The sequence below is a fragment of the Chanodichthys erythropterus genome, chromosome 15 (assembly GCF_024489055.1).
Source record: "Chanodichthys erythropterus isolate Z2021 chromosome 15, ASM2448905v1, whole genome shotgun sequence".
NCBI lineage: Eukaryota > Metazoa > Chordata > Actinopteri > Cypriniformes > Xenocyprididae > Chanodichthys > Chanodichthys erythropterus.
In genome coordinates this window covers 3,804,694-3,862,882 of record NC_090235.1, presented here as the reverse complement: position 1 = coordinate 3,862,882, position 58,189 = coordinate 3,804,694, and the positions used below count along the sequence as shown (strand labels likewise).

At 38.7% G+C, this 58,189-nt stretch overlaps 5 protein-coding genes across 6 annotated transcripts; 2 read left to right on the top strand and 3 right to left on the bottom strand.

Moving 5' to 3' along the window:
• The first annotated feature begins 7,766 nt into the window (after positions 1-7,766).
• Positions 7,767-10,122, top strand: apoea (apolipoprotein Ea). The gene is made up of 4 exons (XM_067412095.1): positions 7,767-7,905; positions 8,146-8,296; positions 8,448-8,735; positions 9,586-10,122. Exons 1-4 carry the CDS (start codon positions 7,863-7,865, stop codon positions 9,923-9,925), a joined length of 822 nt encoding a protein of 273 aa, XP_067268196.1. The 5' UTR covers positions 7,767-7,862; the 3' UTR covers positions 9,926-10,122.
• Positions 10,123-11,028: 906 nt separating this feature from the next.
• On the top strand, positions 11,029-24,588 carry si:ch73-347e22.4 (uncharacterized). Its single transcript, XM_067361357.1, has 5 exons — positions 11,029-11,192; positions 13,366-13,494; positions 13,712-14,023; positions 14,098-14,400; positions 14,507-24,588. Exons 2-5 carry the CDS (start codon positions 13,411-13,413, stop codon positions 23,951-23,953), a joined length of 10,146 nt encoding a protein of 3,381 aa, XP_067217458.1. The 5' UTR covers positions 11,029-11,192; positions 13,366-13,410; the 3' UTR covers positions 23,954-24,588.
• A 169-nt stretch (positions 24,589-24,757) lies between these two features.
• Positions 24,758-35,141, bottom strand: psmd4a (proteasome 26S subunit ubiquitin receptor, non-ATPase 4a). Its single transcript, XM_067411657.1, has 10 exons — positions 35,051-35,141; positions 30,520-30,660; positions 30,291-30,405; positions 29,317-29,403; positions 29,120-29,188; positions 28,798-29,013; positions 26,154-26,262; positions 25,561-25,692; positions 25,410-25,462; positions 24,758-25,238 (listed from the first exon to the last, which is right to left on the bottom strand). The coding sequence occupies exons 1-10, from the start codon at positions 35,074-35,076 to the stop codon at positions 25,068-25,070; spliced, it is 1,119 nt and encodes a 372-aa protein (XP_067267758.1). The 5' UTR covers positions 35,077-35,141; the 3' UTR covers positions 24,758-25,067.
• Positions 35,142-35,628: 487 nt separating this feature from the next.
• On the bottom strand, positions 35,629-50,202 carry pip5k1aa (phosphatidylinositol-4-phosphate 5-kinase, type I, alpha, a). 2 transcript variants are annotated; one of them, XM_067411994.1, is made up of 16 exons: positions 49,999-50,202; positions 49,617-49,719; positions 48,461-48,495; positions 46,866-46,955; positions 46,232-46,362; positions 46,003-46,120; positions 45,428-45,580; positions 44,993-45,292; positions 43,681-43,877; positions 42,957-43,040; positions 42,830-42,878; positions 42,646-42,730; positions 42,373-42,558; positions 40,562-40,688; positions 40,311-40,404; positions 35,629-37,490 (listed from the first exon to the last, which is right to left on the bottom strand). In XM_067411994.1, the coding sequence occupies exons 2-16, from the start codon at positions 49,657-49,659 to the stop codon at positions 37,488-37,490; spliced, it is 1,695 nt and encodes a 564-aa protein (XP_067268095.1). In that variant the 5' UTR covers positions 49,660-49,719; positions 49,999-50,202; the 3' UTR covers positions 35,629-37,487. The 2 variants fall into 2 exon arrangements, with proteins under 2 accessions (XP_067268095.1, XP_067268096.1); XM_067411995.1 differs by having other exon boundaries at positions 50,013-50,202.
• A 3,996-nt stretch (positions 50,203-54,198) lies between these two features.
• ecm1a (extracellular matrix protein 1a) lies at positions 54,199-55,685 on the bottom strand. Its single transcript, XM_067361492.1, has 3 exons — positions 55,557-55,685; positions 54,872-55,131; positions 54,199-54,784 (listed from the first exon to the last, which is right to left on the bottom strand). Exons 1-3 carry the CDS (start codon positions 55,612-55,614, stop codon positions 54,581-54,583), a joined length of 522 nt encoding a protein of 173 aa, XP_067217593.1. The 5' UTR covers positions 55,615-55,685; the 3' UTR covers positions 54,199-54,580.
• Between the last annotated feature and the right edge of the window lie 2,504 nt (positions 55,686-58,189).

The window sequence follows — 58,189 nt, the reverse complement described above, 5'->3', positions numbered from 1 at the left end:
TCTGTGTTTTCTCCTTCAGCGACGACATCTACTTCTCTTCGCTGATCTCCGCCTGAAGCCGAAGAAGCTCGCCGCCTTCTGCTCTCGCCGCCGTCTGAAGAGGCTCCCGCAGCGGACTCGCCTGGACTCGCCGGTGGAAGAAAGCGCCGGCGCCCTCGCGGACTGCAGCTTCTAGCGCCGTCGCCGAGCCGCCGCCTCCCGCTTCCCGCTTCCCGCTTCCGGCCGCTTCCTGTGTGTTCCCTGCCGCCATCCGGCGCGCCGCCTGAGAGCTTCATCCGCGGCTTAAACGCCGCTCTAAAAGAGCGAATTTCAGCGGTTTTCACCGCTCTAAGAGCTTCCGCGGCCCTCGCCGCTCTAAAAGAGCCACCCAATTGCCGTTTTCACGGCAGCGGCGTCTCACGATGCCCCGCCACTCATGTGGTACTTGCAGGGCCCCCCTGCACGACGACGATGGACACAGCGAGTGTGTCGCTTGCCTGGGCAAGCCCCACGCAGACGGCGCGCTCGCTAAAGACTCATGCCCGCACTGCGAGTGTATGAGTCTCGCTTCCCTGCGCTCGCGGGTCGCCTTCTTCACTGAGGGCGATCTCGCCGCTCGCGCCCTCCCGTCTCCTTCCTCCCGCGAGCCGGTGAGGAAAAGACGGCGGGGTAGAGCGACTCAGCGCCAGGAGTTGAGCGAGCTCACGCCGGCCCAGCCCCCGCGTGCCTCGCCCTCTCCTCCCAGGGAACTCTCTCCCGTTCTGTTCTCTCGCCCTGAGCAGCGTCCCTCCGCAGAAGCGAGTGACCTCGTCTCATTCGGGGGAACAGACGACGAACAAGACGACTCCATGTCTCTTGCGGCTTCCGAAGCGGAAGGTTGGGCTGGCGAGCCGGAAGACCCCGCTCCACCGCCTCCCTTGGAACCCATCGAGCATGGCCAGGGCATGGATGCCGAGCTCTTCCGCATCCTGTCTAGGGCCGTTGAAGAGCTGGACCTCGAGGGAGACCTTTCCCCATACGCAGTACGAGTGAAGTATCGAAAGGGAACATGGTTTTGGTGAGCACTTTGTAATATGTATTCACATTAGATTTTAAGGCAACACAATTCCTCCAGAGGAGCCGTCTCGCAGCCGCCTGGACGAATGGTTTCTGCCAGGCCACCGCCAAGCACCTCGCCAGCGTTCAGCGCCCTTCTTTCCTGAGGTCCACGAAGAGCTGACGAAGTCGTGGCGCGCTCCTTACTCTGCCCGCCTCCACACTACGCACCGCTCCGCCCTCACCGCCGTCGACGGCGCCGAGGAGAAGGGATACGAGCGCTTGCCACCCCTAGATGAAGCGGTGGCTGCTCACCTCTGTCCTCCCGCGGCTGTGGGTTGGAAGACGAAGAGGGCCCTTCCTTCCAAGCCCTGTCGGACCACCTCTACTCTGGCTGGTCGGGCTTACACCTCGGCGGGCCAAGCTGCCTCTGCGCTCCACACCATGGCCATATTTCAAGTATTCCAGGCCAAACTCCTCCGCTCTCTGGATGAGTCTGGAATCGACGCGCCAGCCTTCAAAGATCTCCGCTGCGCCACGGATCTTGCCCTGCGAGCTACGAAGGCTGCGGCCCAGGCCATCGGTCGTTCCATGGCTAGCCTGGTCGTGTTGGAGCGCCACCTGTGGCTCAACCTAACGGAGATCAAAGACCTAGACAAGACGGCCTTCTTAGACGCCCCGGTCTCGCCTTCCGGTCTCTTCGGGCCTGCAGTGGATGGCTTCACTGAGCGCTTTACTGCCGCGCAGAAATCGTCTCAGGCTATGAGGCATTTCTTGCCTAAGCGCTCCAGCTCCGCTTCTGCGTCTAGCCGCCCCAGGACTGCGCCGGCTCAGCAGAACAATCCAGCCCCACCTGCAAAACAGGCAGCGCCGCCCCAGGAACATCGCCAGCGCTCGCGCCCTGCGAAGCGCCCTCCCTTCCCGAGGCGCCAGGGACCCCGGCCCAGGATTGTGCTGGACCCGGTGCCTCCGAAGTCGTCCTGATTCGTCGGACAGGAAGAGGATGGGGGACCGTCCCGTTACGACCGGACCACCCCAAAAGCTCCCACGAGTAATTTCCCCTCCGCCTCGTTTATTTCCGGGCGTGGGAAACATACTCCAAGTGACAGCTGGGCCCACACCTGTTGCGCCCACTCCAAACGCCGTTTTCACGGCGAACAAATTTTTACCTCATCACAAAAAGAGCAAATTTCCTCTTCCACCCCTCGTGGTGTACGACCCTCTCAACGGCGGTCTGTCACCCAACATTATTCAACCCCTAGCCACTCGGGCCGAGGCCTGGCAGGCCATCCCCGATGTGTCAGAATGGGTCATGGGGATTGTAAACCAGGGCTACTCGCTCCAGTTTGCACGACGGCCCCCCGCTTCGCCGGGGTGCTTCAAACGTCGGTCAATCCGGACGACGCTCATGTCCTCCGGGCCGAAGTCATGTCGTTGCTGGAAAAAGGAGCTGTGGAAACGGTTCCTCCGTCAGAGAGCGAGACAGGCTTTTACAGCCGCTACTTTCTGGTCCCCAAAAAGGATGGCAGTCTCAGACCCATCCTAGACCTCAGGCTTTTGAATCACTCACTCATGAGACGGAAGTTCAAAATGCTGACGCTGAAGCAGATCCTCGCGCACATTTGCCCCGAGGACTGGTTCTGCTCGCTGGACCTGAAGGATGCGTATTTTCACATCCAGATAGCCCCCGTCACAGACGATTCTTGAGATTCGCTTACGAAGGGGTGGCATACCAATATACGGTCCTGCCCTTCGGGCTGTCTCTGGCTCCCCGCACTTTCACCAAGTGCATGGACGCGGCGCTTTCCCCTCTGAGACAGATGGGAATCCGGGTTCTGAATTATCTCGACGACTGGCTCATCTTAGCCCGTTCGCGAGTCGAGCTGGAACGCCACAGATCCGTGCTCCTCAGCCATCTACAATGCCTGGGTCTCAGGGTCAACTTAGCCAAGAGCTCGCTATGCCCCACTCAACGAATGTCGTTTCTGGGAGCAGTTTTCGACTCGGTCCGTATGACGGCAGTAGTCTCGCCAGAGCGCGCCCTGGCAATTCAGCAGCTCACGGCATCTGTCACGAACAAAGCCTATCTCCCTCTGAAGTTTTTCCAGAGGCTGCTAGGGCTGATGGCTTCCGCCTCCCCGGTGCTGCAGCTAGGCCTTCTTCGGATGCGGCCTCTTCAGTACTGGTTGAAGTTCCGGGTTCCTCCCAGCGCATGGCGGCACGGCCGCCTATGTCTCAAGGTCAATCGGGCCTGTCTTCTAGCCCTGAAACCTTGGATGGATCCAGTATGGTTCCAGCGCGGAGTCCCTTTTCGGGCGGTCTCACGGAGGACGGTGCTCTCAACAGACGCCTCCAACTTGGGCCGGGGCGCAGTGTGCGAGGGCAGACCGGCCTTCGGCTCGTGGAGCCACGAGGAAAGCCATCTACACATCAACTGTCTAGAGATGCTAGCAGTGATGAAAGCCCTTCAGTTCTTTCAGGCTTACTTGACGGGACGTCATGTTCTAGTTCGGTCAGACAGTATGACGGTGGTGTCATACCTAAACCACCAAGGCGGTCTTTCGTCCAGCCGCTTATGCGCTCTGGCGAAACGTCTGCTGGAATGGGCTCTTCCGAGGCTTCAGTCGCTCAGAGCGACTCATGTTCCTGGCAGGAACAATCTGGGTGCGGACATGTTGTCACGGAGCAACATCCCCTCCGACGAGTGGATGCTCCACCCCCAAGTGGTCCTCACGATCTGGGAGCTCTTCGGGAAGGCAGAGGTAGACTTCTTCGCCTCAGAAGACAACTCTCATTGCCCAACATTTTTCTCGAAGGAAGTAGATGCTCTGGCCCACACATGGCCCAGCACGCTCCTTTATGCTTTCCCTCCGATCGCACTGATCCCCCAGGTCATCAGGCGTATCAGAGAAGACCAGCACAGAGTCCTTCTGGTGGCCCCGCTCTGGAGGAACCAGGTTTGGTCCTCAGAGCTATTCAGGCTCTCTCTGAGAGCCCCGTGGCCGATTCCCCTGAGACGTGACCTCCTCTCTCAGGCAAACAGAACAATCTGGCACCCACAGCCGCAGCTCTGGGCTCTGCACCTCTGGTCCCTCGATGGGAGCCGACTAGCCTCCCCGAGGACGTCCTAAATACCATTTCTCAGGCTAGAGCCCCGTCTACGAGGCGCCTCTACGACCAGAAGTGGTCAGTCTTTGTTGATTGGTGTTCAACACGCAACATAGACCCTGTGGAGAGTGACGTATCTTCCATACTGTCTTTCCTCCAAGAACGCTTGGAAATGGGGCGCTCCCCTTCCACGCTTAAGGTTTACGTAGCAGCCATTGCAGCGTTCCACGCTCCTGTTGCTGGCCAATCGGTGGGACGAAACGGGCTTGTGATCCGTTTTTTGAGAGGTGCTAGGTGTTTGAATCCTCCTCGCCCTCTCACTATTCCCTCCTGGGACCTCTCGTTGGTCCTCAGGGCCTTTAAAGGAGCCCCATTTGAACCAATGGGTTCAGCCGACCTCAGGCCCCTAACGCTAAAAACCGCTCTGCTACTAGCACTAGCATCGGTAAAGCGTGTTGGCGATTTGCAGGCCCTCTCCGTGAACCCTGCATGCCTCGAATTCGGGCCTGGTGACTCTAAGGTCGTTCTGAAACCTAGGCATGGCTACGTCCCTAAAGTGCTCTCAACTCCGTTTAGAGCTCAGGTCGTCTCGCTCTCTGCTCTTCCTCCCTCGGCGGACGAACCAGAGCTGCAGCTACTCTGCCCAGTCAGGGCATTGAGGACCTACATAGACCGATCACAGTCTTTCAGACAGTCGGATCAGCTTTTTGTTTGTTTTGGCGGCCGCACCAAAGGGTCTCCGGTCTCGAAACAACGCATTTCCTGTTGGATAGTGGATGCTATTAACCTGTGCTACTCCTCACTGGGCACTAATTGCCCCATAGGAGTCAGGGCCCACTCGACTAGAGGAATGGCTTCCTCGTGGGCTTGGTCCAACGGAGTTTCCATCCAAGACATCTGTGAGGCGGCCGGCTGGTCTTCGCCGTCCACCTTTGTCAGGTTCTATCACCTCGATGTCCCGACCTTACAAGCTCGGGTCCTGTCGGTGTGATTAGCGGCCTTCAACAAGTCCCGCTTCACGCCACCATAGGAAGTATCTTCCTTCAGTGTAACCATGGGTTCGGTTAAGCTTTGCCTCCGCTTGTCCTTTTGGCCCCCCTCTGGGTTGGCCAAATGCAAGCTATATCGTTCCCAGCCGTGGCACGGCGTGGTTGAATTCGTTCCCCATACGCAGTACGAGTGAAGTATCGAAAGGGAACGTACTCGGTTACTAACGTAACCTCGGTTCCCTGAGATACGGAACGAGTACTGCGTCACTTGCCGTGCCACGAGGCTGCGGCTCAGGGTCGTCGCTTCAGTCGATTGACACTGAAATCCTATGCCGAAACGCCTGCTTATATAGCCCTATACCCCGCCCATTTCGGCGGGAATATTCGCGCGCTTTGTCGCCATAGGCCATTGGTTCAACAACTTGTCTATGAGTGAACCAATGACGGTGCAGTTACACTGCGTTATTGAAAAAGGCTTCAGCAGCGGGGAAAAAGGGAGACCTTTCCCCATACGCAGTACTCGTTCCGTATCTCAGGGAACCGAGGTTACGTTAGTAACCGAGTACGTTTTGTATTGATTTACCATCTAACGAAGTTATCTTAGTTGGTTAAATTTAAGTCTTTGTGCCACCTACAGGCCTTTTGGGTGAAGTGTAGGTTGGTAAAGAACTTGCAAAATAGCCATAGTTACATTACTCTTTTGATAGAATAAACATGATTAATAATCGTGATTATAAATTTGAGGAAACTGTGGCACTGGCTGTCGTGTTGATGATGTCTTCACAATGGATGATCTAGTCGACTCGATCTCTGCTGATACAGGGCTGCGTTGTGGTCGTGTCAAGGCACCGGTCCTCGGTCTCATCTGGAAACGCCCCCGAATCCGGTTGACTACGGTAAACCTCGGGATAAACAGAAAGACTAATATTAGCGTAGATGCCATTCTTTTTATGATGTAACAAGTACATCTGGTGTTATAGGAAGTGTTCCCGGTTCCGGCTGAACTAATTTATGCAGCCTAATAATCCTTTAACGGATTTGAAAATATAAATATATAATGTGTTATGTGTATGCCAGGTTAAAGAGATGCGTTTTTAGTCTAGATTTAAGAAAAGAAAGACTGTGAAGGTGGACTCATCAAAGAACAATACATGTTTACATTGTCCACAGACTGAGATTTGGACTGTTGGCACCAATAAAACTGACATTTGACATTGGCATGAGTGAACAAAGGTTTGGCTATAGCAGCCCGACCATGAATATTGATTGTGTGGAGGTCCCAATGAACAGTTTTGGTGGAAACAGGAGAGTCAAACAGTCACTCCTATTGGATATGGTACATCCTGGTATACCGACATTACCCTGGATACCATAGCTTTCGATACATCACAGAGACTTTGGACACCGATGAGCCAGCAAGATGAGCACCAACAATTTGTCCTCTTTTGAACTCTGATATGTCTCCCATTATGTTGTGCCGTTTGCAGTATTTTATGTACAGCTGTGCTATTGCTATTTAACCTTCACACTCTGCTCTTACTGATAGAATGTAAAATCAGTAAAGATTGGCCACCAAGCCACACATATATTGGCGTGAAACCTTCAACACTATACTGCCCAGTGTTTCAGTTCCATTGTCCAACCCCTGTATGTTAGGTAATAATAATAAATTAAATGTGATAAACAGGCAATAAGCCTTATAATGTCAGTTACGTAAATGACAGTGCATATAAATTTATATTTATACTCTAATTGAGGCCTATAACACAGATACCTTTATCAAAACAACCTAATATTTAATCCATTTACTATGCATGGTAGAGTCAAAATGGCTATCATGGCCCTCTTGCACAAAGACTTCATGTAAGAAATGCTCAAGATAATAGACATATTCTCTCTTGTGTGAGATAATAGCAGTTTGCTGACATGGTGTCTCATGTTTTAGTTACTTTAAAATACAATGACATTTCTAGTAATTGATTGGTAATTGTAAAACAGACATAAAAAAAAAAAAAAAAAAAAAACATCTGTAAAAAAAGAAGCCAAGATGGACAGAAGAAAACATGGAAACATAGGTCAAACGTGTTCCTAGTTTGCTGTGCATAACACTTACAGCTAAATTTTAAGCATTACAATGCTCATTCCAAATGGGGGTGAATGTGAAGTACAAAGTGATAAAATGGTAATTAGAAGAGAGATAAATGATAAGCTTTGATCCTTGAATCATGCAAGGCAAGATGTTTTTTTAGTAGCAAATGTCTTGTTGCATAATAATGAAATAATACAATTTTTAACATTCAGGAATTTCTTTACTGTCTTACTTTTTAAAGAGTGGTCCATCTCTTTTCTGCTTCACTTGTTTTGTGCTACTGTGTTCAATACAAATACACATTTTTGATGTTATTGATGTATTTGTCTTGATGTTCAAATATGACACTGGTTCTGTGCTTTCACTTAAGTGGCAAGATCACCCAAACCAATGGACCACATTCATTTTTAACAAACCCATTTTCAATTATAACACATCTTGTCCTTTTGGAACCTTAATCATGCAACGTGGAATGGAATGCTGCGATAAACAAGTATCTGAAGAGAAGAACTTTGGACACAGGCTGCCAATTCACCTGTTCATAGTCACATTATGGCTATTAACATGACTGTGATCCAAGTCATATAAATACCAGCTGCTTCAAAAACTCTCATTACAGAACACAGTGGAAGATCTGTCTGGTGTACTGTCCAAAACCAATCATGAAGTTTGTGGCTGTAATCCTTGCTCTCGCTATAATTTCAGGTAAGCAACAATCAACAATGCCAATCTTCACAAATTCAAACCATAAGCTGGCTCAGCAGAGGCTGATAGTTTGATTTGATACATAGATCATTCTTAGATTACTTCGACATATCATTTGAATGGATTATGTGATGGTTTTCAATGAGACCTTGACCGTACAGATGATGCTCTACAACAATGTACTAACTTCATTATATTCAAAGCGCTAAAGAATATTTGTGCTCCATTCTGACTTTGCAGGCTGCCAGGGGAACTTCCTGTTTCAGGATGAGCCAAAGAACCGCTGGGAAGAGGCAGTGGATCAGTTCTGGAAACATGTGTCTGAGCTGACCTCTAGGGCTGAGGAGATGAGGGACAACATCAAGGCCACCCAGCTCGGCAGAGAATTAGAGTGAGTAAATGCTACAAAAAATCACCACAGAGCAAACATCTGAGCAGCTCAATTTGCAAAGTTGCAGAAAAGATGAGACTGAGTGGAAATTGAAGTCCAGTTTCAAGAAAGCTGATTTATGATACTGAAATTCTTTTCAAATTCTTTGCAGCACACTGATCAGTGACACCATGATGGAGTTGCAAATGTATAAAGATGACGTGCACTCCAAACTGGGCCCCTATGCGCAGGAGACTGCCCAGAAATTCAATGAAGATCTGCAACTGCTGGCCAGTAAACTCCGCACACACATGGAGGAAGCTAGGGATCGCGTCACTGAATACACCCAGGAGCTCCAGGCTATGGTGCAACAGAACGCTGAAGATGCCAAGAACAGGGCCAACACCTATGCCAAGAAATTAAGGAAACGTATAAACAAGGACATCCAAGAGATCAACAAGTAAGTCATGGTATTAAACTTAATTATAAAACGGCTAGTTCCTGTGATTGATTCTGATTGGTTTTATTCAAGATATGACTATGACCGGTTCACCCAACGGTTCTGTGTATCACTACACCCTTAGCAGCCACTCTTAGCAACGTAAACTGTTTGTTCTCAGTTGATATTGTTCACTGAAGCTTACTGTATTATGTAGAAGAGTATTGTGAGAAAGAGATTGAGTGAGCGAGTTTATTACTTGCATTCAGATTAAGCATTTTCCTTCAGTCAGTCCTATGTTCATAATAAAAAATCTGTTTAAATGTCCAATGTATTATCTTGTCCTTTTAACAGTTAAGGGGTTTTACCATGACTGACAGCGCTAGTCAAAGCATTTGTCAGTTGCGTCTTGTTCCGTGTTCACAACAATTCAGTCTTTCAATGTAAACGCTACTGACTGACAAACTCACAAAGACAGTCTTTGCCGCCATCTGATGGCTAATAATGTAACTTCTGTTGCTGTTCATGGTCAGGGACTATTTATTCCGGCAGAAGGAAGTCTTTTAGTGAAAGTTTACTTCATGAAATTTGCATTGATACATATTTTTGGCTTTAATATTTGTATTGTGTGGTAACTGTTTTATAAAAGCAATTAGGTACTCGAGGCTAGTGCTGTATTGTGAATAAGTCATGGCTGAAGGGGCATGTCGTGCATAACGAGTTTTTAGATAAAAATAAAAAAATAAACTTAATTTTTATATACATTTACAAAATATATTTTATAAAAAAAATTGCATATATAAAGTTATACTACAAAACTATGAAAACCTAAATTTTGAATCATTTTTCTGAATGTTCCCCTGATCTAAAGGAAAATGGAAACATACTTTGAGGAGGTTCGTTCTCGTGCTTCTCAGAGTATGGAAGATGTGAAGGATCGTCTTGAGCCTTACTTCACTGCAGTGCATCAGCGTGCTGAAGAGAAGCTGACAACTCTTGGAGAACTGCTGAGAAGCCAGGGTGAAGGAATAAAAGAGAAACTGGAATCACAAATACAGGACCTCAAAGAGAAATTTGATAAGACCACAGAAAATATGCGTAACACTGTTCAGGATAAGGCAGTGGAGCTACAAAATTGGTTCGAGCCCTATGTCTCTCAAGTCCAGAAGCAACTGGAGACAGTCTGGGAGGGCTTTAATACAAGTGCATAAGAATGAGGTTTCATAGAAAAATGATTGGATTGACTTTTTCACTTTGCTTACAGAAATGAAAGTATTGAAAGTGTAAAGGTAAAGATTAAAATATACCATTAGTACCACATGTATGTAGCTACAGATGTAGACTATGTAATATAAAGCTTAATAAAAACAGCATGTACCAATGAGAATGAGTATCCTTGTTTTACATATGTTGTTAGCACATTGGTCAATGACATCACTTATTTTTTCCTGAATCTATTCATTTATTTAAAAATAAATTACAAATACAATTATATGATAAACGTTTTCATTTCTAAATTATCATATCATTCAAGCCAAGTAACTGTCCGGATATATTTATATAAATTAAAAGGCTGGATTTTTTTTTTTTTTTGCATATTGGCATACCTTGCTTAGCACATTGTATTATTATTATTAATAAAATAAGCAGTGTTTTAAAATGTTAAAGGGATAGTTCACCAAAAAAATGAAAGCTGTTATCATTTACTCACCTTTATGTTGTTCCAAACTCGCATGAATTTCTTTCTTCTGTTGAACACAAAGGAAGATATTTTGGAGAATGTCGATAACCAGACAATTGATGGTAGCCATCGACTTCGAGGAATCGAGGAAAAAAAATACTATGGAAGTCAATGGCTACCATCAACCATTTGGTTATTGGCATTCTCCAAAATATCTTCTTTTGTGTACAACAGAAGAAAGAAATGCATACAGGTTTGGAACAACATAGCCCAAGGGTGAGTAAATGATGACAGAATTTTCATTTTTGGGTGAACTATCCCCTTTTTCTTTCTTTCTTTTTCTTTTTTTTAATTTTTTTATTAAGATGTAGGCCTACGTTTTTCAAACCAACATAAAACATTTCCAATTTAGAACGTTTTTGAACTATTTTAAATATCAAATATAATTTGTCATTGACCCTAATAATATAATACGATATGTTGTGTGGGTGTTTCCAATTTTCCAAAACAATATTTAAGTTTTATGCACTCTCCAGTACAACACATAAATTAAATCCCGAGAAGTCTCCCACACCACACGGACCTCTCGGTCTTCCGGTCTGTTACGGATGTTGTGTTTGGATACACCAGAACCCCACAACAGACCACCACGAGGAAAATAAGCAAATGTATTAAACACGAAAGATAATTTCCACGACAATAATATTCGCACAGTAACAACGCTCTGAGATGAACTTCTAACAGTAAATGATAAATGACCGCGAGCGAGCCATGGATTAAGGGCGCCGACCACATAGGTAAGTGCACGAGCCCACTGTGTTTTCGCCCACTGGATTTACTTATGTATTTATTAAAGAATACAAAAATGCTTACCAGAACTGCTTTAAAGTGTTTATCGTGCAGACGAAAGACGGGGGTTTTCAGGGCATGCAGATAAGTCGTGTTACATGCATGTTTTTATAAATCTAGTAAGGTTTATTTTGCAAGTTAGCATACAGCTAAGATTCAAGCGCGACAAACAAACTTAGTCAAACAAAACTTTCGAATTACTATTTGTGCATTAGAAGTATACGCCTTTTTGGGAATATTTTACGGTCGACTGCACAAGAAACTGATCACACTGAATCCCCCCTCCCGTTTTGCAAGCAATTTAGTTCCGTTCATTAACATTCTTCCTCCCCATGTGCTTTTAAAATTAATGTGAAAAAAAATCACTATTAGAATTATACTTACGAAAAATGTTTTAATTATTATTTTATTTTTCTTTCAACATAATAATTTGTGGAGTTGCTTTTGTCAGGATGCATATTTAGTCAATCCTGGTTTGAATTTCTCTGCCTGAGTTTAATGTTTAATTTTACATAAGTAACAGAAACCTTTTAACCAAACAAGTAACGTTGGGTGTATACAAGTTGGCATCAACAAATATATATTTACAAGAATCATGATTGTGTTTTTTTTATCGATGAATTAATTAATCCGTTTGCCCCCTGGAGAAACAAAAAATCTTAGAAACAAATCTAAGAAAATTGAGTACTAAAATTGAATAGACGTTATAGTTAAAAGGATGGAAACAAAGATGTTACAAAAAATGGCTTACCTTTACTTCCTTGCTCCGTCTGTCGGCTATGTTGGGGCAGTTTCAGACTTGAATGTTGCCATGTAAAACAGAGAAGGTGCAGGCATGGAGATTCAAATTAATCAAATTAAAGGACAGTATTATATGACTATCTTCTTTCAGACTAACACAATCAGAGTTCTATTAAAATATATTCTGGCTCTTCCAAGCTTTATAATGGTAGTGAAGGGGGCATGAGATTTTGCAGCCCAAAAAAGTTAATCCATCATAAAAAGTAATCAATACGGCTCCAGGGGGTTAATAAAGGCCTTCTGAAGTGAAGTGATGAGTTTTTGTCAGAAAAATATCCATATTTAAAACTACTAATAACTAGCTTCTGGCAGATGGTCCGCATCGATTTGCGATGAAAGAGTAACCCCTGACCCGCATGATGCATTGACAAACGCGAAAGCGGATAGTGCAAAACAAAACACTGGTCATGAATTGGAAGTCTAAAACGAGAATTTTTAAAGATAAATGTCAGAGAATTTCTATATAAGAGAAGAAAATCTTGATTTTGTTGCTCAGCCCTATTTGTTTGAACTGCCAGGGGTGTCTACTACTACATCCTATATCGTGTCAAAGGTTAACTCTTTCACTGTAAATCGATGCGTACAGCTGTCTGCTAGAAGCTAGTTATTATAGTCAATAAAGTTTTAAATATGGATATTTTTCTTACAAAAACCCATCGCTTCACTTCAGAAGGATTTTATTAACCCCCTGGAGCCGTGTGGATCACTTTTATAATGGATGGATGAACTTTTTTGGGGCTTCAAAATCTCACGCCCCCTTCACTACCATTATAAAGCTTGGAAGAGCCAGGATATATTTTAATATATCTCTGATTGTGTTCGTCTGAAAGAAGATAGTCATATATACCTAGGATGGCTTGAGGGTGAGTAAATCATGGGATAATTTTTGGGTGAACTATCCTTTTAAGCCTTGTCTGCGACACCAGGGGTATATGTTTATTACATCATCAGTTCCTCCGTATTATTCATGAGAATAAGCTCTTTTAATCCAATCACTGCACTGTGTTACACATTAGATAGTGGAGAATTCAAATGTCACACAAGATCGGTTGGCGTTGTTTGTAAAAGAAACGCACAACAGACAAATGAGAATGAGTAAATGCAGTAGAAAATACAATAATAGTGGCACCAAATGGAATGAATATGCTTGACAATTCTGCTATGTTTGTTTTGTTTAACACTGTATCATGTTTTGCCTTGTTTGTTTTCTGAAAACATATTTTGATTTATTGTTTTGTTAAAATTTTAGCATTTATTTAGCTTTAAACTAAATCTAATTTCTAAGCTTAACTAAATCTAAACTGTTTTCCCCCCTCACAGGCATTTTATGAGAACTTTTCAAATCAGATCAACAATTTGGGTACCATGGATGGCGAGTTACCACCATGGAATAAACATGGAAGCCATAACAGCAGGGTTCCCTATAATATAGCAGGGGAAGATCAGGAGGTAGGTTACAGTAATTATATTTCTGTACATTATGATAAAGTAATGACTGAGGGAAATTATGGAGAAAGAGCAGAAGAGTTCTCTCACAGTACCTGGCTCCAAACACAGCCAAAGGTAAGTGATATATCAGTTGTGAGGCTGAGTAGCAACATTGTTAGGTTGCATCCAGCTCCTCACTTCTAAATTTTAATCTCTTTTTTTTTTATTTTTTTTTTAGGATAATGACTTGATTGGAGATAGCTTTGCTGCTGGAGAACCCATGTCATCGCTGTCATCTTGTATGAGTGGTGCATTTAAAGCTTTGTTACCAGATTACCATGGAACTTCCTCAGAAATTACGACAAATTCTGTTAAATATTCGTATTCTCCCAATAATCATTGCCTCATCAAACCTGGTGCTGCAGTGGATGAAAAGATAGAGGAGAGAAGGGAAAAAAGAGATTTTCTGAAAGACCCTTTGTGTGAACCATCAGCTAGTGTCACACATTTGTTTCCACCCAGATGTGCCCAATATGTGCCACAAGAAAAGGTATGTGACCTCTACAGCGCATACTCAAAATAAATGTTATTTCTCCATTGTCACCTCCATTAATTTTTTCACAGGACCGAGACGTGGACCAAGGAAACTGTAATTGGACGTCAGTGATTAAAGATGCTCTAGAGATGAGTAATGGAATGGAAATGGAACCGACTTTATCCATGGATGTATGTGGCCCTGTAATGGGCTTCAGTGCTATATATAAAGGACCTGAAACTGAGGCAAAATTTACATTAAGGGATGACTATCAAATAGCAGGATCCAACCTAAATGAGAGACAGGATGGGCAAGGAATGAAAGAAGAACCGGATTCCTTTATTTCAATGTTGTCAGATGGCATCAGTAAAAAGAAAGATGTTCTGGAAATGGTAGGAGCTGATATCAAAAATCTTTTGAATGTAGATTTTATAAAACAGCATGCAAGCAATCAAAGAACAAATAATCAATTTATTGTTATATTTTATCTATTTGCAGGGGGAAAATGATGAGCCAAGCATATTAGCTGTAGGATCATCTCTAGGAAAGGAGGAACTTGGAAGGACTGGATTCAGAGAAAATGAGCCAGGGTTATTACCAGGATTTAATAGGAGTTCATACACTCCTTTTTCTTCTTCAGAAGGTTTTGTGAAAAGTGAAATATTCCCAGGTTTTCCTTCGGTCAAGCAGTCTGTTGAACACACCCTCCAAGGAACAACACAAGGATCCGAGTCGTGCAAAGATGTTAGTCCAAAAAAAACTGCGGGCACAGATATTTGCTTCAAACATGCAACAGGAAACAATAAAACTGTTCCTGAAGGATCTAATCTATATGGTCTTCATCATCTTGATCTGCAAAAGGATTGTCACCAGGCAGAGATTACAGATGGAAACACTTCAATTAATTACCAGGATCATTCCTTACAGCATGATTTGCAAGACAAGAAGGTAAACACAAGCAATCTGCATATCTCTGAGTTTAAAACAAATAATGCTGAAATCAGCCTAAAGATGGAAACAGAATCTGCCCCTGAAATTAATAACTCTACTTTAAGGTCAGAGACAGTTCCAGATCAAACTGTTGTATCCAACAAAATTCGCCTTGATTATAAATGTAAGGATTCTCCGATAGAACCAGGGGAAAGTGGCAAATTAAATCAAGGTACAGTTCTTCTGCCTTGTGATGAAAAGGTACAAAACGCATTTCTCAACATTACTTCAGCAAGCAGTATTCCTCCACCTACTGAAAATGTTCATGCAGCTCCACCTTCTCCCACTTCAAGGATCAATCGTTCCTCTCAGCCTGACCTACAGAAAGCATTGCAAAAGTGTAAGAAATCAAGAAAAAGAAGAAAATCTGAACTTGAGAAATTAAATGGACCAATACACAAATCTAATAAAAGAGATTGTTCTGTGTATGGAACAGGAATCTCAGACTGTGCTGTCAAACCAGACACAATTGGAAGTGAAGACGCTAATCAAGACTTTTCATTTACTAAATATGACAGTACTACACTGAAAGAAGAGGACTTAATTACATATGGTGTAAACCCACCTTCACCTAGAAGAAAATTACTATGTCCTTCACAACTGCGGATGACACAACTTGAGCTAGTGAAAGATACAGCAGAGACCTCACAAAAACCAGATCATAGCTGCTCTGAAACCTCTCAGGTAAAAGCATCTTCAACCACTAGGATCGATAAGAAGGCTGTTTCAAGAAGGAAACAGAAGAAAAGAACAAGGTTAGGTTTAAAAGCAAAAAAATCTGCTAGATTTAGCAATCAGTGTTTGTCTCAAAGCACTGTCTTGTCCTCAGAAGAGGACTGTACATCACATTTTCAGGTCAGTGACGCCATCCAGGTGAAAGAAGTCAGTAACCCAGCAATAATACAACAGGCCATGTCTGGATTAGAGTCCAGTATTCCTGAGTGTAGTCTGAAAAAATCTACAAAAAAGAAAACACTGCAAACAGAAAATTATGCTCTACTAACACTACAAAGCAAAGGTGATCCGCATGATCCCTCAACGTGTTCAGAAGTTGAGACAGACTTAATGGACTTTAAGAAGCATCAGAAGCTGAGAAGACCTGGTATAAAAGCTTCTAAAGGCAAAAATGACAAGCATGCAACTAGTCTGCTCAATAGTCAGCCTTTACTAGACTCTGTGAGTCAAACAGATTCTGTTTCAACCTCAGTGACTGAATCTTCAAACATTCTAAGCCCTCAGAAAAACCCAAAGAAATCAAGGCAAAAGAAAAGAGCAGATATCAACAAGGCATCAAAATCCCCACAAGAGAATATTCCCTTACCGTTATCCAAATCTAAGGAAAACATGGTGATTTCCAACACAAGGACTATGAAAGAAAAAAGATCTGTAAAGAAAGCTACTAGAACAGATGACTGTGACACTACTCTTTTGGACTTGCAACCTTCTACAGCCACTCAGGAGCAAACAGATTCTGCTCCAACTGCGGGAACAGAAGTTGAGTCTCCAGTTGTTTTCAGCACACCGAGGAAGTCAGTGAAAAAGAAACTGTCAAATATTAAACGTAAAGCAGTACATATACCTACAGTTGACCAAACAAAAGCTCAAAGTGTTTTGAATCCACTCACAGAATCTGATGCCAGCATTGTGCAACCAACTATAAGAAGGTTCAGCCCAAGAAAAACACTTGACAAATTTTTTTCTCATAACACAGTCAGTGAGAACTGTGAAACTGTTCATTTGAATCAGTCAATTTCCTCAAATGATTCTGTGTCTGCTACAGTAACTGACATTTCAGATTTCAGCCAAAAGAACACAGAAAAAAAATCAAGTAAAAGGAGAAAGACCAATACCAAATTTATGGAGGCACAAACATCCACTACTAGCCAAAAGGAAGATGTTACTGTACTGCCTTCAGAAGACCTTGCATCGATTGTGGTTTCGACTCCAGAAAAGATTGTGAAAGTCAAAAAACTTTCTAGAAAAAAAACAAATGACAACCACTTAAATGATAATTTGGTTGAAGACACATCTTCATTAGCATTGGTGACACAAGAAAATTCTATTTCACCTTCAAAGGTTGACTCTTCATGCAGTTTTAGACAAACCAACACACTGAAAAAGCCCAGAAAAAAGACTGTAACCAAAATCAAAAATGAGGCAGAAGAAATACTCGGCATAAACCAGCATGAAGATTTGGTTGCAATAACCTCGAAACCTAGTGCAAACATAGTGCCCTCCAATTCACAGATGACTTTAAAAGAAGAAAAACTTATGGAAAAGGCAATTACAAAGGAAGTGAAGGACAACCATGCAACTGCTCTTTTCGTCATGCAGACTTCTACAGCCACTTTGCAGCACACTGAATGTGTTTCAACTTCATTTGCTCAGAGCACATCAAAAAAATCTAAGAAAATGTCTGATATTCAAGGTGGAGTACTACGTACACCTGCAGTTGACCAATCAATGCAACAAGAACTCCATCCATTTGATTCTGCATCAACAACAGAAATTGATAATTCAGATGTTCTAAACCAAAAGAAGATAAAAGTGAAGACGAAAAGACAGAGTAAAAAGGTCACTAAACGTAAAACACATGTTACCCAAGCAATCAGCAGTATTAGAGAACAGTCTTTTCCAGCTACCGTACAGCATGAAAATTTAGTTTCAAACAGAAACACAAATTCAAGGTCTGAAGAAATGACACAGAAACATATGAAAAAGAAAACATCAGCACTAAAAGTACGAAATTTTCAACCAGAGGACTATGCTGAACATTCTGCACTTTTGCCAGAACTTTTGCCTCCACCAATATCTCTTGGTAAGGATGCAACACAAGGCTCTTGCATAAAAACAGACACTGTGAAAGAATCAGCTGAAACTAATGTTGAAAACCAGGTTTTCATAACTACTGAAGGTGTTGCATGCTCTCAGAGCTTGCTGAAGAATGCAAAGAAAACAAAAGGGAAACAATTGCTAGTACAAAAAGAAGTTAATGAACAAAGCAAGATCCTAGAGCTGGCACACAGAGAGAACAAAATGTCAGATGCGCCATCTGTTGTGCAGGAGGTATCTTCTGAGAATTTTGAAAAGTTAGAAGCAGACAGCTGTGACCAACATTTGAAGGTAGCTAAGAAGAAAGCCAAAAAATCCAAGCAAGTTGCGGAAACGCATGGATTTGCTAATGTTTCTATGTCTCAAGAGAAAAACACTGGATTAGATAGGGCAGGTGTCACGGCCACCTTCACACAGATCCAAGATTTCTGTAAAGTACCTGATGGGCATACTGTAGGATCACAGCAGCCTGAAAAAGATGGTGATGTGGTTAATCAGAAAGATGTAATCATGGAAGAGAGTAAACTTAAAGACCTCAAAACCACAAAAACCCCTAAAACAAAGAGTAGAAAAGCTGGACGAAAGAAGAGGAAGATAGCAGGCCTGTTAACTCAAACAGTTAAAGAAGAGGAACATAAAGATATATCTTATGATAACAGAATTGCCTGCGATTTTCAAAATGACACACAAATTCAAATTTCTGATAGCTCACAGAGGACAGCAGTTATTCCAGACAAACCAGTAATGAAATCAAGAAAATCAACCCGTACACAAACTAATTTGGGTTTATTTGTTGAAAATGTGTCAACCCAGGGTTCTTTAGATATCACTGAGTGTCATACAAGGCTTGGAGAGACTCTTTACAGTTCCATGCAGCCTGCTGATTGTGAAAACCAATACACTGTTGAGGAAAAGTCACCAAGACGAGGAAGACCACCTTCAATTAAAAGCAAGGAACAGAAGTTACCTTTAGCACATTTAGAAGATAACACCTCTCCATCTGTCCAGATCTCAGATCTGTCTTCGTGTGAGGACAGCGCAAAGGCTCCTTCCAGTTCCATGCAAGCTGCTGATTGTGAAGACCAGTACAATGTTAAGCAAAAGTCACCAAGACGAGGAAGACCTCCTTCAATTAAAAGAAAGGAACAGAAGTTATCTATACCACATTTAGAAGATAACTCCTCTCCATCTGTCCAGATCTCGGATCTCCTTTCATATCAGGACAGCACAGAGACTCTTTCCAGTTCCATGCAACCTGCTGATCTTGAAGACCAGTACAATGTTAAGCAAAAGTCACCAAGACGAGGAAGACCTCCTTCAATTAAAAGAAAGGAACAGAAGTTATCTATACCACATTTAGAAGATAACTCCTCTCCATCTGTCCAGATCTCGGATCTCATTTCATATCAGGACAGCACAGAGACTCTTTCCAGTTCCATGCAACCTGCTGATTGCGAAGACCAGTACACTGTTCAGCAAAAGTCAACAAGACGTGGAAGACCCCCCTCAATTAAAAGCAAGAAAGATAAGTCATTTATAGCACATTTAGAAGATAATGCCTCTCCATCTATCCAGATGTCTGATTTCTCTTCATGTCCGGACAACACAGAGACTCTTTCCAGTTCCATGCCACCTGCTGATTGTGAAGGCCAGTACACTAAGCAAAAGTCACCGAGACGAGAAGGACCCCCCTCAATTAAAAGCAAGAAACAGAAGTTATCTATAGCACATTTAGAAGATAACACCTCTCCATCTGTCCAGATCTCAGATCTCACTTCATATCAGGACAGCACAGAGACTCTTTCCAATTCCATCCAACTTGGTGATTGTGAAGGCCAGTACACTAAGCAAAAGTCACCAAGACAAGGAAGATACCCCTCAAATAAAAACAAGAAAAAGAAGTCATCTATAGCACATTTAGAAGATAATACCTCTCCATCTATCCAGATGTCTGATTTCTCTTCATGTCCAGACAGCACAAAGACTCTTTCCAGTTCCATGCAACCTGCTGATTGTGAAGGCCAGTACACTAAGCAAAAGTCACCAAGACGAGTAGCACCCCCCTCAATTAAAAGCAAGAAACGGAAGTTATCTATACCACATTTAGAAGATAATACCTCTCCATCTGTCCAGATCTCAGATCTCTCTTCATGTCCAGACAGTACAGAGACTCTTTCCAGTTTCATGCAACCTGCGGAATGTGAAGGCCAGTACACTGTTAAGCAAAAGTCACCAAAACGAGGAAGACCCCCCTCAATTAAAAGCAAGAAACGGAAGTTATCTGTAGGACATTTAGAAGATAACACCTCTCCATCTGTTCAGATGTTAGATCTTTCTTCATGTCAGGACAGCACAGAGACTCTTTCCAGTTCCATGCAAATTGTTGATTGTGAAGGACAGTACACTGTTAAGCAAAAGTCACCAAGACGAGGAAGACCCCCTTCAATTAAAAACAAGAAACAGAAGTTATCTACAGCCCATTTAGAAGATAACACCTCTCCATCTGTCCAGATCTCAGATCCCTCTTCATGTCAGGACAGCACGGAAAATAATGTCAAAGCAGCTGCAAGTCCAGCAAAGCAGAAAGTTGTCCAACCCCTTAAAAAGAGAAGGGTAATTAAAGTGGATAATGTAATGGTTACCAAACAATTGGGGACTGATCCCTCAGAATCCCTTCAGAGTGCTACTGATGACTTGTCACACAACATCCCTGCAAATAAGCATAAAAAAGGGAAGAACTTTAAAAGACTGAAGTTATCAAGCTTGAGAGTGTCCAGCAGAACATCTGAACAATCAGTCAAAGGTTTTCAGAAAGCAGATATACATTCCCTCCCTCAAAATTTCACAAACGATTTCAATGAGAAAGGGAAAATATCTTTGCCTATGCCTGGGACAGTGAAGAAACAAGAAGGAGATGTCCTGGCAGATATAAAGATTGAGAATAAGGCAACAGTTAAAGTAGTTAAAAGAGGAAAACGTGGTCGAAAGAGACGAAAAATTAAAGAACCACACAGTGATCTTGTAACTGAACATGAAGAGCTTCAAAGATTAACAACAAAAGACAAAAATAACAAAAGACAAGATTGTTCTGAACCAGCCAAAAGTTTACTCCCAAAGTTTAGTATAACCAATGAATGCTCCAATGAGGAACAAAATAGTATAGTTTCATCAGAGAAAAATGATAATAAGAAAACCAAGCTAAGCAGTGTTGAAATGCTCCCAGCACTAAATGAAGGGACCTGTCAGATAACACCAAAAACAGAGGTCCTATGCAGTTCTTCCACTCAGCTGTCCTCCAATTTAATGAAAGAAGTCAAGAAGTACAAAGAACATGATGCTGAACCGAATGGAAATGATTTATTTGCGGTTATTGATAATACAGGACTCTCTGGTGGAGAGTTAATTTCTAGCAATGTGGTCAAAAAGGAGTCAGAACACATTGAGCTGAAATGTACTCAGGAAACAGATGGACTAGGTGTGAAAATATCAGGGGAAAACATACCTGACACCTCACCTGAGATAGAAAACACTTTTCAAACATCTACAGAACAGAAAGTGGATGGCTTCACACAGGATAGTGAGGAATGTGTTGTAATGCCAAACAAGGTGTCTAATAAGAGAACGTTGAGATCCAAGCCTAAAGAAATAATGAAGAAACCTCTGACGTGCAAATACTGTGGTGTTTCCTTTCGGCACATTACAGCATATGCCATTCATCAACGCATTCATACAGGTGACAAACCCTACAAATGCAAGATCTGTGGAAAAACCTTTGCTCACCTTTCTAAACTGAAGTCTCACCGTAATGTACATAGACAGGATACCTCTTTTCCTTGTCCTTGCTGTAGCCAAAAATTCTTGCAGAAAGATGATTTGCTATTTCATTTTCAAATCCACCTGCAGGAATCAAAAGCAAACAGCGAACCACATAAGGCCATTAAGAGCAACAAAAATGCTTCATCAGATGTGTGTTCAGAGACCCCAAACAATTATGGGTGCCTTATTTGCAAGAAAAACTTTGTAAACCACATCAAATTGCAGAATCACATGCAAGCACATGAAGTGGAGAGGCCCTTGACTTGTAAAGACTGTGGGAAGAAGTTTTGGAAACCGTCAAGCCTCGCAGCTCATGAAAAAAGTCACTGGCCTGTTAAACCATATGCATGTTCGATTTGTGGAAAAGGCTTTAACCTGCTGAAGGCCCTAAAAAAACATTCTCAGGACCATGCCGGCGAGACCCCTTTCTCCTGCTTTCACTGCGGTCATGCATTCAGTGCCCTGTCTGAACTTAGGATGCACCAGGCATCAAAAACTTGCATTGCAAGGAAGAACGATGAGGCAGGCGGTAACATTGAGGGCTTTATTGTAAGTCAAGGAGTTGATGGTCAAGTGAACACACCAGTGTTCTTCAAGTGCCAAATATGCAAACAGCTTTTCAGGAAATGGTGCCAATACACTCTTCACCTTCAAACACACACCAGTTCTCCCCCATACATTTGTTTTTCTTGTGGTCAGTGTTATGAGAAGGATTCAGAAATGAATGTTCATTGTGAGGTTTGTTGTCAGTCAAGTGGGGAGGAGCAAATTTGTGGTGCATCACTCTCTGAATTAATGCAAAGTGTTACCCAAGCCTACCCTTTAAAGTGTACCTCATCTCAGACTCTGCCAAGTACAGGATTTCAGCTGAATTCCCAAACGCAGACCAGCTCAGAGCAACTCCCGCAGCTGCCTCAATCGATGGATGAGGTACCTACACAAACAAGAGAGACAGATCTTTCACAACTTACTAAAACTTGTTCTACCCAGTCACCCATCAAGCTCCCAATTGCTCAATCACCCAATCATTCTGATGTTGGCTGTACTTCCACAAGTAGCTCTCTAGAATGCATTGAAATCACTCAAAGTGATTGGAAATATAAGTGTTCACGTTGTGGTCAGCGATTCGAGCAGTACAGGACTTTGAGTGCTCATCTGAAAATGCATGTTCCTGGTTTCAGATATACCTGTGCACATTGTGGACAGTTCTTTGAAAGGTGGAGTAAACTATGGCTACATCAGCGACGTCATCGCCTAAAAAGTCGTCGTTACTCTTGTAATCAGTGCAATCTGCAGTTTCACTTCTTTAGCTCCTTTAAAGAACATATGATCGACCATGCTGGGCAGAGTCCATATACTTGTCCGCTCTGTCCCAAAACCTTCATTCAGGAGGCAAGCTTACATGCTCACCAATGTGAGTCTCATAAACTTTGTAAAAGTCTCAAATGTGATGTCTGTTCTAAGACTTTCAGTAGTTTAACAAACTTAATCAAGCACAGTCTTCTGCACAATGGTTCTACCTCTCACATTTGTCTCCCTTGCAATCTCTCATTCACAAATACAAGAGTCTTAAAGGAACACTTGAAAACGCACACCACATCCCATAGACCGGCCCTCCCTGATATCCCATCAGAACCACTCGATTTTCCTCACAAATGCAAGAGGTGTAGAGCTAGCTTTTCAACGGGAGATTTGCTGTACGCTCATCAGATACGGCACTCCAGAGATGCAAAGACACATGTCTGTCCGACATTAGTACCTACCTCAAAATTGTCAGATTCTTGTTGTAGTGGCACAACATCTACCCCATCCACCACTCGAAGGAATCATATATCAAACCTCAAACTCGATGGCATACCCAATGATGAAAGCTTGTATGTTTATTCCCACCCTGACAGGCTCTATGTGCCCCCTAGTCGCAGAGTACAGATTCCAGTCATTAATTTGGACCCTGATGAAGATGAGGAGGTCTCAGACTCTCAGAAAACCAGTCCTGAACTTCCAAACAGTGAAATCACTGCTCAGTCTGACAGCACATATCTACCTCAGGCCACATCAGGTCAGGAAACCACCAACCTAAATTTAAGTGAAAGCATAAAGGATATGGCAAATGGTAAATGTAGTTACAGCTTCAGGAATCGGAGATCTAGATTTGTGGAGACAAGTGTTGATATGGAGATGGAAACAACTGCTCAAGAAGAGTCAGAGAGTTTTAAATGTGCAGACTGCACTGAAAAACTTAGCAGCGTGTTGAGCCTTTATGAACATTATATACTTCATGCAATGGGAGATACATATGTACATTGATCATTGATAATGTTGGAAGGTAAATGGTTTCCCATGTATTTACATTTTAAATGAATGTTTATAACAAATGTTTTCCAGTCCCACTGTTTTACACTTTATTGCATGTTTAAAGCAAATACTGGCAAAATGCTTTTTTTTTTTTTTTTTTTTTTTATATATATATATATATCTCTTGTGAAGAGGGTGGAAAAAATTAGCATTACCATACCTCTTTCTTCTAACATGCTCTTTGAACCCTCAGGTTTTAGTTTAAAGAGTTGTTACCCACTAGCCATTCCTAGAGACTGTACTGCAAGGGTCATGTCAATATGCCTTATCTAAAGTCATCTCTGTACTGCCCATTTTTCATCTTGATATCTTCATTTGTGCCTTCAATGAGACTGAGGTTTGGTTCTGTAAAGGATCTGTAAATAGCTATAATAAAACTGCTTATCTACACAACCTGCTAGTCCTCCCCTGTAAAAATTGTACTGGTCTTTTTCAATATTCCAAATTGAAATTTTGTAACAATGAGAGGTGGTTAACCTAAAGGTTTCATATGGGAATGTCTGGATGTAACAAAATATACTGTATATTGTAAAAAAAAAAAAAAAAAAAAGATCTTGAGAACATTAGAATATTTCTGGGGGAAATGTTTGCTTTTGCAAATATTACTTTAAGAATTATATGCTTTTCATTGTATTAGTTTTTCTTAAATAAAACATACTACTTGTCATGTGTAATATTTTCATTGTATTGTCAAAAATCGGACAAGCCAAGGTGAAACATTTCTTAGCAAAATAAGGACCTGTAAGGCTTCTGATCAGATGTAATATTTTAATGGCAATAGAAAAAAAAGCAAAAACCGTTCAGATTACATTTGCATGGGATTATCAAATATTTAATCAATTGTGCACAGAGCAAAAGGGGAAAAAGCAAGCCATGTGTGAATTTTTGAGGTACCACACAACATTGCAGTAATTTGGTAGTTAATGTCTGATAACATCTCCATATGCTTCTAAAACTGCTTTTATAAGGACTTCAGCTGGCCACTTCTTGAATTCAAGTCATTTCTGCTTTTCATTGTCAAATGGCTTGTACATCAATCACAATCAGTCACAGAACACTGTTGAATTTATTTCTTCTTCTCCTCATCTTTTTTCCCCTCTTGTTTGTTACCACTCTGAGAGGCCAGGGAGCCCATGGCATTGCGGATGGCCTCATTGTTGGGGTCAACACCAGGTAGATTCTCCAGGACACTTTGGAGGAATTCTGGGTCCTGCATTACATCGTAATCATCCTCTTCCTGTAGAATTAGTCAAAAAGTATAAGGGAAAAGACAAGTCAGCTTGGAATATAAGGGACTAAATAATGTTCTGTCAAGAGGAAAAGACCTGAGAATATAATGAACAAAAAAAAAAAGTTTTTTTAGTTTACGGACACTGTGATGAGCACAGCAGACAATATTTTTAATTACCTTCGATTCCGCAGTGTCCATTGGAGCTCCCGTATCCATTGATTCTCCAAATTCTGACATAATGAGGGATAATGAGCAATATTTCATTCTATGTCATGCACACAAAGTATGTTCTTCTAAGATTAACAAGGTACAAGAGGGATGCACAAACCTCCACCTGCCAGGGACATCTGCATGGCATAGGCTATCTGCTCCTCCTCGGTCATGCTGCTGAAGTCTGGCAGTGCTGCCACACCACTCTCAGGCTGAGAGGTAGACATCTTCAAAAGAGCTTCCTCTGATTCTAAAGGGGGAGAATAAAAGTGACTGTCTGCAATGAGAATCAACTTTAAGGAAAAAAATAGGCTGCACAAAAGCATCAACTGATTCTGCATTTAAAAAAAAAAATTATATATATATATAGATAGATAGATAGATAGATAGATAGATTTGATTTCATGCTTTCAAGAGCTCTCAAAAGTAAAATAATTTAAATGATGCAAAGAAAATAAAAGAAAAAATGAAATGTGTTTTTTTTTTTGTGCAAAATACATATTTGCTTTTGAAAGGCTGTGAATTGAGAAATATGCTTTTAGCTGCCAGATGGTGTAGTTACAGCATCTTCCAGCAGGGGTGAACTGGGTCCTGCTGACCAACCAAATCATAATAATATGGCTCAAACCTGCAGTCTTCCAAATACTTGCCCAGAACCCCTGTCCTCATCACCCTTCCCTCACTATTTTAAAGATCCATACATGTCTTTACCGTCGGCGGTTGAGGAGGGAATGCCAGCCTCAGCTGCTGATTGGGCAGCCGCCCTACGAGCCTCTTCTTCCTGCCTCTGCCTTTGTTCCTCCATAGATACACGCAGTGCCTGTATATCAAAAGCAACTCGAATAAACATCTCCCCTTTCAATGTCATCAGAATAGATTTCAAGTGAGGTTGCACTAAACATTCTAAAATTGTTGCTAATTGCTTTGATCATCTGAATCAATGTTTAAAGGGTTAGTTCACCCCAAAATTAAAATTCTGTCATTACACACCCTAATGTCGTTCCACACCCATAAGACTTTTGTTCATCTTCAGAACACAAATTAAGATCTTACGTTGTCAGATTTCCTTCCATTGACTGCCTTTGTAACTACCACTTTGACGCTTCAAAAAGGTGTAGTACAAAATTTCTGAAGAGACTCAATCGCTTTATATGATGGACAAATTTAATTTAGGCTTTTACGCGCATGTAAACATTGATCAGCAAACATAAGCAGAAGCTCAACCTAACCTGAATAATGCACAAGGACAAACGTCTTCCGGAAGTCTTACATGTGTGGAACGACATGAGGGTGAGTAATTAATGACAGAATTTACAATTTGGGGTGAACTAACCCTTTAAGTAGGGGAAATTATAATTCAGTAATGCTGTTGAAGTTGTAAGTCATGCACAAACAAACAGAGCAATGCTAAAGTACCACAGAGCTTTAGTGTTCAACTATTTTGAGAAATGATGCACCGAAATTAAAGTTCTGGGCCGAGACCAAAAATTCAGGATGCAAAATGGCTGGAAAATTGAAAAAATAAATAATTATTTATGTATATATATATATATATATATTATATATATATTATTTTTTTTTTTTTTTTTTTTTTACTTATTTAGAGTTTAATTTCATAAATTTCACCTAAACACCAAAATAAACGTTTATTATTAATCCAAAATAGAATAATAGAATTATATTTCTACTTCAGTTTGTAGGTGAAATATTAACCATTTGAACAATGACTGCAATAAGTTTTTTCAAGATAGATTTATTTAAACATACATAAAAAAAATGAAGACATCACTGCCAGGTTAAGTAAAAATATAATGAGTATGTAATACAGTGCATATATTTAGCAAAATGCTGCTCTCTAGAGTATTTTTTTTTTTTTTTTTTCCTAACTAACGAGACAAAAGTGTTGCTTTGAGCGCTGTTGAGCAGATACGTAAACACCTCTGATTGGCCATTGTGTTCACGTGCTTATCAGATATGTCTGTGATTGGCTACAATGATCAAAGCACAGCAGTGTTTGAAAGCACACAGAAGTGTTTGAATTTGAAAGTGGGAGCGTTTGAAAACAGGCGTCTATCAGCGGACTGGTCCGCGACAAACACCTGCTTTCAAACGCTCCCATGTGTATCTGTGTAAGCGCTTGGTTAAAAGCTTCACTATTCACAACGTTTTTACAGCATTGATCATTGTAGCCAATCACAGACATATCTGATGAGCCGTGAACACAATGGCCAATCAGAGGTGTTTACGAATCCGCTCAACAAGCGCTCATAGTCACATTTTTAAAATTTCAGTACCGACTAGTTACCGAAGTCGGTACTTTTGACAACTCTACAGGACAAGCTGTTTTATTGATGTCTTTCCACGGTTGAAACACTGATTGAAAGATTACATTGTACATTTCAGTAAGTCATCTTTCAGCATACCGTCCAGTGTTCATTCATGTTTATTTAGTGCTATAACTAGTAGTAAAGAAAGAGGAAGAGAAGATCGGATCATGTGTGCTTGATCCGTGCTGCCGCTTGAACTGATGCAGGTACAGTGATCTGTCACGCTGTATTAAAGCATGCCAAAACATGAATTATACTTTGAATTTCATGATAAAATCAACAAAATTTGAAAGTTAAAAGAACTATTAAAAGTAACAAAGCACAAAAATTATTACGATTATTGAATGGCAGCCATGCTACAAATGTTTAGTCAAGTTTTGTTCATGCATCAACAGAAAACAGCATATACTAAAAATCTCGAAATTGAGATTTAAGAATCCATACCAGTATCGATATAATTGAGAAATTGATATCGTCAACCCAGCCTTACAGTCAGCTGACAAGCTTAACTGTTGTAGTTTATCCACGTTGTGTGCACAAAATAGTTAACTTTGTCCTATATTTTTTTTATTCAATTTTATTCATGTCATGTGTCAAATGTACTTTTTCATATTAAGTCAACCTTTTCCTGTTTTTTTTTTGTCTGGGACTAGGCTTAAGCCTAGGCTGTGAAATCGGGGGTAAATGTCTGGGCATTTTAGACTAGTTTTAGACAATGAAAACTCACACTTCTGTCAAGCTGCATAATGGTTAAACTGATAATAATAATTATTATTTTGCTCAAAATTTGCAATGATTGTTGTCAATATTTTGGTTGATGATTTCAGCCCGAAACCGAAAATTGCTGTTTTGGTCAAAAAATTTCGGTGCATCCCTAATTTTGAGGGAATAAATGCTTTACTTATTGATGTCTCTGCATATTAAACACATGTAGAAGTAGTTTCACCTTTTAAAAAATGACATTCCTCTTGTAAGTTTTTGGATTGATTCTTCAGCGCAATTATGAATTTGATTAATTTGTATATTACCAGGGCCAGCTCTGGGTCTGCACTGGGGTCCACTCCAAACTCAAAATCACTTGCACCCAGGCCCATCATGGTACCACCCTCACCAGCCAAGATGGGAGAAGAGAGCAGGGCATCAGCCAGGCTGGGCCCAGGGGGCACCGTGACCAGATGAGAACCTGTACCCTCCTTTCCATTCAGAGTGTTTACAAATGCAGTCAGTTTCTCTGTGTTCACCTCCTGAACAGATTGATTAAAAGAGACAAAGTGAAAAACTAAAGTAAAAAAAATCTGAAAGATTTTTAAGTGATAAAAATTAACAGGTAAGAAAGGTTTGACCAGTCACCTCTTCTCCAAAATTTATCACATCTACATTGACTTTTTCTTTTTTCAACCGCTTTGCCAACTTCACCAGCTGGAAAAGATTTGATAAAAAAAAAAAAGGTTTAGAACTCATATTACCTAAAATAAAAGACAGTTTGACCAACATGGAAAGATGAAAAGCATTTGTCAAAAAAAAAAAAAAAAAAAAAAACCACATACATCTTTTTCGTTGTCCTCTACTGGGCTGCCCACAAAAGCAACAATCCTCATCTTGTGATTCTTGCCTTGTCTATGCTTTAGTGCCAACTACATGTAGACATAAACAAATGTAAATGTTAGGGGATTAAAATACTACTACATTTTTCAAAGGAAATTTCCCAAAACCTGTATGACTTTCTTCTGCAGAACACAAAAGGAAAATTTCTGAAGAATTTACAGAAAGGTTTTTTTCCAAGCAATCAGAAAAAAAAAAAAATGGAGATTAAGGGTTCAACAAAGTCTCATATATTAGAAATATACATGGTAGATGCACCAAAAAACTTCTGAAGCTTTCTGAACAGCATTCCATGAAGAACTGAAATTTAAGTAATCACTCCAGATTGGCAGAATCCTGCAGGCCGGGTGAACCGCTAATATTTGAGTAACAGGTGGAATAATTTGTCCCATGCAGCCTGTATGGACAGACTGTTCACATGATATAGACAAAAGTGTTGTACTGTTTAAACATTCTCATCTTTTTATCCTTTTAATTATTACCAACTTGGGCTGTGTGCCTATTTTTCGTAAATGCATCAATTCAGAATGCCTAATGTTGGTTTGATTGCTTGTGTTACATAAGAAAATAATTTGTTGTCTACCTGATGAAGTAGATTTAATGCAGGTGTGGTTCAGGTCACGGTCTTTTTGTCAAATGGGTCGGGTACGGAATTAAATTTGTGCTGCTATCGGGTAACGTGTCGAGTGTTCTGTTAAGTAGTGCAGGGCGGGTGCAGGTTTACCAAGCAGGACCCATGCAGGACTCTGTATATGGCTTAGTATGTAGTACAGGAGTCATATGGTGCTTTTATTATGTTTGTGCGGAATGGCTTATCAATGACCAAAGGAAAGTCAAAAAGGTTTGAAAATAAAATAATGGAGAGTAAATGTCCATTTTTGGGTGAACTATCCCTTTAAGCATCAACGAATGCACTTACATGTGCCACTCGTATGCCGGTGCAGAAGGAGATTTTTCCCAGTGGCTGAACCGCATGGAGCTTGGATAGTATGCGGCCGGTATCTGGTGTTAAAGTGGTGAGGACCTCACAATTACTGCACAAAACCAAAACATTTTATGTTATAACATGCAAACATTGTCACTGACCATCAGATCATCATCTGGCTATCATACATACATAAAATAAAATACAGCACAGACACACTTACTTGGCCATTGTGATTAGGCCCACATTGTTTTCTGGGTTGCTACGGGTCTTTGAGTGACAGACAATGTTGACCGCATCCTGCTGTGCCTGTAACCTGGTGGGTAAAAAGTCTCCATTCCTCATGTATTCACTGTTGTCCACACTATAAAGACAAATGAAGACAATCAGCATGGTTCCTATTTAAAACAATCATTGAAATTAAGCAAGTGTAATGGTATAAACTGAGTGATGAGAGGCACCCAGACATTTGTATCCTTAAAACCCCCCTGTGGTGCAAATGTTTTAATGTTTATATGTCTCTCTGGTGTTTTTAATATGATTTAAGATAAACCATGTGCAAATTCATAAGTCAATGCCATTGCTGAGTTTTTTCTCCTTAAAACTGAATTGAACCAAAGACAGTCTCAAAAATGCAATTTGAAACCACCTATGTTCCCTATGTCACAAATATGTTGTCATCAATTGTGGGGGCGGGCTTTAACATATCATTAACTATGCTGCGAAGCACAGAGTTCTCAAGAGAAGCCAGGTTATCCCAGTATATTTTTCTGTTGATCTGAAAAATCAGGTACATTCAGCATTATAACGGGTGAATTATTTATATGATGTATATATTACAATATTATGATGAACTATATGCCTTTCTGATGTTCTGAGTTGTTCAAAGCATTTCTAAGAATACTGATTTTTACAACCTGTATTCCGGAAATGTTGGGACGTTTTTAAATTTGAATAAAATGAAAACTAAAAGACATTCAAATCACATGAGCCAATATTTTATTCACAATAGAACATAAATGACAAATGTTTAAACAGAAAAAAATTTACAATTTTATGCACAAAATGAGCTAATTTCAAATTTGATGCCTTCTACAAGTCTCAAAATAGTTGGAACAGTTTGAAGACATCTAGGCATTGAGGTTATGAGTTTCTGGAGTTTTGGTGCTGGAATTTGGTCCCATTCTTGCCTGATATAGGTTTCCAGCTGCTGAAGAGTTTGTGGTCGTCTTTGACGTATTTTTCGTTTAATGATGCACCAAATGTTCTCTATAGGTGAAAGATCTGGACTGCAGTCAGGCTAATTCAGCCCCCGGACTCATCTTACAACAGCTGCAGTAGGAGGTTTTGCATCGTCCTGCTGAAATACACAAGTCCTTCCCTGAAATAGACGTTGTCTGGAGGGGAGCATCTTGCTCTAAAACCTTTATATACCTTTCAGCATTCATAGTGCCTTCCAAAACATGCAAGCTGTCCATACCGTATGCACTTATGCACCCCCATACCATCAGAGATGCTGGCTTTTGAACTGAACACTGATAACACGCTGGAAGGTCTCCCTCCTCTTTAGCCCAGCAGACATGGCGTCCATGATTTCCAACAAGAATGTCAAATTTGGACTCGTCTGACCATAGAACACTTTTCCACTTTGAAACAGTCCATTTTAAATGAGCCTTGGCCCACAGGACATGACCGCACTTCTGGACCAAGTTCACATATGGCTTCCTTCTTGCATGATAGAAATTTAGTTGGCATCTGCAGATGGCACGGCAGATTGTGTTTACCAACAGTGGTTTCTGGAAGTATTCCAGGGCCCATACAGTAATGTCATTGACACAATCATGCTGATAAATGATGCAGTGTCATCTGAGGGCCCGAAGACCACGGGCATCCAATAAAGTTCTTCAGGCTTGTTCCTTATGCACAGAGATTTCTCCAATTTCTCTGAATCTTTTGATGATGTTATGCATTGTAGATGATGAGATTTTCAAAGCCTTTATGATTTGACATTGAGGAACATTGTTTTTAAAGTATTCCGCAATCTTTTTACACTCTTTCACAGCTCTGCCCATCTTTACTTCTGAGAGACTCTGCCTCTCTAAGACATCCCTTTTATAGCTAATCATGTTACAGACCTGATATCAATTAACTTAATTAGTTGCTAGATGTTCTCCCAGCTGAATCTTTGACCCCATGCCAACTTTTTTGAGACCTGTAGCAGGCATCAAATTTGAAATGAGCTCATTTAGTGGATAAAAGTGTAAAATTTCTCCATTTAAACATTTGTGTTATCTATGTTCTATTGTCAATAAAATATTGGCTCATGTGATTTGAAAGTCTTTTAGTTTTCATTTTATTTAAATTTAAAAAACATCCCAACATTTCCGGAATTCGGGTTGTAGAAGGCAGACTGAGATGGCCAACGGGAACAGGGTTTTCATAATATTGAACCTTTCGGTACGACATCCACGGTTCAATATGCGCTTGTGCGTTTTTTTTTTTTGTTTGTTTTTTTTCTTTCCCAGTTTTACGTTTAAATAATTTACGTGCGTTTTATTTCTCTCCGAATTGACTGTGTGTGCCTGTAAGTCTACAAGCGGAGATGAGGAAACTCCTCCCCGCGAGTAAATATTCAATCACTATGCTCTAAAGTTAGAACCATCATTCCACACTTTAACATGGCGAGCGGCGGTGAAGTGAGGCTACATACAGTACGAGGAAGCGCCGGCATCTTTCAAATCCGTGGTGTGGAGACATTTCGGTTTTGCCGTTGAGTATAATGCCGAGGAAGAAAAAACAGTAAACAAAAAATGACTGTCTGCAAGCATTGTTTTACACGTGTAGCCTACTCAAATGGAAACACTTCCAACATGACTTATGTTTACTGAAGTACAAGTATGTTAATTTGAAATGGTCAATTTATGTTTACTAACTTCACATGTATGTTTATTTTCAAAATGTAGGAATTTATGTGTTCCCCAGTTTGTACATGGGCTACCAGCAGCTGTGTTAATTTTAAAATAAAAAAATTATTTTATATTATACAATACACTAGGAACTAGGGGACATTTCTTTGCTTTTAAGTAAAATAAAGGAGTACTAAATCATTTTTATTTTATTTGCAATAAATCGTTTTTATTTCTTCTTTTTAACCTCTTACTGTTCCTATTACCTAAGCATAGAATAACAAAAAAACACTTGTGTCAAGCCATCAGAACCAAACTGAACCGAAAACCGTGGTTAAAAAACCGAGGTATGTATTGAACCGTGGGCTAACTGTATTGTTGCATCCCTAGCTGTTTAATAACATAGTAAGCAAAAAAGGTTAATAATATTAATTATCGTTATGTCTCCAACATTGTATAGGCTACATAAAACGTATTACCATTCTGATACATACTTATAGATGACCCTGTATAATCCACTCTTCAAATTCTTCTGAATCAGTTTCTGAATCAGTTACTATAGTAAAGCTGACCGAGTGTATTCTGAGCTTGTGTGATTGAGTGGAGATGGGGCTAATTTGCATATTCATGGTTTAAATATGCCAGCGAAGACCATGTCAATTAGATAAGCCCTAGGGACAGACCCCCTATGGCCAGCTATAAATGCACCATTCCAGGACCTGCTAGGACAACAAAGTAGTTTCATCGTGCTTACAATCACTGATAAGCCATTTGTCCACTACTGGCTAAACGGCATAATCACACCATGTTCTTTCATTTGGCCAGAGGAGAACTAACTGAGCCTGGTTTCTCCCAAAGTTTTGGGTTCCTTGCCACTGTCACCTTTGACTTGCTTAGTTTAAAATATTTATTAATATTGACTGAATGACACAATCAAAACAGTTGAGAACAAAACTTGAATTGAGCTTGATGCTGACACTGCTGTCTTCTGCATAGCTGCTTTATTGCTGATTCAACTTCATAATTTCATAATTGATGAATTTTGCAACATAAACACTGAACTGACTCCAGGTGAATAATGGCACTGCTGTCTTCTGTAGAGCTGTTTATAGCTAAACTGGACTCATTTCATAAACTTTACACAGTTATTTAATTGAACTGAATCAATACTGAACCCAATTGAGCTTAATAATGACACTATTGTCATCTGTAGAGCTGCTTTACAACAGAATTTGTCATCCTTGATGAAGTTGCTATCATTTATTGTTATTTTCCTGTGTATTACTTTGAAACTGCTTTGAAACAATCTGTATTGTATAACGTGCTATATAAATATATGTGACTTCTCTGTCTGACATTTGCAAAGCATAAAGAATCAAACACTAACACACAGTGATCTGGCTTTCATTTACATAACAGCCAGAGTAAGTGAACTGGATCCCAGCAGCAGGCAACTGCTTTAACTAAATGACAATCAAAACCAAATAAACTGACTATCTAGACAACATTAGAGTGCGTTGGACCAACAGGCACAGTCAGTATCACTTCGTGACAGTTTTGAAGACTAAATAAGATGCTATCAGACCGAGTTCACTAACTAGTGGTCACTGTTTAAGGCTCATAAATGTGTCTTCACCCGTTTCTTTATTATAGATCTATCTGCTGAATAATGACTCAGGAGAATGTCATTAACCAGAAACCGACAATTGAATTCTCTTGCTTGTTCTCAACTAAGAGCTCAAAAGTGTGACAGAACGAAAAACATATGCATTTACAATAATTCGGAGGAGTATTAACTGTACAAAAAGCGCATATATATCTAGAACATCGCGTTTGTTTATTTCTTACCAGACCATAGTACTTTCGAGAACCATCTTGGAAATCCTCTAGTCCATTTCCCAAAGAGAAGGCATCGCTGATTGGCTTACAGATGTAGGACACTGACGATATTTGTAACAGCAAAGCTGATTGGTCGACAGTTCCGTCGCTGCTTCTCTTCTCGAACGCGGCGTAGAAATGAATTTGTAAATGTGTAGCGCCAACATGTGGTGGGAGGTCACGTTTTTTGAGTACAGGAGGATAGTTGACAGACTTCACACCAAAAATTAAAATGTCCCAACCTTCATGTTGTTCCACTTTCTTTTTACTGTGAAACCCATCAAGAAATTTTAAAATTTTAAGGAAAAGGCAAAATGTTAAGGACTAACATCCTCAGTTTCTATTCACTTTCAATGCATTTTTTTTTTTTTTTTTTTGACAGACTAGTCTAGAATCTCTTTTGTTTTCACAGAAATAAGTCTTACAGGTTTGGAACAACATGAAATTAAATGTAGATGTAAACCACAAAACATACCATGCCTTTAACAGGCTTGAAGATATCATCTTTTATAAAACATACCACAGGAAGTTAATTCATTTTCCTTTTTTTTTCTGTGTTTTTCAGTGTTTATTTCATTAATCTGTACACAGCATGAAATGTTGCAATATTTTCCACTCCAAAAATGTCTCAACCTCTGACAAAGAGCAGTAATACACGAATGTCGTTGTAAGAGAAATATTTTAAATTAAAGCTACTTAAGACAATTCTCAGTTTGATAAAACAATAAGGATGAAGGCAGCATTTTCAGAGCACACAGCAATTGCACAGGAATCCCAGATCGTGAGTGTACAGTAAAAATGCATTCACCTGCCCAAACAAATTTACACAGCCACCAGGTGTCAATTTACATACCTTGCCACAATAGACACTTTGGAACTTGAGATAAAGAAATAAATTACATGCAAACATACAAATAAATATGACTTTGTACAGGAATGTTTATGTTGGTTATACAAAATTGTCACAGAAAAAGATCCAGCAATGTTCCCTTACTCAACCTATCCATATCTCATAATATATGCATCTTCATTACCAATGTCTCTTCAGGCTGACTGATTAGCATACACATTCATAAACATGATGAAAAGAAAATCTTTTGTTCGGGATTTAGTTTAGTTTGATTTCAATTCTCTCCATAAAACTGAGGCCTTAAGAGAAGATCCTATTCTATACAGTATATGTAAACTACATTTCATTAGAAGACATTCAAGACAGTGCAGATACTATATATATTATTTTGTTTTACAGTAGCTGTTCTGCCAGGTCTGTCTTATTGTGCCCTAAAAACTGCCATTTTAAAATCAATGCTACACAAAAAAAAAGTCCTGCAAGCTGAAATACTGAATTAGGTCTTTTATATGTGGTATATTTCAATGTTACAAAAGTGATCTTTTGTCTTGTTTGCTTTTGCAAAAGTATATAAATATCCAAACTAACTCCAAAAATGTTTTAAATTATGTAAATAGGTCAGTCACACGTGACTGTTATTTGAGAGAGATACTGTATATACTGTGTTTTTGTATAGGTGACCATGCAGTTCAGCACAATCCACTTGCAGGCATCACATACAGTGAAAGGTTTCCTGTTAATGACAAGGTAAAATAACTCGTGTGATTAAGGCACGTTTAAATATCCAATACAACATCACAGTACTGCATTTGAATCCATTTCTAAAACCAAAATCGAACCCATTTTACAGATTCAAAGTTTTGTAAAAGTGTCTTGTTACGTGATTGTTCAGGCAACCTGATCTGGATTGACTCAAACTCTTTTTTTTTTTTTTTTTTTTGGTAGATAGTCATGCCATATTCCTAAAATGTCTTTAAAAAGGTCTCACAATTAACCAGATTTCCTTTCTTTCCTTAGCAATGTAACTCCAGCAGATTGGTCTCCTTGGCAAACTAAGATGAAAAAAAAGATGCATGGTCAATTGAAGTCCACTACAAAACACTCACAGAGGTCCTCAAAAGACCAGTTTGTTCTCCAAGAGCCAGTCACATGATGCAAGATTCTCATCACTGTACTTCTGCTGTGAACATCTGGAAGTTCTTGTATAAATGGAACTGCTTTTATGTCTCCGTTTGAGAACAGTGGTATCACACTGTTGAGGTACTCCAGTGGCATCTTTCTTTTGGTTCCATTTCTTAGCAGCAATATTGGATGTATTGACATCCAAAAATATATATATTTATAAAAAAATGGGGGGGGAAATCGTCATCCTGAAGTTTTATGAACGTGCAATTCTCTTTTTTGTAATCCAGATTCTCCGGTTTCCACTTCCCTGGGTGTTTACAGCAACTCCATCTTACTTTCATGTTTTTATTTTGCATCCTGTTCTGAAACCCTTAAGAGGGAGTAAATCTTTGTCCTTGAGGGCTTTATTTTGTCCTGTTCATCCATCGTCTTTCACTGCAACAGCAAAAGAAAGAAAAAATAAAACTTTTACAATACGGTAGAATGACTGAGTCAAGTAATCCAGCATACTTTGTATGAGGCAGTTCTCATATCCTGTTACCAACACACAAGGGCTATTAAATGACACAAAGATCACATTTTAATCACATTGTGAATTTGTAGACGTTCATGCACTCTGACAATAGAGAAATCCTTTCATTTCACAACATTATTTGTTGGCATGGTAGAGCAGCGGTTCTCAAATAGTTTCAATTCTGTTTTTATATTGGCTGTCAAGTGGCAACACATTATAGCAAAATGGTCATCTTACTAATACTAACAAAAATGCTGTAAAATCAAATATTAAAATGTATTAACATTACCATGCATAACCTGAACAATATGCAAACTTATTAATATGACAGGCTGAACAAGATGTTTGACATACAAAACTATCAAGTATTATCCCAGAAGTTGTAATTGCTGCCTAACATGTTCAGTGTGTCTGCTTATCTGAATACATTACATTAAAAGGTGCAGTAAGCGATTTCTGAGAATCAGTGTTGAACACTGTTGATATCTGAAATCAATCCAAGCAAACACATGATATGGAACTGTAATGCGGTCAAGACCTGCCTGGAACTACTTTAGCCTGTTAGCATTCCACTGTACAGTGCGCGGTACACACCCTTCAAAAGAGACCAAAACCATGCATATACTCCACATGGTTCAAAAACAGCATGCAATTTACTTTGGTTATGCCTTTTTTAGGAATTTTAGGCAAATTTTACAGGAATGCTAAGGGGTTAGCCGTGCGTTTCGCTGGAAATAACTGCACACATTAGAACATTCATCAACCAATCAGATTCAAGAATTCAAAAGCCCCGTAGTATATATATATATATATATATAAGCGAGAGTTTGTTATTAGTGGCCAGCAGCACAGACCAATAAAACAAATGTTACTCAGAAACAACGTAACCTTGGCGACCGTTTCAAGCCTTCCCACTTAGGTCTCCAGCACTGGAAAGCTTTTCTAATATTAATGGGGTTCCTAAAGTTCTTGGCTGATTATAAGCATACGCCATAGCCATATTGATTTTGCCTAGTGTTCCCTCACATTCTATTGAATTAATGGGAAATCATATGATTTTAATAATTTAAGAAAACATTACCTAACGAGTCAGCATCTTTATGTCTGAAGTCTCCCTGTACATTCTTACAATGCAAATAAATGTCCTAAACATTTCAATAGTTATTTGTTTAGATCAGCTGACGGACGAGACACCTCAGCATTTATATTACAAATGTCACAATGACTCTTCTGAAATCTGTGGTTATGTAATTACATTGTGTTATATAATAGCCTACTGTTTTCATTTGTACAGTAACTGTAAACGATTCAACTATTTTCATTAACAGCACGTATTTGAAGCAGTGAAGATAATGACTTAAACACGGATTAAATGAATGAGCTCAATGATATATACAAATAAAACTTAATACATATGCAAATTGTAATGCTAGTAAAAACCCATAGAATTTGAGCTGACCTGTGGCTTTTTAATCGTTTCCAAGATCTCCAAGAGTCTGAAGTGGATGTTGGTCAACAAAATATATCAGAAAATAATATGCTTCACTGAAGCATGAAGCTTTATTTCCAAGCATTTTTACTGTCGCTCCGAGCAAATGCATGGTAAACCCTGGATTTCAGTGCATAGTAGCCTAATAGAGGCTTGAATCAATTTCTGTAATAATCCATCAGATATGTTCATGCTTAATATTTCCTGCATGATTACGTATATAAATAAGTCTATGTTGTGTTCGTTCAGTTACCTGTGTCACCATTGTGCAGTAGACAACCATCTTAATTTCTATATATCGCTTATTTCGCCCTAAAAGACCGTAAACATTACAGATAATGTTCGAGGTATCAATTAATGTACATACATATATCTTGAAAATTATTTATGTGCTGATATGCTGCAAGTAGGGTGATTTTAATTCAGTGTTTTGGCTGTAAGTCAATAATGCCCTCTGTCAGTAAGGAATCATAAAATGGCCGCTCAAACACTTCCGGTGGCTTCACTGCATGCTGTCAGTTTAGAACACAATGAGCAATCCACATATATATCATTATATTCCACATACATACATACATTATATATATATATATATATATATATATATATATATATATATATATATATATATATATATATATATATATATATTATATATATATATATTATATATATATATATATATATATATATATATATATATATATATATATATTTATACACTTCATGATCGTGACCCTTTTTTTTTTTTCCAGTGATGATCCTCTTATCTTTTCTCTTTTGTAACGTCTCATAGTCGTCTCTTTCTAATCTTTCTTCAAATCTCCCTCTTGCTCATTCTCTCTCCTCCCCCTACTGCTGATTGGCTACAAGTGTGCCACTCGGTCCTATGCACTTTCAACAGCTTTTCTCAGAAATAGCTTACTGCACCTTTAACTAAGTACATAATATTATATTAAAGCTGTGTAACACTGCCATATGGACATTACTTCGACACACTGATCTCTGACTTATAACAGAATACTTTGTAAACTGTAACACTGAAACAAGAGTTTTCTGTATAGCTGCTTTGAAACAATATGTACGGTGAAAAGCACTATACAAATAAACTTGAATTTAATTTAACTTGCAACCTACTAGTTGAGAGCCACTGTTGTAGTAGGACATTTAAAATGTTCTACTCATAGAATTTGCTCTCTGTTGTTTAGTCTACACTGAAACAGATTGTAGCCCAGAACAAAATGTATCTTACTTCTGACGTGCTTGTCTGAGGAACAATCTCACTGAGTGAAATGACTTCGATATCCAAACTTTCGCCTGATGACTGGGCAGCTATACTGCTACGACTGGAAATGAAATGACAAGAACTTGCATCAATAGACAGTAGACACATTTATAATCGTGAAAAGAGTGAGAAATCAGTGTACGTGATTGAATGCAATGAATAGTATTACTATTAGTATTTAATCTTTCATCAAATTATCTTGTCTAAACATCACATACCTCAGAGCTGGAGTGTTTGTAGATGGCTGAGAGCTTACAGGAGAGGTTGCTGACAGGGTTGTATCAGCTGAGCTACTCGTGATCTCATCTTCAGTAACCTGTTTTGGGAGCAGGTCAGGACGAGCACCTGAAGAGAAAAGTGCCAAAAGAGTGAGTGCTCCTTTGTCAATAATGATTTAGTCAGAGTTGATGGAGAAAAGGAAAAATATAACTGTCTGCAAAATGCTTTTCATGATGATGTTGATAATTAATGTCTCAATCCGGTCCTCTAAGGCCCTGTTTACACCTGGTATTAAGATGCATTTTGGTTGATCGGATCACAAGTAGACAAGGGAGACACATACCAGTTTACACCTGGTGTTTTAATCCATCTCTTTTGCCACTTTCGACCACTTCTGTCCTAATTTCTTCTAGGGGAGGGTTCATGGGTTGGTAAATTTATGAGTTTTTTTTTTTTTTTGCAGATCTTTTGATCTAAAGGACAAAATAAGCACACGCAATTTACATATGAATGCGACCAGAGATAACCGAAAAAAATGCAGTTGACGTAGTAAGCACAGTGCAGCACATTTGTGTTTTATGTCCGAATGCCAACTCATTATTCGTGCTGCTCATGTGTACAGCGTCGGACGTAAACACGGAAGCGCTGCACTGCGTTCGCTACGTCAACTGCATTGGAGACTTTTTGTTATTTATAATTAATTAATGACCGAATTTTTGGGTGAACTAAGCATTTAAGTCTGGAGGCGGAGAATAGGTGCTCTTTTATGGCTGTTCGAACACATTCGACCACATGAGCATTTACACTACGAAAGCAATCTGGTTGAATACAGCTACCTCTGGAAGTGGTCAAAAGTGGACAAGTTCAAAACGTTTTAGACCCCATTTACACCTGTATTTTGCATCAGCCACTTGTGATCAGATCAACCAAAACACATCTAAATATCAGGTGTAAACAGGGCCTAAAATATCAGTTGATTCAAATGCAAAAACCTAAAGGCTTTACTGGCATTGTTCATGCATGTGCTGTAGGGGGCAGACATTTACAGCTCTCATTTGCTCTTAGCAGCACACAAGGGCATTTAACTTTTGAACTACAAAGTTATCATGCAATCTCTGCTAGCATTGCAAACAAAGCATAACATGGACAATGAACAATGTTTTTCAACCATGGCCACACAGCCGAGACCCACAAGTGCTGCATAGAGCAAATTAAAAACCATTAAAACACCATCTCACATCAGAGAATTTATGCATTTATCAAGCTAAAGCAATCATCAAAAACACAATTAGAGATGTACAATATATCAGTACTGTATCAGTTAGGTCAATATTGCAGATCAGTATTGGTTGCTATTAAAATAAATGTGATGAAATGAAAGCATCAAAAGACCTTCCATATTTTGACATCTGAATGTAAAAAATAATTTGAAAAAAAAAAAAAAAATGCAGGACACTTGGTTCTATTCATCAGTTGTTGATTGCATTTTAAGATTTTAAGCAGTTTAAGCTAGTTATGATTGTTGTTATAGTGATTAAAAATAACAAGGTCAAGAAGTTACAAAAATAAAACAAGTATGGATGAATTGGTCACACTAAGATCAATATTACGCATTTAAAAAACAGATTTTCTGAATTTTCATTTCATGCCGACTTATTCATGCCTCATTTTTCAAATGTTTACATTTAAGGCATTTAGTATCAAAAGAAAATGTTTTTGGTAACAATTTTTTAGCCTTGACTCTTATCTTTCTCACATACACTTGCTTATCCTTCCCATTTTTATTTATCTCTCAATGTCTTTCTCATACCGCTGTCTCCTTGAGTGTCTGGGCTGAGAGCTCCACTGCTGGACAGTTGCACTGTAGTCTGTTGTGGCTGTGTTTGTTCTGCTGCTACAGGAAGGGACTGTTGTGATTGTCCAGATACTGCAATGTTTGACTTCTTTCCACCAGAGACAGGTCCCACACGACTTTTCTTTGAGGGAGAGGTTTTCACTAGTGTAAGAACGAAAAAACAGTCTTTAATGCATCAGCACTTTAATGCAGTAGTTGCAAATGTTCCAATGTAACTATCAAACTTACATGGAGGTTTTTTGAAGACTGTGTTGCACATAAACTTCTGGAAACGATCTGCATAGAAACTTGGCCGGTGCACGGATACCGTGTCCTGCAGAGGACAACATCAAATAGAAGAGAGAAAACATAAATATTTGTATTTTTAATGTCAGCCCTTTATTCAGAGTTTGATATGGTGGGTGTGACATACCCCATCATGCAGCAGAGCTTTCCATGAGTGCTCCAACTTCTTTACAAGCCTAAATACAGAAAGTTATAAGCAATTTATATGGAATTTATTATGAAGAAAACACAAAAGATGTGGAAATATAGTCTACCTATAAGACTGAAGGATATCAATGATGCCAATGAAAACCAGCAATCTTTCTCCTTTTGAACTGAACGCGGGAATTCCTCCCATGCTGCAGAGACAGAACAAATATTGCACATTAACAGTTCTGCAGGCATAATAAGTAATAATTCATCAGTAAGAATAATCATAACAATACAATAACTAGGGATGTGTCACATTGAGTGACTATACCTACATTTTTTCTCATATATGTTTTGTTTTTTTATAATTATTAATGCTCAAAAAGATTTCTATTTCAAATAAATGCTGTTCTTTTGAAATTTGTATTTATCAAAAAAAGTAAAATAGTAAAAAAGCAGCACAAGTGTTTTCAACATTAACAATAAAAAAATGTTTCTTGAGCACCAAATCAGCATATTAGATCTTATGACACTGGACACTGAACACTAGAATAATGGATGCTGAAAATTTAGTTTTACCATCACATGAATAAATTACATTTGAAAATATATAATAATAGAAAACAGTTCATTTTAAATTGTAATAATGTTTTGACTGCATATTTGGTCAAATAAATGCAACCTTGCATAAGAGACCCATTTCAAAATCATTAATAAATCTTACTGACCCCAAACGTTTGAAAAGTGTAAAATTTTCACTAAAAAGTTACTATAGCCATACACATTCAGACAGTCTTTTGCCATTTTTGGTGCTTTGCCGTTTCAAGGTGCCAGCCATAGGTCACTAACCTTTCGTAGGGCTGTGGTGATGTATTGCCCTTGGACTCCCCTTGAATAGATTCGATGGCTGTACAGTAAAGGGGCTTCTGGCCTGGTGCCTTTTTCTGGGTATCGGGCACTGCAGTAGACACCTCTTCACCTGCCCGGTCCAAGTTGTGGATACCCACCAGCAGACTGTAGTCCATGATCTTAAAGCTCTGTAGTACCTATAGACAAAAGGATACAGAGGAAGTGTGACAGGCACATTTAGCAGATTCAAAATGTAAAATGTTTCAAACAAATAAGTTTTTTTAAAGAATGGATTTAACTACCGTGAATGTGCAAGACGCATTCATTACTAGCCATATATTTAAAACCAAGCATAATCTCAAGTGCAGAAAATATTGCTGGATCTTGAGCTGGTGTTCGGAAGTGTTTACTACGTCAACTGCGTAGACTGACATGGAAAAGAAGAAATTGTTGAATAAAGTTGTTATTTTTGTTTGTTTTTCGCGCACAAAATGTATTCTCGTCGCTTCATAACATTAAGGTTGAACCACTGTACTCACATGGACTATTTTAACAAAGTCTTTACTACCTTTTTGGGCCTTGAAAGAGGTTGTTGTGTTGTCTGTTGGAGGCCAGATAGCTCACGGATTTCATCAAAAATATCTTAATTTGTGTTCTGAAGATGAACGATGGTCTTACAGGTTTGAAGCGACATGAGGGTGAGTAATTAATGATAGAATTTTCATATTTGGGTGAACTAACCCTTTAAAGCGGCAGATGACAAAACTGCAGCGCGTACTTAGAATAAACAGAACGATACTGTGTGTTGTTGTGGACGCTAATATTGTAATACAGTGTAATTATACATTTAAGTACTGAGTTATAATAATTAACTACATGTACTTACTATAGGTTTAGGGTTAGGGTGAGGGCTTGGTTTAGGGATAATTACATGTAATTATGCATCATTTCTAGTTATTACTACAGCAACTACATGTAACGTGTAACAATGACACTGTATAATAAAGTCTTTACAGTTATCACTCTTGGCTAGAAATTGGCCTTTAGTAGACATGCTTTAGTAGCCAAAAGTCCTTGCTTACAATCTTTCCTCATTGCTTGCTGTTTGTGTCAATGATCATTCCTGTAGCTCAACCAGTAAACCATGGCACTAGCAACGCCAAGGTCATGGGTTTGATTCATAGAGAATGCATGTACTGAAAGAATGAATATCTTGAATGCAATGCAAGTGGCTCTGAATAAAAAAAAAAATTAAAAAAAAAAAAGTGTATGCCAAATGTAAATTTAACTTCTGTCTCCAACACTCTCTTACCCGACAGTCTCTCTGAATAGTCCTACAGAGGGCGTTGTAGTGGTCACTCTCCAGCAGTATGCCCTCAGGCATGTCCTGCATAAAGTCTAGGTCTTTGAACGTGGGCACACTCTTGGCCTTTTCTTTCGGCGAAGCACGTCGCTTGTGTGTGGAGCCCTTCAGGTCGAATTTAAGGTGCATGGGTACAGCGCGTGGCAACAGGTTGTTCATCACTACAATTCGGATGTTCTTTCCCTCGGCCTGAACGCAGTAGAGGCCGTAGAATTTGGGAAGCAGTGTACGCATGTTCTGGTTCAGGTTCTAGAAGACAAATGGTGAATTATATGAAGGCAACTACTATGCTTATAATGTTCAAATACCTAAAGAATGAACTGGAAAGCATTTTAGAATTAAACCATTTTAAATAAATAAATACAAAAAAAAAAACCCACTTACCATGAAATAACCTGGCAGGAGTGTTTGCAAGAATTCTGCCTCTTTGTGTTGTACAGTCTTAATGATAAATTCATCATCACTAGAAACGTAGAAGAGAGACCCGCTCGCTCCAGGGTTAGACAACTCGATAAGGGGTTCATTACAAAGAGAGTACTGCAGAAAACACACACATACACAGCACATAACATACTCTAGCAAGAATAGAAATAATAATAAAAAACACTATAATCAAATTTAAAAAATAACTTGGACTGAACAAGACAAAACCAAATCAACTCTTTTAGATGTAAGATGATCTTTTCCAGTTATTAGGATTTTTTTAATATTTTGATTCAGAATGGTGTGATAATGAATCATTCAGACCATTTGTGAACCTCTGACCAATTAATTGAAAAAGATCCACTTCACAATGGCTACTAATTTCCATTTGATAAATATTTATTTTTATTTAGTTATTCACAAAGATTCTCATAAAAAATTCCCATGACTATTACAGGCCTAAAATACAATTTTAAAAATTCCCACATATTTCCAGGAAACCATGTGAATCCTGTTTAATGAACAAACAAGATTACCAGGTAGTCATCAGGTCGGATCCCAAACATCTCTCTGAAGTATCGGAATGCAATAGGAGCATAAGTTTTAAACTTGAAGTCACCATGGTGATGACCTGGAGTTGAGTTACTGCCTTGACTGAGAGGAAGACAAATACCAAGCACATTTAAGTACACAACGTGTGAATACTAAAACAAAACGTTCCTTCAACTCATAGTTACTCTTATGCAGACAGATATACAGACCCACCTGGGAAAGAAGATGCTTTCTACCACTTCGAAGTCCTGCATGAGCACATCTCTTTCTGGCTTCTGGCTCAAGCTTCCCACGCTGTGTGTGATGCCCAGCTGAATGGCACCTTTCAAAGCAGATGATGTGGTCTAAAGATTTCCAACAGAGGGCACACAATGAGCAGAATAAGAACATCTTAATGTGTAAAGGCACGTTCACATCAAGAACGATAACTACAAAGTTTTTACCATTTATCAGCTGAAAAAAAATTTCTGAAAGTGATTCCAATGATGTTGTTTCTCTGTGCCATTATTATTATAGTTATATGTGGACTCTGCTATTCTTTTATATTTAGAATGGGCCTTAGTACAGAAAAATACAAGATGATGCATATGATTTTATAAAACTGAAAGGGAGGAGCAATAACACAAGGCATGCTAGTTTTATCAGTATGTACATGCCCATAAAATGTACTGGGTTTTATCATTTTACTGATGCCCCACTAACAACAGATAACACAATAATAACCTCGAGTTGCAAGCAGATCTGACAGATTCTGGAATGTGCTTCATAAAAACTGAGATTGGAAGTTGAACTGCTGATTCTGATCTGGTCCTATCTCTAACAGACACTGGAAATCTACAGCTCGAACCTTTTTATACGTGGTCTCTCCAGTGGGGTCAATTCCTCTGTGACCCAAGGTCTTTTTGTTTGTCTGGGATGAACTCGAGATGCTCAGACCCTGAAAGATAATGATTGCTCAAACACGTCAGACAACAACTTTGAATCAAATGTTTCAACTTCAAACCATACATTCATTTATATTTAAAGCATTAATAATTTATTTATGACAAAGGAACTTTTTCAGCAAATGCTAATGACGTTTACATCACTTTGTACTTTTTTTCTGAACAATGGCTGTTAGACATGAAAAATATTTTAATATTATTTTCAAAATACTTAATATTTTAAAAAGGTTTAAATGCATTTAAATTTGTGATTTTATACAAGTTTCAAATAGTTTAATGTATAAATGAGTAATAAAACAGTAAAATAAGTAGTATAGCATGCACATTAATGGAAGTGAATCAACAGCTGCCTCAAGAGCTGTGCAGATTTACAACAAAAGAAGAGGGCAGAGTGGCTAATTCACATTATGGACAAAAGTGAAACATCTGCTAACACCGATTAGGAAAACAGTTACAGTATAGAGTAGGGTTGTCAAAAGTACTGGTACGTTGGTACCAAGTTGGTATTGAAATTTTAAAAATGTGATGATACAATATCAGCGTTTCTACAGTACAGCTAGTACTGAGTATATTCGGCACCTGTGATAGAGGTCTGCTTTCAAATGCTCTGTGTGTATCTGTGTAACCGCTCTGTAAAGAGCATCAAATGTTTCTATTTACAACATGTTTTTGAAGCGTTGAGCATTGTAGCCAATCACAGACATATCTGTTGAGCACATGAACGCAATGGCCAATAAGAAGTGTTTAAGTTAGTCAGAATCCACTTAAAACTGCTCAAAACACCAGAGTTTTCGTTCACCATGCACTTTTGAGGTCTGCACGCTTGTGACTCTTTCAATTATTAGCAACAAAGTGTAAACATGATGTAGAGATTCATTGTGCAGTGTAGACAGCTTTTTTGATTATAGCAGGAGTGTAGATCTCAGTGAGCAGGCACTGAACGTAGCCTAAGTGACTGACACCTTTTGTTTTTCATGCTGCTCAGTACACTGAAAATTTTCTGGATTTACAACTGTATTCAAATGCCCAATTTAATCTGAAACTGCAATGATTGACAGCTCTATAACCATAGCAACAGACATTATTATTCTGAAATAGAGTGTAAATGCAAACCAATAGACCTTATTTTGTGTATGTATGCGTTTCTTTGTCCTTCATTTTATTACAAATTTTTCACTTGATCTTTTTATAAACAATGTTTACTTATAAACATTTGAAGACTACATGCTGGTTAAATGTATTTAATTATAATAGCAATAAATAATAAACTCATAATTTAATAAAATAGTAAATAAGTTCCATCAGTTTTACTATATGGTACCTAAATTGGTACAGAGAACCGTGAAATTTTACTGGTATTGGTACTGGCTACTGGAATTTTGGTACTGTGACAACCCTAGAAGAGCCATAAATAAATTTGCCAATTCATAATAACAACCACAAAAAACTGAAACATGAATGTGAAACTATTAAAGCAGAAAAAGAAGCATATAATTACCTCCGAAGAAGCCATCTTTCGATTTCCAGGAATACCTATATGATAGGGGGAAAAAATTAATTATGAAAAAAGCCACAAAAAAAAGCCATTAGGAAGTATGGTGCATTTATGGTTTGCAGCTAGGCACATTATAATTAAGATTCTTGCCAAGCAAAAATGCAAAACTCATACTTCAAGTATGTGAAGCATGAGACACTTTGCACTTTGCAGCCAAACCTGGCATTGAAGTTATGATAACTTGCTTCTGTGTGGTAAAACTACACTACAAATAAAATGCAAAAAAAAAAAAAAAATGCTAATGCAAAAAAAGTGGTTCACACAGAGTTAAAATGTGTTGTCAACCACAACTATGAGTGTAAACATGCAGCATGCAAAGACACCTGGGTTTCAATTCCTTTGTTCTTCCAAGAAAACACTGTAACCCAATCTCACCAGCTGAGTGTGTGGTGGCACTACGATTAAAATAAAGACGAGCACAACCCAAGCAGTCATGGTCCTACTACAGACTGTCTACAACATATTCAAATCAGAAATCATGTGCAAATATGTGCTTTCACACACATGCATGTACCTTTCTGATGGAATAACCTTCAAAATAAAGACATCTGAAGAGTGACAACAGTGATTAAAGAAACAAAAAAATAAAACTTTCTAATTGTACTATCACTAAAGAAATATTGAAACGGAGCTTCTTTAACAGTCCATTTTCAATCTCATTTTGATAGAAAGCATACACCACTTGTCTGAACAATGTAATACACATTTATATTATATCTGTGGCTGTGCTGCCTAATGCTACTATAAGAGCTATTGGATATTTGCAAATGTCATGCACTATAAAATCATCATGTGTGACAAACTGGGCAAAAAAAAGAAGAAGAAGTGTACTGAACCCTGCCAGCACACAAACTTCACAATCTAGGTTTTAGTAAATAAAGAAAATGAAACTAAAAAAAAAAACAATAGCATACAGTGGTGATTGTTTCCACATGTGCTCAATAAAGCACCTAACTACACATTTCTTACTATAGGAAACGACAAGACTGATTTACTATACGTGAGATCATTCTTTGAAGCAAGAGCACAGTAAGACAGCTTCATGTACTTTACATTAAGTTGCCATAAACAGCTTAGAGGAAATAAAATGCTCTCTTACTGGAGCTCGCTCCATCCGTGGAAACTACAGCCGGCGTAGCCATTTTCTGGCGGAAGTTTCATATGGTCCTGCTTGTTTTTACTTGTGGTTATGCAGCACAGTCCTGAAAGATCATCATGTACACATAAAGTCTGTTAGATAGCCAAAAAACTGAAGGAAACTAACTTACGTACGGTTACAAAAAGTTATTTAACTTAGTGTGGCAGTATTCTGCCCTTATATGTACTAAAAGTGCGAGGTAGTTAACACACTACTTCAGCCTGCCGTACTTTTACTTTATCATTTTAAAAACAATCCCTGTATAAAAAATGTTGTTTGTTTGTTTGCATACTAATGGCTTAACGGCTAAAGACACACAATAACAACAGGTAAGAGCGCTTACCTCAACTTACTCACTTCGTTTCTTACTCAAAAATCAAAAACAGTACAGTTAAACTTCTGTTTACGTTCACAGAACGGCTCGATGCCTCGTGCGGAATCTCTGAGGTACTCGAAATTGTTGTTATTATTACTTTACTGGGTCCATCCGAATTCCGAAGTAAATAACCCGCTGAATCGGAAGCGTACTCGCTCCTCTTGAGCCTCCCAAAACAAGCGGAAGTGACGTTGTTGCGCAGCTCTGTCCTGCTGGGCGCGGTGGCTGGCCATTGAACCACTCACACCAGTAGAATGGCTCGTTCTTGGAAAAATCGGTTATCTACAGGGGGCGCTCAACTCACAATGTCAATCTAAAAAAGTGTGGGTATCTGCAGGTTGGAGTAATGGGCGAGCCGATAGGTAGGGGCGTGGAGAAATGTCTTTATCATCGGTCGCGAAAGCTGTCTGTCTCTGGGGTTAGGTTAGATTCTGTTGTAGGCTAGCTGACCTGCAGCTTGGCAAAAGTGGACTGAATTCAGTTCAATAACAGTTTCAATGTTGCAATGTTCACTTATGAAGCAAATTCAATGTAGCTACAAAGCAGCTCCAATTGAAGACAATAGTGTCATTATTCAGTTCAACGCCAATTCAATAACAGTGTCAACGTTTCAAAGTTCATCAAATATGCAATAATGTCAAAGGCAGCTCTACAGAAGACCATAGTATAATTATTCAGCTCAGTTCAAGTTTTTGTGTTCTCATTTCTGAATATTAATTGCCTAAGCCCCAATTGATGTAGGACAACAATAATGACATTTTTTTCAATCTGGTATGCATTGTGCAACATTATATTTACATAAAGGTTAAATAATCATGCCAGTGTGGGTTTACCCCTACATTTTTTTGGTCAGATTATGTAACTATTAGGGAGCCTATAGATCAATTATTAGATCCATTTCATTCAAAAAATTGTCAAAAAAAAAACCAAAAAAAAAAAAACGGTGTTGAGTGTTGAGCCAGTGAAGTTTATTCTTTAAAAATAAAATCTTTTCACTAAATTCCCAACCGGGACATTTTAACCGTAGGAATTAAACAGAATGGCAGATGAAATGTGATCTCAAATACACTGCGTTCCAAATTATCAGTAAGATTTCAGTACAATAAACAATCAGATTTTAGTTTTTCTAAGAAAATGTTTGTTTGTTTATTTATCAGTGTGTTTTTAGATAACTGGTATCAATCTCAGACAAAATAATTTGCCATATCTATGGAAACTCTACTTAGAGGTTGTTCCACATCATTAACCAAGTTACAGTTCTCATGTAATATGGGAATCTCTCATGTAATAAAATCCGACCAATCAGGTTGTGAATGTATCCCTATGCCTTTAAGTTCGGTATCTTTTGGTTCGGTGATAAAATTGCCAATCTGAATGCTAATCGGACCAGGACTAAAAATTTTTTTTTCTTCTTTGGTCCGGACCAAATGAACCAAACGAACCGAACTACAAGTGTGAATGCACCCTAAATCACTCACAAATCTTATGATAATTCGATAATCTCCATTCAGGTTACACAATATTAGTTGTTTTCATGCCTTTTGCACAACATTGCACCATTTCATGCTTTTCATCTTCAGAAAGATCTTTCTTCCTCCCCATATGGCATGAGAACTGTGACTTGCTTAATAATGTGGAACAACGTCTAAGTAGAGTTTCCATAGATCTGGCAAATTATTTTGTCTGAGATTGATACCAGTTATCTAAAAATACGGATAAATAAACAAACAAACATTTTCTTAGAAAAAAAATCTGAATGTTTATTGGTTGTCATTATGGCATTAAGTGATTTAACATGTGATGGAGTCCCTGGTTAAAATCCTACCAGGTGGTATTATGGGGACCCTATAACCAGACAGGGGTTGGTAAAAGGGGTTAGGAGCCCGACTTTCTTCTCCCTTCTTCTCGCAGCACTCATGGACCAAAGTCATGGTGGAGTATTCCTCAATACAGAAACGGGACAAAGCAGTTTTCCACTGCAAAAACAAGGAAAAAAGCCTTTCCAGCGTGGCAAGCGTAAGCGTATCTGGATGAAGGGAAACAGGGGCCAGGATATCTAATTTAGAACAGGGATGCACACCTTCGGTCCTCAAGGTCCGCTGTCCTGCAGAGTTTAGCTCCAACCCTAATCAAACAAACCTGAACAAGCTAATCAATGTCTTCTGGATTACCAGAAAGTTGCTGGCAGATGGTTTTTATCAGGGTTGGAGTTCAGCTATGCAGGACAGTGGCCCTCCAGGAACAAAGGTGCCCATCCCTGATGCCTTAAAGGCTTTTTTGCTCCAAAATAAAAAGACAATAAATAGCATAAAGTTTTGTAGATAAGGCACATACCTCCCAATGACATTAGATGAAGATCAAGTGTGCTTTTCCAAATCATGACTGGTTATTATCTGCAGTGAAAAATATCCTTCGATTTTTCAGGTCTGATAAAAGACTGCAAGGCAGTACATTTAATGGGATGGAAGGGGAAGGTCGGCCAAAGCTGGTGGGACCATCAAGCAGAGTTTATATGGAGATAAGGGCCTAGGTTATCTGTGTTTAATTTAATTCCCCCTTGATACTAATTCAAAGTCAAAGCAGTGGGTAGTCAAAATAAGAATGGCTAGAGTTCAGCAAAGTTCACTGAAGTTACAGTGAATGGATAAAATACTGATATATATGTCATGCCATGTATTTTCTCAGGAATTTCCATTGCTTCAGTTCATGTGCAAAGCAGCATAAATTATATTACGGTCCACATTAGTGCATACAAATTTAAAAAGGAAATGCTTCACAGATTTATTAGCAATGCTGATATCAATGTTATAAATACAATTGCATTTTGCTGATAATATGGCAAATGTAAAAAAAATCACTTTAATTTTTCACTTTAGTTTGCACATTGGTTTATGAGTTTTAAACCCTCATCTGACATTTTGCCAGGAATCAACATGTTTCCCGTAGTTTAAGTGAGAAACAGGTAATGAATTTAGGGAGGATATGAGGCTGACTTTGTGAAACGTAGCTTAAAAATCTGCACATTGAAGCTGTGCGCAGCACATACATTTTTCATATCAGCTACAAGAAAGCTTTCTGACCATATTCATGGGCAAACATACATAAATAGATTATGTTTTACGCAAAACATCGCGCTTATCTTCAACACTTTTCCAAAACATTGACTTTGACACATCCATATCTAATTAAAATGGATTGCTCAGGTATGAGAGAAATACTCCCATTACTTCTTGCAAACCGGTTTTGCTAGGAATAATGTGATGCTTGTCATGCTTGAGGAACTGCATTGAGAATAACATAAAATATCTTGATGTATCCCAATGCTGGCAGCTGAACAAAGAAAGAAAATACCAAGTTTAGTAGGAGTTCTGAGAAATTCTTTGACATGTACGGTATCGAAACTGCTGAGAAACTTCTACATCATCTGGTTTGTGAAATCCCATTTGATTATTTCCCAGCTGTGGACAAATAATTAATGCTAAAGAAATGCTGAATAAGCTGTTTTATTATTATTATTATTGTTTTTTCTTTTTTATATAAGTTTCCAATATTTGGCTATATAGTGGACGCTCAACAGTTGAAATATAGAAAAAAAAAATACATATATACAAGGGTGTAATCATTTAGCTATTTTGTACTGTTGTGTGTAATATACCATTCAAAAGTTTTAGATGTTTAATATTTTTTTTTTTTTTTTTTTTTTTTTTTTTTACAATTTTAAATAACTGTTTATCTAATGTATTTCTGTGTTGGCTCCAGTCTTCAGTGTCACATGATCCCTCAGAATTTTTTCTAATATGCTGATTTGCTGCTCAAGAAACATTTATTATTATTATCATTGATGAAAACAGTTGTGCCTATATATATATATATATATATATATATATATATATATATATATATATATATATATATATATATATATATATATATATATATATATATATATATATATATATATATGTATATATATATACAGCTATGGAAAAAAATAAGAGACCACTTAACATTGATTTCTGAACTTGGAGTGGTCTCTTAATTTTTTCCATATCTGTATATATATATATATATATATATATATATATATATATATATATATATATATATATATATATCTTGAATGTTTACAAAAAAAAAAAGAAGGTAGTGACGATATATATTATTGACACATTGTTTATTCTTCATACACTTATTAAAGTCCATGTACAGGTTTGAAAAATAGATAGAGTACCTACAGTTATTCTCTAAAAGGAAAAGTCATGGTTTTACAATGAAAAGGCTTCAGATTTATTTGAAACATTTTGGCACTTTGGGAATACATTGATTGATAGTAAGCTGCTGCACATTTTATTTTGCATGTTTTTCTATGGTATACAATAATATGCGTGAAGATAAATAAACTGATGCACAGAGTTATATTTCAGCTATTACAGAATACTGAGCATGTTTCATTTACCTGAAAAGTATCTTCACAGTTGATTAATTGACAGGTTTTGTTGCTGTTAAATCAAATCAAATTGTTCAGGTTGTCATTATGGCATTAAGAGATTTAACAGGTGTTGGGGTCCCAGGTGAAAATCCTACCAGGCGGTATTATGGGGACCCTGTAACCAGACAGGGGTTGGTAGAAGGGGTTAGGAGCCCGACTTTCAAAGCAGTTCCACCTTTCTTCTCTCTTCTTCTCGCAGCACTCATGGACCAAAGTCATGGTGGAGTACTCCTCAATACAGAAACGGGACAAAGCAGTTTTCCACTGCAAAAACAAGGAAAAAAGACAATTATTTTTTTGTTCAGCACTGCTGAAGTTAAATGACATGTGTTTCTCATTCTGTGTACTCACTGCTTGTTCCGCACAGCAAAGGATCTGTCTATTTCCATAAGCCAAACCTCCATAGCAGCACTGACTGAACCATTGCTCTAGTCTGTTTAGAGCCTTTCCAGCGCGGCGAGCGTAAGCGTAACTGAATGAAGGGAAACGGGCGGCAGGATATCTGGGACGGCCATTGCCATAAAGACAGATCGCCTTGAGGTTGTTATCTGAAGGTCTGGCTGGAGGAAAGTTTGATTTGAGCAGCACGCCAGGGTCAATGTTCTGTCCCCCTTAATGGAAGCAGGACAAGATGCATATTATGCAGAAAAGTAATTTTTTTTTTTTTTTTGGAAAGATACATCTCAAATATTACTACAAGAAGGTCAGAGAATGAAACATCAACATTATCTATTATACATCAATTTACATTTACATTTATTCATTTAGAACAGGGATACACACCTTCGGTCCTCGAGGTCCGCTGTCCTGCAGAGTTTAGCTCCAACCCTATCAAACAAACCTGAACAAGCTAATCGATGTCTTCAGGATTACCAGAAAGTTACTGGCAGATGGTTTTTATCAGGGTTGGAGTTCAGCTATGCAGGACAGTGGCCCTCCAGGACCGAAGATGCCCATCCCTGATGCCTTAAAGGGTTTTTTGCTCCAAAATAAAAAGAAAATAAATAGCATAAAGTTTTGTATCTAAGGCACATACCTCCCAATGAAATAAGATGAAGAATCAAAGTAGTTACAAGTGTGCTTTTCCAAACCATGACTGGTTATTATCTGCAGTGAAAAATATCCTTCTTTTCAGGTGGAAAAAAAAAGCACTGTTTGCTTCAGGTCTGATAGAAGACTGCAAGGCAGTAGATTTAAAGGGATGGAAGGGGAATGAGAGGCGGGCCTAGGTTATCTGTGTTTAATTAAACTCCCCCTTGATACTAATTCAAAGTCAAAGCAGTGGGTAGTCAAAATAGGGATGGCTAGAGTTCAGCAAAGTTCACTAAAGTTACAGTGAATGAAATAAATGAAAATGAAATAAATACTGATATATACAGTACAGTCCAAAAGTTTGGAACCACTAAGATTTTTAATGTTTTTAAAAGAAGTTTTGTCTGCTCACCAAGGCTATATTTATTTAATTAAAAATACAGTAAAAAAATGTAATATTGTGAAATATTATTACAATTTAAAATAACTGTGTACTATTTAAATATATTTGACAAAGTAATTTATTCCTGTGATGCAAAGCTGAATTTTCAGCATCGTTACTCCAGTTTTCAGTGTCACATGATCCTTCAGAAATCATTCTAATATGCTGATTTATTTATTTTTTTTCAGGATTCCTTGATGAATAGAAAGTTCAAAAGAACAGCATTTCTCTGAAATACAAAGCTTCTGTAGCATTATACACTACCATTCAAAAGTTTGGGGTCAGTAAGAATTTTTATTTTTATTTTTTTTTAAAAGAAATGAAAGAAATGAATACTTTTATTCAGCAAGGATGCATTAAATCAATCAAAAGTGGCAGTAAAGACATTTATAATGTTACAAAAGATTAGATTTCAGATAAACACTGTTCTTTTGAACTTTCTATTCATCAAATAATCCTGAAAAAAAAAATATTGTACACAAATATTTTGTACAATTGTACACATTAAATGTTTCTTGAGCAGCAGATCAGCATATTAGACTGATTTCTGAAGGATCATGTGACACTGAAGACTGGAGTAACGATGCTGAAAATTCAGCTTTGCATCATAGGAATAAATTACTTTGTCAAATATATTCAAATAGAAAACAGTTATTTTAAATTGTAACAATATTTCACAATATTACTGTTTTTACTGTATTTTTAATTACATAAATGTAGCCTTGGTGAGCAGACGAAACTTCTTTTAAAAACATTAAAAATCTTAGTGGTTCCAAACTTTTGGACTGTACTGTATGTCATGCCACGCATTTCTCAGGAATTTCTATTGCTTCAGTTCATGTGCAAAGCAGCATAAATTATAATATGGTCCATATTAGTACATACAAATGTATAAAGGAAATGCTTCACAGATTTCACTAATACAAGCAATGCTGATATCAATTCAATGACACAATTGCATGCTGATAATATGGCAAACGTAATAATCACTTTAATTTTTCACTTTGCACATTCGGTTTACTTCACTGTTAATTTTTATATATATATATAGTGACCTTTAATTTGGAGGAAGAGAAACCGGGAGAATTACTTTTTTACTATTACTTCATTTAGCCCACATCCGATTGGCTTAACTTCGGTTTGAGATCACTGAAACAGAACATAACGGTTTGGCGTGGAGCATAAGTTACTATGGTGATGAACACTGCTAAATGCCAAGTCACTTTCATGGTACCTAAAACCCAGGATTGGCGCAAACTAACCTGAAACTTACCTGGCTAGCCAGCTAATCCGGCTTCATGGTACAGGCCCCAGGATTCAAAATGTTTCCTGTAGTTTAAGTTTTTTTTAGGGAGGATATGTGGCTGAATTTCTGAAACGTAGCTTAAAAATTTGCACATTGAAGCTGTGCGCAGCACATACATTTTTCATATCAGCTACAAGAAACTTTTTTCCTGTCCCCATTCATGGGCAAAAATACATAAACAGATTGTGGTTTACGGAAATTATCACGCTTATCTTCAACCCTTTTCCAAAACATTGACTTTGACATATCCTTATCTAATTAAAATGGATTGCTCAAGTATGAGAGAAATACTCCCATTGCTTCTTGCAAACCAGCCGGTTCTGATAGTAATAATGTGATGCTTGTCATGCTTGAGGAACTGCATTGAGAATAACATAAAATATTTTGATGTATCCTAATGCTGGCAGCTGAACAAAGAATGAAAATACCAAGTTGGGAGTTTCTATTACATGTACCGTATCGAAACACCCTTATCAGCTGCTGAGAAACTTCTATGTCATCAAGTTTGTGAAATCCCATTTGATTATTTCCCAGCTGTGAACACATAATTAATGCTAATTATTATTGTTTTTTCTTTTTTATTTAAGTTTCCAATATTTGGCTATATAGTGGACCCTTAACAGATGAAATATAGAAAGAATAATATATTTTTTTTTATTATAAAAAATTACATATATACAAGGGTGTAATCATTTTCTGTGCTATTGTGTAATATACTACCATTCAAAAGTTTTAGATCTGTAAGATTTTTTTAATGTTTTAAAAGAAGTCTCTTCTGCTCACCAAGGCTGAATTTATTTGATCCAAAATACAGCAAAAACAGTAATATTGTGAAATATTTTTTACAACTTTAAATAACCGTTTCTGTGTTGCCAGTCTTCAGTGTCAC

What these genes read in the sequence shown, in the direction of transcription:
- si:ch73-347e22.4 (XM_067361357.1), top strand. Translation starts at nt 13,411, where the DNA reads ATGGATGGCGAGTTACCACCATGGAATAAACATGGAAGCCATAACAGC. An exon ending in AATATGTGCCACAAGAAAAG is followed by an intron (nt 14,024 to 14,097) that starts GTATGTGACCTC and finishes ATTTTTTCACAG; the next exon opens with GACCGAGACGTGGACCAAGG. An exon ending in AGAAAGATGTTCTGGAAATG is followed by an intron (nt 14,401 to 14,506) that starts GTAGGAGCTGAT and finishes ATCTATTTGCAG; the next exon opens with GGGGAAAATGATGAGCCAAG.
- pip5k1aa (XM_067411994.1), bottom strand. Translation starts at nt 49,659, where the DNA reads ATGGCTACGCCGGCTGTAGTTTCCACGGATGGAGCGAGCTCCA. An exon ending in CTATTCAGAGAGACTGTCGG is followed by an intron (nt 43,878 to 44,992) that starts GTAAGAGAGTGT and finishes TTTTGTCTATAG; the next exon opens with GTACTACAGAGCTTTAAGAT. An exon ending in AGTCTTCAAAAAACCTCCAT is followed by an intron (nt 42,559 to 42,645) that starts GTAAGTTTGATA and finishes TTCTTACACTAG; the next exon opens with TGAAAACCTCTCCCTCAAAG.
- ecm1a (XM_067361492.1), bottom strand. Translation starts at nt 55,614, where the DNA reads ATGGTTTGGAAAAGCACACTTGTAACTACTTTGATTCTTCATCTTATT. An exon ending in TCATCTTATTTCATTGGGAG is followed by an intron (nt 55,132 to 55,556) that starts GTATGTGCCTTA and finishes GCTTCCATTAAG; the next exon opens with GGGGACAGAACATTGACCCT. An exon ending in TTTGCTGTGCGGAACAAGCA is followed by an intron (nt 54,785 to 54,871) that starts GTGAGTACACAG and finishes TTGTTTTTGCAG; the next exon opens with TGGAAAACTGCTTTGTCCCG.
- apoea (XM_067412095.1), top strand. Translation starts at nt 7,863, where the DNA reads ATGAAGTTTGTGGCTGTAATCCTTGCTCTCGCTATAATTTCAG. An exon ending in CAGCTCGGCAGAGAATTAGA is followed by an intron (nt 8,297 to 8,447) that starts GTGAGTAAATGC and finishes AATTCTTTGCAG; the next exon opens with CACACTGATCAGTGACACCA. An exon ending in GACATCCAAGAGATCAACAA is followed by an intron (nt 8,736 to 9,585) that starts GTAAGTCATGGT and finishes CCTGATCTAAAG; the next exon opens with GAAAATGGAAACATACTTTG.
- psmd4a (XM_067411657.1), bottom strand. Translation starts at nt 35,076, where the DNA reads ATGGTTCTCGAAAGTACTATGGTCTG. An exon ending in TAGAGGACAACGAAAAAGAT is followed by an intron (nt 29,189 to 29,316) that starts GTATGTGGTTTT and finishes AATCTTTTCCAG; the next exon opens with CTGGTGAAGTTGGCAAAGCG. An exon ending in TGATAAATTTTGGAGAAGAG is followed by an intron (nt 29,014 to 29,119) that starts GTGACTGGTCAA and finishes CAATCTGTTCAG; the next exon opens with GAGGTGAACACAGAGAAACT.